At 32.7% G+C, this 67,513-nt stretch overlaps 4 protein-coding genes and 1 pseudogene across 4 annotated transcripts; all 5 read left to right on the top strand.

Moving 5' to 3' along the window:
- The first annotated feature begins 14,057 nt into the window (after positions 1-14,057).
- Positions 14,058-19,162, top strand: LOC110709721 (protein CutA, chloroplastic-like). Its single transcript, XM_021887948.1, has 6 exons — positions 14,058-14,315; positions 14,453-14,556; positions 15,408-15,470; positions 18,114-18,145; positions 18,361-18,455; positions 18,785-19,162. The coding sequence occupies exons 1-6, from the start codon at positions 14,125-14,127 to the stop codon at positions 18,864-18,866; spliced, it is 567 nt and encodes a 188-aa protein (XP_021743640.1). The 5' UTR covers positions 14,058-14,124; the 3' UTR covers positions 18,867-19,162.
- Positions 19,163-22,613: 3,451 nt separating this feature from the next.
- LOC110709720 (phosphopantothenate--cysteine ligase 2-like) lies at positions 22,614-30,665 on the top strand. The gene is made up of 11 exons (XM_021887947.1): positions 22,614-22,812; positions 23,011-23,051; positions 24,791-24,964; positions 25,047-25,173; positions 25,263-25,307; positions 25,383-25,465; positions 26,206-26,258; positions 26,403-26,462; positions 27,246-27,347; positions 27,993-28,112; positions 30,247-30,665. The coding sequence occupies exons 3-11, from the start codon at positions 24,817-24,819 to the stop codon at positions 30,478-30,480; spliced, it is 972 nt and encodes a 323-aa protein (XP_021743639.1). The 5' UTR covers positions 22,614-22,812; positions 23,011-23,051; positions 24,791-24,816; the 3' UTR covers positions 30,481-30,665.
- Positions 30,666-31,058: 393 nt separating this feature from the next.
- LOC110709719 (probable receptor-like protein kinase At2g23200) lies at positions 31,059-33,852 on the top strand. The gene is given in 2 exon segments (XM_021887946.1): positions 31,059-33,259; positions 33,262-33,852. Coding segments are annotated over 2 exon segments (2,457 nt in total). The 5' UTR covers positions 31,059-31,191; the 3' UTR covers positions 33,651-33,852.
- A 702-nt stretch (positions 33,853-34,554) lies between these two features.
- Positions 34,555-37,346, top strand: LOC110709718 (annotated as a pseudogene).
- Positions 37,347-60,347: 23,001 nt separating this feature from the next.
- Positions 60,348-63,512, top strand: LOC110709716 (transcription factor bHLH143-like). Its single transcript, XM_021887944.1, has 4 exons — positions 60,348-60,504; positions 60,616-61,110; positions 61,705-61,862; positions 61,952-63,512. The coding sequence occupies exon 4, from the start codon at positions 61,968-61,970 to the stop codon at positions 63,084-63,086; it is 1,119 nt and encodes a 372-aa protein (XP_021743636.1). The 5' UTR covers positions 60,348-60,504; positions 60,616-61,110; positions 61,705-61,862; positions 61,952-61,967; the 3' UTR covers positions 63,087-63,512.
- The last annotated feature ends 4,001 nt before the right edge of the window (positions 63,513-67,513 follow it).

Below are 67,513 nucleotides of genomic sequence, written 5' to 3'. Positions count from 1 at the left end.
CTATTGAAATACTAAAAATCCTAAAATATCTCATTTTATAATAATGTATATAATGTTTTTATATTTGTTAGTAGGAAAAATACCTTGGAAATCAATAAAGGTTGAAAGTTAGAATTAAACATGTTAAACGTGTCAATTAAGTCTGAGTTGACCAGTCAATGTAATTACTCCAACTTAAAGCGTTTTAACTTTTCACGAGCTTAGTATTGGTCAAGGCAAGTCTTTGGTTTTGCTAGGTCAAATTTGTTCAACTTATCAATTTAGTAAGTCTGCAATAATTCTGTAACAATTATTTGATAATACAACGAGATACCACATATCCTATAGTATCTCATTTGATAATACAATGTATATTTTTATATTTGTTTGTTTGTAGGAAAAATTCCGTTAAATATAAAGGTTGGCTTTTAAAAAAAAAAAATCAAATATTGCAACTAATAAAAAAAATGTGTGACATTTAGGAGATAATTTGGCAAATTTTGTAAGAGAAATAGAGAATATCTCAAAATCTCATTTGCAATATTTCATTTTCAAGGGTGTGCAAATACACTATCTTCTCGTGTATATTGTATGACTTTTCTTTATTTGTAATGTATTTATGGGGTGTATTAAGAATAAAACTATCATAAAATTGGTAAGTTTATACCTTCGAAACTAATAAATAGGATGTGATTATAGATCAAGATTATCATTGTATTGAGACTCAGTGCACACGTTTAATCTAATAGCCGAATCGGTGCATATATCATTTCACAAGGATTTCAATTATACAAATACAATATCATCAAAATAAATATCTCAAGAGTCAAGATAAGTATACATGGCATCGTTTCGATTGTTGATCTCATCAATCTTGTTCCTATCTTATTTTGACATCCTACACATACTTGTTTTGCAAACTAACAAAAGAAATTTGTTTGTAATTTGTAATTAGCTTGACTAAATTATTCAAAAGAAAATATGTAAATCCCTTAATATTACAAAAACTACAAATCTGAACGTTAAACACATAGCTTTGTACAGGCGCATAACACTAATCAACAACTTAACTTTGCAAGAGATATATCTCAATCGTCTCTATTATTGAACTATATGAACTATTAATTTCTCTTGGTGTGAAGGGGTCACAAAAGATAATAATGTTGAAAGAATACAACTATATAATGAGTCTTGATTGCTACTACTCTCCATTGCTTTAACCATTCAACTACGTTCTTCTCAACTTACACGTTTATGCTATCACATGGCTACTTCAAATAACTAAAGTGTTTGTACACATACACTATACATTATACACTATCCACTTTAGTTTCACAATTTTATCTGATTTTGCATATAGTTTTGTAAAACTATCTTTAAACCATATTACAATTTTAACATCCGAAAATATGTATCAAAATTGAATTTCAAAATCAAGTTTGGTACCTGATTTTGCTCACCCCTAAAGTCCTAATTTACTACATTATTATCACATAATTTGAAAGTAACTATTAGATGCAAATTATTTTGTTTCATGACATCATTTAAAACAGTTAAAAATAAGTGATTGATTGATTATTTAATAATAAAAACAATATGAAAGTGGAGTATAGATCATTGGAACGTGTCACTTGTTAACATTTTGAAGTTGATAATTTAAGAAGGCCAACTCTTTCAAGTTCCCACTCCATTGTCTTATTACTTTACAAGAAAGGGGTCACATATTTACATACTATGCTATACAAGTATTAATATATTATTTTTATAGTATACATGTAATTCGATTTACTAGGGAGTATGTATCTAATTATTTAATTAGAGTTGATTAATCAAGTAATCTTAAAATCACTGCGGTAAAATCTAATTAATAGAACTTAGGAAGAGTCAAAAAGTTGCATTGGGCACCTTATACTAGACAAAACAGGGTCATCATTATACTAAGCAAGCTTACAACATGGAATTTAGCGGTCCAAGATGCTTATGTTAAAATGTAATACTACTAATTTTCAGTCAAATTAGAACCCTGTTACCTTGCTAAATGCTGCATTATTAAATAATTAATACGTTGTTAATTTATTTTTCTTTTGGAGTTACGCTAACATCAAGTTGTAATAACTAGTGTACGTCTAAGCATGCTTAGTTGATGTTGTGAACAAGAATTACTTTGTCTACATTTACATAAAGGAACCAATCATATGGTATTAGTGATGACTAATTAGGGGATTTAGGGCTAATGATCATTAATTAATTGCATGACTAACAAGTTTATTTATTTAATTACATGGTTGGATTTTCAATAGTGGGGATAACATAGAAAGAATTTAATTAATTTGAGGTAAATTAAAGAGTGGGAAAAAGAAGTAAAAAAAAGTGATTGTTTATTGGTCAAGAGTATAGTGTAAGAAAAAATAAGATAACTTCGTTTTTTTTTCGTCAAAGTAGGTAATATCATACTTCTTCATTGCATTTGTTATAATGATGTTTTTTATATCTAGAATTTAATGGGAAAATGTATTAGAACAATGATTTAAACTATGCTCATTCTCAATATGATTATTGCTAGCATTGACTTAGATAGTACCAATTATAGGAGTATCCTAAGAAATTACTCCAAAAGAAATTGTGATAAAAAAAAAAATTTAGTCCGTTAAAAAATAATAATTTGTAAGCTAATTATTGTATTGTAATCGAATTATAATTGACAGAGAGATCAATGTTGATACATTAGTTTCAAACTATATTGAAATTCTGAGAATTATGTCAATGTGATCAAATTGTTGGGAGTTTTACATTTCATGAATGGTGGATACTAAGAGTGGAGATGCAATAATTATTATAGATGTGTGTTTTCTCATGAGTCATTACCAATCAACTACGGAGTAAATTGGAGAATGAAGTGGAGGTTGTGATTATGCACAAAATCCATTAAATATCATTCATTCTTAAATAATCAATTCTTAAATTACCCAATAGTTTTGATAAACCTCAATGAATCCTATGAAATGTAATGTAATGACGATAATAGAAGGTCATGGAGAATTGCCGTTTCTCTGAATTACATTTGTTTAACTGGACAATTATAGCATAAATTAAACTTAGTACTATAATATGAGATCCTAAGTTTACTAAGAGCTTTGTTACCAAACAGTAAACAACAAGTAGTTAGGTTACAAATATTTTAGAGGCTTACACATTTTACTTGACAGAATTTTTACTCAAATAGAATTATTAATAATTGAAACTAAATATTACTGTTAGGAGCTTTGTTTTACTTATTGAAACCATTCTGTAATTTAATATAATATATTAATCTGTTACTTAATTTTATTCTTCTCAAGTTCTCAACCCTCTCCCAGTGGGTACTGGGTAGAGGAATAACAAACCATACAATTACTAAAACCAGCTGTTATATTATTACAAAAACCATCCAAATTAAGTTGATAATTGAGATAATTCCTTTCCTCTAGACAATTACATATCCACTTTAAATCTAACTATCTCAATACCCTCGTCCTATATTGTGCATCATTGTTTTGTCTAATTTTCCCGTTTCCTTTTATGGTGTTCCAAAATAAGTTTCTGGACGTTGAATCCACAATGGGCAAAACATGAAGGGGCAATCAAGCAAGTACTAGATTCACGACCCTCTTTACTAGAAATCACATTTCATCCATTCATTTCCACTCAAATACATAATGATCACTAGATACATAATGAGTATTAATGTAGTTATCCTCTCAAACAAGATGTTTGCTGCATATACATCAATATATGCCTAGTAGGAATTACCTTGAACTAAAGGAATAACATTATTGTTACCTTGTTCAACCTCAAGGGTTTCCTCAACTCTCAACTCCCCCACTATACAACTATACATATTAAGTTATTACTCCGTAACATATATATGATGGTCCAAAAAAGAATATATGTTCGACCTTCATTAGTATAAAATGCAAGTTTACTACTTGCCATCACCTTGCATGAACAAACGAACGACCTTTTACATTGAAACTAAGAACATATATTACGTGTTGTAAAGCTGTAAAAGCTTACTCAACATCAATATTCATACATTATTGTATGCTTTCAAGCAACCTTACACAGTTGGCCTAGTAAAGATCTATATTCATCGTACGCATACTTTAGTATGTACGTGAAACATCGTACGTCGTATAGTATCAAAACATATACCTCGTATTTATTGTAATATTCCTTGTTAATTTAATTAGTGTGAATAAATATGTCTAACTAATAGAATATCCTATAAGATGCCTTTCACCAACCATAGAATGGACGGAGTATTATTATTATTGTTATTATTATTATTATTATTATTATTTCAGTATTTGTGAATCAGATTCTTGAACACTCGTGAGCAGGAAAGAGGTACGAGTAAGATAATTTCTATTTTCAATTAGGTTATGATGTAAGCGAGTCAAGTCTTATTTGATACATATAGAGTACAGTAAACATTAAGGTAATTACTCGTATACTCGTTATGTTATAATAGTAATAATATACGACTCTGAATTTGGATAGTATTAGAGCAAAATGCATGCCAGTAAGGTTTACAAATCAAATTTGTGTGTGGTCTAAGTCAAGACTTGATATCAAATGATGAGATAAGAAAAATCTGAAAATACAGCAACTAAAATCGTTTTTTTGCATGAAAAAGAGAGGATTCTGTACCTCCTTAATTGACAAAGAGAATCACAAAGGAGAGGAGTGCACTTTTAACTTTTCAAGCTTTTGGGGGTGCCTCTTTTCAGTCTTTTTGTTTAATTCATTTTTATATTTCTATATCCAAAGTACAAAATTTTCTTCTCTAATGTTCAGTAAGACTTGATTCGATGACGATAGTTAGTCAGTAAGATGATTATGAAGCTTATATGTATGAATATGAGCACCATACTTGTGTTTATGTGTTATACATGTACATCAATTATCCCTCTAATCATATTTTAATGGAGCATTATTATCATCATAAGTACACAAGAAGGCTGTAGGCTTGTAGATTGATTGATACATAATACAACGGATAAACCTACAAGTATATATATACAAACTACGTTTAACTAACATTTGATTATTTGAAGCTAGAGTAGTCTATTTATTCTGTATTCAATAACATAATCTAGGTCTTGTTCTATTCAAATTTTTTTTACACAAATTTAGTTGAACAAATACCATAGTTCGATCTATACCCATGCATTTCAATTCTTTTAGTAGTTCATTGTACAATATGAAAAACCGTTATCCCTTTTCAATTCCTTAATCTAATTTGGAGATAGAGTGAACAAAAACAATAGGTCTCACCCCTCATACATTCGATCGATTACTCTCACTGTCCATGATCAATGTATGACTTTTTGAAAATCTTCATTCTAGTTAATTATATGGAGAACCTTTTTTTTGAGGAAATTATATAGAGTACCTAAAAGGCTAAAATTTGTAATTAATTAAACTTAATTCTCCGTAATAAAAAGGTTATTAGATTATTTTTTTGGGTCAAACGTTACTTGCATGTTCATAACTCAACCTATAATAGTCCAACTTGAGGGATTAATATTGCAAAAGAAACAAGTAAAATTGTCAACTACAGTAGAACATAATCATATTGTATACAACTTTTTGTAGTCTTGATTATGAATGGACCAACAAGTTCATCAGCATAAATAGTAATTGTATGAACTTTTTTCTAATCTTCGATCATTTTCTTTGGAATCTGCGATCTAATGTAGCAAACAGCTATACTCATGCATATTACTTCGTAGTGAATATATATATATATTACTTAGTAGTATACATACTTATTTACATCGTAAAAAACAAAAAATAATCGAAATTTTTTCTAATTATGGAATATGCTGGTATATTTCTGACCATTCAGTCTTTTTTTCTTTTTTTTGGTTACAACTTACTGTATGTATCACATTTTATATTCTAGGTTAGTCTATTACTTTATTGGAATAACATTACTTAGCTCCGGCTTATTAATTTAATTAAGGTAATCACGCATAAGATATATCTATATACCTAGTTAGCTTGCACGTCCTCACATTTTCAATTATATTGTAAATCTTATTTATTTCTACCTTAAATTTAGTATTTTGACATAAAATTGTAGATTTCAAAGTCTCATCTTCTTGTAGTACCAATTATCAATCATTTTTTAAACCTCAAAATTTGTGTTTTAGCTTATTAATTTTGTCTTAAGAAGCAAGCATAAGTGTGCTTAAGGAATCTGAGAGGGATGTCAAGAAATTAATAGTCAATTTCTAGTGTTTATCAACGACAATTACATCGTAAAACATGACTAATAAGGCAAGAATCATTCTACCAATCTTAATTACATAGACTTCGTTAATGAAAGATCCAAATTAAATTAATTTTGTACGTATATAGAATTATAGATGATACTTCTACTATATACTAGTACGTCCTATGTTACAAAGTATAATTTTAATATTTTTATACTACTAGTTATAGTATCTATGCTTTGTATGGCAGCTATGCTAAAGGTCTTTTTCATACATTCATCGTACATTAATTATCGGTATTTGTTATCGTTTGTATTTTATAATAATAAAAGCTAAGAATTGTAAATTACCAATTAATTATATATGGTAAAGACATAGATCTATCCAACATTTAGACAATGAATTAAAGTGGCGTGTATGTCCCATTTGAATGTTATTATAGTAATCTAATCTAATTTTATGCATGTATTTACATAGTTAGATCACTAATAAATCAACACTCAACAATCTAATATTTCTTTAAACAATCGAATTTGAGCTTATTGCGTAAAAAAATTGTCATCATACATATTTTAATTTCCTAATTTTGAATTTCATCATCACATCATAACTAAATCAAATTGAATCATGGCATATTCAATAGTATTGTTAATCGAGTGATGCCTTAGGAAAAAGGGATTTATCTCATTAGTGTCATGATGATAAACATAGCACTAATTAAATAATTTCAACTATTATTAGCTAGAGGTAATTAAAGCTAATTAAGTCATTTGACCATATCTTACTTACAATGCAATCATGCCCTTGAACACAAGCAAAGTACTACAATGTATGTAGTTTTACCGTTTTAAAGTAGCAAATAAATCTTTTGCTTCTTAAGCAAATTGAGTTCTTGGAACGCATTATTAGCATTTATTTTACCATCTCAAGACCTAATTTTACTTAACATTAATCCAAGTGAAAATGGACCACAATGCAAGTAATTTAACTTATATTATGATTTATTTATTTATTTTGCTTATTTTTATTATTATTAATACTAATTATTTTTGACAAGTATGAACTTAGAGACATTGGATACTTTACCAAGCATTCAACTTCATCAACGTGCTAAAAATTTTGTGGATTTGTGACTTAAAAAAAGAAAAAAGCATTTTTTAAAGGGATATACTTACATTTGGCACAAAATTCAAACCCTTTTTATAGCTAATATTCCTTGAAATCCACCTTTTATCTTCACCCCATCCGCTTCTTTACTTTATTTTTGCAGTTGGTATATATTTTTGCACAAAAAATTATCTTAGAAATGCATGCATATTATATAGTTTTATATATGAAATTAAAATTATTATTAAATCCTCAAAGTTTCAACTTCACTCTTTTTTAAGAGCAGAAGCACGAGTGAGATGGGTTGGTTGGCCCCTCGCTCTGGTCTTATTAAGACGTACTTTAGCTTTTTGGTCTAAAAGATGATCATCATAACTAGGAATAGTAATTAGTTACTCACTCGCTCGTAATATATATACAGTACGTAGTATTTTTTTTCTTTAAACTTTGAAGGATTAGTAGATCATTCAATATGATCATGTCATTAAACTCTAACGAACATTAGTAAATTACCTTCTTCTTTGAAATTGTAGATGCTTGATTAGTGATTACCAAGTACAGTACTTCATACCAACTTGATTTAATTTGCTGATTAAGTTTAAGGCCGTATGAGTCGTATGACAATTGATCGATAACTAAGCTAAAGCCTATCAAAATATCAAATAAGATCAGTTCATTGCACCTTTAAATCCCTCTCTAATCGATGCCATATTGTTATTGGAAATTCACCCTCACACATAGATGATTAGCCATAGATATACTCTAAAACAGTTGACGCATATCCAATAATAGTAAGGTTTGTGATTAATTTTACGGTTATACCCCTATAAGAAATGAGTGGTGATAGATAAGTATGGAGTATGATCGAGCTTAGAAGCTCATCCATTACAAGGGTTTTTGAGTAAAATTATATCATACACTAAACACGTATAATTCTGAGAAGTTTAATCCGGATAAGATGACTTTAATTCTTGACGAAGAGATTGAGTGCACCTAAATATACTTCCATAGTATTCTATGATTGACCAAAAACCATAATAAGACATATAATTGACCAAATAAGAAATACTAAGGACCTGTTCTCTTCAGCTTAATTTCACTTTAGTTCAGTTCCTAATTTCCTTCTCGCATAAACAATTCAGTTCAGTTCACTTTACTTCACTTTAGTTTAGTTCAATAAATCAGAACAGACCCTAATTATGAGCTACTTCAATTCTCCAAATAATCTTCACCATACAAATCCACTCCACAAGACAAACACTTTATACTTTTCTAAGTATAGGTTTCATACTTATAAGTTTGAGATCCGAGCTCACTACATTACAGAGTGTCAAGCAATAAAATTAATCTTTATTTTTTTCCCTTTTTAGTAACCCAATTATTCAAATAATTTCAATATATCCTTTTACTTAAAATTAATTCTAAAATTAGAGTAACACAATGCAACATGTACAGTACTATATAGTCGTTTATTTACAAGTCCAATGTTAGACCACCCCACCAAGTCATGTGTTTTGCATGTGATCCACTTCTTTAGCTTAATTAGCTTTCTCTATCATAATATCGTTTTCACTCAGGATTGCCAGAAGAATCCTATTCCAATCCTCACACAACCAAACTACCTCCTTCCCCTTCGTGTGTCCGTGAATTTATTTATTGTTGGGATGTTACCATATCATTATTATTCATTCTGCAATAGAATTAATTATGTTACTCATCATATATATATATATATATGTAATAACCTACTAGACTTTTTATCATATATGAGTAGTTGTGTTTGTGTATTGTACGAAGTATATAATTAATATATACTCCGTACAACATACAAGTATATTGTTTATCAGAATCCAAATCGTACAATAGATTATGTTGTAACGTTGGATTGATAAGATATTAATTGTGCGTACTCCAATTTAGATTGTAAATTTTCTTATTTTCTTTCTTTAAAAGGTAAATTAAAGTTTAGTATTGAGACAAGGCTGTCCTAATTTTTGTGTTATTTTCTTTAGCGAAAATTGGCTTTAGTTACTTATTATTCTCAAGTGTTGTTACTAATTGTGTATATAATTTTCATTATTGTAGCGGAAGTTTCATGCATGCAGGTTGACCTGTTGTTTGCTTGCTCAATTCTTGTGTTTGGACTTTAGAATACTTTTAATTTATGGTTCACAAGTGATACAAATGCATTTATTGCTTTACGTTGCATGGAAATTATGATTGATGAGGACTCTCCGGCTTGTTCTATATTTTAGCTAGCTCCAACAAGCAAATTTCGATACATACCAAAAACAAAACATACCTTATTGTAGATGTAGTTACAAAATATAATGATTTAAACGAGATCTAATATAAAACACACCTAATATTATAGGAGAAAAAAATATATAAAATGTATTTTTCCTAACTATATTGGCTAATCTATCTTTTTATAGGATTCTTTTCCGATGTTGAATTGTGGTTTGATTATAGTCAATTGTCATATTCTTTGTTGACATTGCTATTTCCATATTACAAATTATTAACCACCATATTGGATGTTTCCAGGAAGATTAAAAGATAATTTACTACTACTGTGTCAGATTTTATTTAACTTGGATAAGTGTTTTGGATACCCCTATATGCTACGTTTCATTCATCAACACATATATATGTATGTGTTTCACTTTCATGGTATATATGTTGTAAATGGATTTTGTGTAAAGAAAATGGTGCAATTAAATTACTAGTCCAAGATGAGGAAGGGAGAAACTAGTATATTAATCCTATCAAGCTAAGGTTATAATGACTTAGATTAATTATATTTTAATAACATTAAACTAAAAGTCAAAGTAAGAATATCAATATGGATTGAAGGGAATACACCGTACTATTAATGTTATCATAAATTTTATCTATGTAGTATATTACTCTATTTTTACTTGAATTTACACGAGCTTAAGCTAAGATACATGTACCACACAGTAGTATTGAAATGATATTTTTTTTTATTTTCCTCTAAGATAAATGTTTTATTTTTAATCTTTTATATGATTAGTAAGAGTTACAACAAGAATTTAAAAATTGGTAAAGAAATTTTCAAGAATTAACTTAAACAATAGAGATATATAAAAGATCATTACACGGTACAGTGTTTTATAAAGTACCGAGACTCCGAGAGTGTGTGGCGCATATTTTTATCGACCTCAAAATACCTAAAGAAAATCCCCAAATTGAAAAATCATTGATTGAAAAAGAATTTTCAACGTACATGAATTTATGATGTGTCGTTTGACTTGATCGAAATAATTTGAGAATTGAGAGTTGAATTTATGCGATTGACTATTAGGCCATAATTGTCTTCATTGAGTCCATCACATAAATTTCACATGTACTACGTACTATTTCACTATATTGCAAACAGAAAATCCAAATTCCATCTCACACATTTGTCTCCATTTCTATTTCTACCACATTAACCTTTTTAGATCTCGTACCAACTACTAACATAATACAAAAATATCTTCTTCGTTTTCTTTACTTATTATGTCATATACTCATATATTCATATTACCTTCGTTTTAATTACGATCTTTTTACGGAGTATATTTGCTTTTACATAGCCTCTAATACATAAATTTAACCATCATGTCTTTATTTACGTATATGTTAAAATTATAATTATATTAATATTTTGAATGACAACTTTAAGACGAACGAATTTTATGTAATACATTTCATATACAATCAATCGTTTCTTACAATTCTTACTTTAATTGACCGTATGAAATAGATGTAAATACCATGCTTACTAAATAAAGTGCATGTTTAACTATTTACAATTTTAATTATTTATAAATAAAATCTATAATAACTTATATTTTAAAAATATGAAATCAATTCAATAAAAAACCAAAATAATTATATATTTTCTATAATATGATTAACAAAATATGGTCAAAATAAAGTACGTAGTTAGTGCAAATATTTGTACTTTGTGATCATCCACCCTAATTTATCAATTGAATGATGGTCCACTCTTATTATCCTAGTGTAACATAAATACGCAATACTAAATGACAATTATAACAACAAAATTTTCCACTAAAAAGAAATAATTATATAAGGTGTTTTGAGTCCTAGTATTGGGCTAAGTAAGCAAGCTCGACCATGGTAACCACCCGTGGTCCGCCACCAAAAGAAGTCAGATTCCAGAACATCCGCCGTACTATCTTCATTGTCTTTCTAATTAATTAATTAAATAATTAATTAATTAACACCACTTAAATATTTAATTAGAACACATGTCTGACGTGGATGTTAATTAGGCCCACTAATAATACTATCTAAAGGGACATTGTTGCATAATCGTGGTTTGCTAATAGATTAGTATATAATTAAGCAAATAAATTAATAGGCAAAAGCAGCTTGTTTTATGGTTAAGCTAACCCCAAAAAATACAAGAGAGAGAGAAAAAAAAATAGAGGTTTTGTGTTTGTGCTTTAGGGTGTTCAATTTAGGGCCTACCACCATGAGACAAAGGTTTTACAATTCAGAAAATAGAAGTTATTATCTAATTTATTTGACAATAATTATAGGGCAAGGTCAAATTTCAATACCTAATTTCTTAAATGCATTGTCCATATAAGTGATATAACTATATTGTATAATATAAAAGTTTAAGTAATTGTAACACTTTTGAGTTTTGAGAATGCATGATTTGGTTAAAAGTTATAGAAGAATTGTTGTTTAGTGAGGGAGTGATACTGCTGCTGATACAGTTGGCTAGATCTAAGTTAGTGGTTAATGACTTGAAATTACTCACCTCAAAGAAAAGTATTGGCTTAAATATGTCCACCTTGCATGTGAAATTGATATCCATGATTTATGGTGCCATAAATCTATCTAGACCTTGCAATATAATCGAGTCTTTGGGTCCGATCATCTTGGATAGATAATTTCAAGTCTGATCTGTGTTCTAATCGAGTTTTGAGTGGGTTGCATAAGATTTTTGAGTTTGATTAAGTTTTATGAATTAGAAAGTCAAGTCGAGGATTGGGTGGAGACTTCAAATCTACAATGAATCTAGTTGTATTTGATTTAATCATTTTAGCTCGAGTAAATCTTTGTACATTTACAGTATGTTTGGGTAGAAAAAGGGGAAGGGAAAGAAGGGGAGGGAAGGGAGGGGAGGGAAGAATGATAAGTTTTCCTTTCGAATCTCTCCATTGTTGTAGAGATCAATTTCTTACAATTTAATCCCTCTATTTCGCTCCCCTCCATTTCAATCTTATCGAGTGATTGACTGAGCAATCAATCAACATCTTTCCTCTTACGAGCATCTTCGAACCTCTCTTTTACCCTTCCTTCCACATGTGTTATACAAATGAAATATAATCCATCCCTCCATCGTCCTAATTCCCTTTCTTTTTCTTCATTTCTTTCAATCCAAACAAAGTATTCGATTGAGTAAGGGGGAAGTCTTCAAGCTAAGTGCATAGGATACCAGAGTATCTAAGGACATCTTCCATTTGTTAGTGACATGATTGATAACAAGGATTCCCCCTCAATGTAATATGGGTATGACAAGTTGACAACTATTGTTATTAACACATTAGATAATTCTTTTTGTACTTTTTAAAACAACAATTATTAGTGGTAACTACTACAATTGGTAGACATAATTCTAGAAACCTAGTTTTGAGAATGATGTAGTCATTAGAATTTATTTACTAAGTCAAATATAGTAAAAAGATTTTATAAGTTAATTAATATTTAGGTTGGGAAAATAACTGCATTGTTAACAGTATAAAAGAAACGACAATTTCACATCTCTATATCTCTTTGAGCTCTCTAAAAAGCTCTTCACCAAATGGTAGAAAAGAGCGTGATTGTAATTCGTACTAGCTACTACTAGTATGATTTAATCTTGGATTCATTACTAATAAAGATTTTTAATTGATAATATGATAACTATTGGAATTATCATAAGCAAAAACAATAATATGGTGTATATTCTAGTAAGGTTGTATACTATCTAATCATATATATATATATATATATATATATAAAGGGGAGTTCTTTCCTGAGTTTTTAGAGCGCCACATAGGATTTTAATTTTTAAAAAATTATTAGAGCGCTACGCAGGATTAATATTTTTAAAATGCTACAATCGGATTATGCCGCGTAAACACAGTCAAAGGAGAGTGAGTGAATAATGCTAAAGTCAAAACTTGTCAACTAAAAAAAGAATAAATCTTGTGTAAAATGGGTGTACATTAATCTTATTGTAAGATGGTCAGTTTGAGGGTAACTTTAATTATTTTTATGGTAATTTTAACTCCTTAAAGGGTAACTTTTAATTTGTCGTTGGTTTGAATTTTAATGTGTAATTTCTTATAGATTCTTGATTACATAATATAAAAGTTAATATGATTAATCTAATACATATAAGTTTTTTGTAAGATAAAATTTATTATTAGAAATATAATACTCCGTAACTTTTATAGTAAAAAGGGTAACTTTAAATACTTTTAACATAACTTTAACTCATCTTACAATAAATTAATGTACACCCGCCTTTTTTTTTTTTTTTTTTTTTTTTTTTTGAGATTTGTGCTAAAAAATAATAGAGGAGTTTTAAATTAGAAAAGATATAAAATGTTTATTTTTAACCCTAACAACTATATAATATCATTACCCTTAAATCAAGTTAATTCAAACATAATGGATTGTAGACTTGTAGTACAATAAAAGTAAAGCAATTAAGCTAATGAAACAAAAACCTTAAAACAGAGAAATGGTATCACCTCTCTGTTCTTCCACTTCTAGATCCTCCTTATCCTCCTTCTCCTCGGTGGTACGATCCTCTACAGCAAGGTGCAGGTTTCCAATCGTAGGCGCTATCTGTGTTCTCACTTTCGGCTTCTCCAATTTCTACACTCCTTCCAAAACTTGTTTAGCTCACTCTCTCTCCTCCTCTCTCATTCGGTACTCACTTTCTCTCTCCTCTCAATTTTTTCCCCAATTTTTGAAATTTATTTTGAATTTGATTGCTGAAAATTCGGGAAATTATGTTGTATGATTTATTTTTAGGGTTTGATTAATGTTGGTGTTGTTATATTCAGATCAAAGGAGCAATCAAGAAGCTTTAATTCTATAAAAATGGCGGCAACGAGCAATACTGTGCCTAGCATAGTTGTTTATGTCACTGTTCCTAACAAAGAAGCAGGTTTATTTTCTTGTTCATTAAGCCCTTTTTTTTTCGAGTGTCGTTTTCGTCGAATATTGAGATACTTTATTGATTTGCCTGTGAAATTGTTATCGTAGACAGCGCATTTTTAGTTAATCGTGTGATGGAATTGTGTTTTATGTTGTCAATTACACGTATTTGGAGTTGAAATTATGAATTGACGACATTTTATAAGTATAATAATGCTACATTGTTGATTAAATCAAATTCTATTTTAGTCGCGGATAGTTGGATGTGTAACTATAATTAAGGTTTGAAGAGTGAGATATTTTTAATTGATTTCGATATCCTCTCCGTTGTCAAAAAATTGTGTTTATTGCCTTTTGAGATTGTACTCGACTGTCAAATACTTCGTTTCTTTCAAAGGAAACTGATAAAGCTATTAAGGAATTTACGAGAAAATTATACTTGAAAGCAGTTTGATATGAGTAACGATAATTTTCTTTGGTGACCATATAGAGAATTCAACATTTAAATTTGATCTTTAAAGCCTTAGGTAACAGTAATTTAAGAATGAGGGTAATATGTAATATACTTTTATGTAGTATGTTTTTACGGAGTCTTTGTTCATCTGTATTGATCCCCTTGATGAGCAAACTGTCTTAGTAACGTACGTGTAAATTGCAGAAGTGTATGCTTGCTAAGATGATCTAGACTTTCACCATTTAGAATAAATGGATTTTAAAGAAGTTGTATCTTAAAGAAAGCTGTTTTTGGTGCTTCTAAGTAGAAGGTTGCTATGTGTTTCACTGTTTTGGGTGATGCTTTGCCTTAGAACATAGCAGGGATGCATTAAAGATTCATTAACAGGAGCCTAAATTTACATGCAGGAAAGAAGCTGGCAGCAAGCATTGTTAAGGAGAGACTTGCAGCATGTGTAAATCGTGTACCAGGTATATTACATGCATTCTTAGCTCAATTCATCCTAAGCTAAAAGCTACTGACATTCAAATCAACTGTATCAATCATCTCAATCCGTAATCATGTTAAGGACGTGTACTTGATGATTATTTTCTTTTCCCTCCGATATGCTGTATACAATTATTAGTATTATACAACTTGTTGACGTGTAAGGGTAAGTTTGCTGTAATTTATTTGCAATTATATGATCTGAAAGCGACCATGTTTTAATCAGCTGCCACCTTTAATAATTATTTTAGCTAGTATGGTGCATGTTTGGAAACTACTGGCTGATAATCGTTGATCACTGCTGATTTCAATTTAATGATTTGCAACTATAAACAAGCCCTTAAAAGGCGGGGGCTAAGCTACATTTGAGTATACTAATGTCTTGGTTCATACTATAGTGAACTTTGCATTATCTTGTGAGCTTCCAATTGATGTTGGCAAATTCAGATTCCTATTAAAAGATAGGTGGACTATGCAGGTCTTTTCAGCCAATTTCATAGTCACCCTCAAAGCAAAAATTGTCAAGAAAGTCTGAATTAGTGAATTTGTCTAAAGGATTATTTTTCCTCCGCTAGGCCATAGTTCATTGTTTGAAAAAATCATATATGATCAGCTCTGTTATATAATTTGACAAAAAAAATTCGTGAATATCTAAAATGGATAAGAGGAGCTTCAATAAATATTTGATAAGAAAAGAATGAAAAATGATACTACTTCCATTACCGGTATACGTCTTTGGATTTTCTTTTCTGTATACGCGTCACTAGCTAGCCCAATTGATGATGCATGGAAAATGATACTTCCTCTGTTTTCTTTTATATGCAACACGCCTTTTTGACACGCTTTTTTAGGAGTTGATTAGAGTAGGCAAACGAGCGAATTTAACAAAATAATTTTAACACTATAATTAGAAAAGGGTTAGTTACTACGTGTATAAATTATATTGATTATTTTTTCGTTTACATGCTTAATCTCTTCCTCAAAGTGCGTGTCGAAGAGGTGTGTTGTATTTAAAAGAAAACAGAGGAAGTACTATCTTGCGTAATATGCTGTAAGCCCTTAAGTTTATGTTTTGGGAAGTACTGCATGTTCTGTAGCTCCATCCATAGCTATTCTTATGTACTACTTATATTATAAATAATGATGTCCAAATACTTTAGTTACAAGTTATTTCCTCTTCAAGTGTCATTAAGTTTCTTTCATATGCTTTATCTATCGTTTCTCAAGCAAGATCAAGCCCTTAAAGAAGCCGTGCTTTCTAATGTATAAGCTTTCTGGGAAGTGAAACTCTAGGCATCATGTTTCCTTCGTCAACATATTTCATTTGTCATCATGTTTCCGTCTTTTGCTTCAGTAGTGCTTATATTACAAGGATCTATGTCTAAATTGGTTAAAAAGTTGAAGCCATGGACTATGATGATCATCACAAAAGACAATTAATTATTACTGTTAAAGTATAGTTATAATTGCTGTTGTGTAGTTATATGTAATTATACTCCTTTGATCCCATATGAAGGGGTCAATATTCACTCTGTGGAAAAAATATAGGAAATGTAATTTTGACGAAAGATGTGACGAGAAGTGAGGTGTGTGCTATGGACTAGGAATTTCAGAGATTAATATTCAAGAAACTAGGATGTAAGTAGATGAAAGTTTAGATATTTGATTAATGGCTATTTGAAACTAACGGTTAGAAGGAATATAGCTTAAGGCTATAACTCTTTTAAGGAAGATTAAAGCTACTTCTACACTACAAACTAATCTCACAAATCACATGAAAACTACTGTTTCATTGCTACTACTATTTATACCAAGCATTCATCCATACACAAGTACCCTAATAATAAAGAGATTTGTCTTGTTCTGCCACGGTGGCCTTCAGAAAACAGAACATCAGCTACCACTCCCCATAGTGCTTCATCAATAACTTTTGGCCTCATTCTCTATGTTGATTCACGTTGCTTCCCTATTGCAGACCTTGTCCCCCAACATTGCCTTGCTGTCTCTTCCTTCTTTCATAGACCCGGATGGCCTGAGGTTGTGGTTTGACCCGGTTCATTGCAGTGTGGAATGGCTTTGTGAAGATGGGACTCATTTTAGCGAACAAAATTGTCAACATAGGATACTTACATTTACATTGGGACAAGGAGATTAATTTTCAATGGTGATAGATAATACAATTTTAAGTAAGGAAGTTTACAATGGACAAATAAACTGCACTTACCTAGAGGAGCTAAGTAAATTTTCTTCCTTTATGTTGTGGAAAGTTGTACTACTGGAGAATTCTATATCCTACATTTAGCCTGATTTATAGATCTTGGAAGTCATCAACTGATCAGTATGCCAACTCATTTGTAGCTGTTGTTCTTCATCGTTCTGTGCATCACATATTACTCTCACACAGTCCTATGTAATTTAATTGGAACTGGCTGTTTGTGGTAGGAATTTGTTATGATCTTTGTAAGGGACTAATGATTACCTATCGTATAAGCTTATAAATTATAATACAAGCATGCCAAGGGGTTTGGAGTTGGAAGTCCTTTTATACTGGGGTTCATGTCATGTGGGGGGTGGTTTCCACGTGAGTAAATGGACTGCTACTGACTTAAAAATTTGTGTGTTTGTAGGTATTGAGTCTGTTTATGAATGGAACGGAGAGGTAAAGGTCATATCCTATGAATAGAAGTAGAAATTGAAATTTGCACTTCAAGCATGTTCAGCAGGAATATGCTGTTCCTGCCTCTCGTTTTGAAAACTAGTCTTCTCTTTGCATTCACCTTTTGTGTCATTCTTATTTAGCACGAATTAATAATACATTGATACATCATCAATTTATCAATTCATCATGAGCTTACATGATTATTTTGTTTGCAGATACAAACTGATTCAGAGGAGCTACTTATAATCAAAACCCGAGAATCCCTGCTAGATGCTCTGACAGAGCATGTTAAAGTGAACCATGAGTATGAGTAAGTTACCTAGCTCATCATTTTTCCTTCGTTGCATTGCCTATTGCTATCACAATCCATGATGAAAGTATGTCAAAATACTGAATAATAAGGGTTGCTTTCAATAATCATGATCCAATGTTCCCTGGATACGTGTTGTTTTATCATCCATCAGGATATTTAGGAAAGATGAGAATTAGAAATTCTTTTTGTTTTGTACTTTTGTGTGATACCTGATATGCGAGATTTCGCACCTGACTATGGTTGTTGCCTACTTACCTGTGATTATTAATTGAATTCTTAATTTTAGGCTCTGAAGGACATTATTTTTTCATTTATTATTTGAGCAGGGTACCTGAAGTGATAGCTATGCCTATTACTGGTGGAAATGCCCCATATCTTGAATGGCTCAAAAACAGTACAAGGGACTGAATCTCAGTATTAGTGCCAAAACTGTAACTCAATGATGGATCTTTCAGTCTTGTAAATCAAAACAGTTCCCCGTTGACTGGTTATTGTGGCTTTTTAAACCTTATTATGTGGATAAATAAATGTAAACTTTGAAAATATGGAATTGATTATCAAGCCATCTGAATGTATGAACTTCCCTTGCTTGTAATTTCCTTTTGATTAGTTGGTATATTGATATGTTGTTAAGATTGCAGACCTTGCAGTCATGGCACTGCTGTGCCTGAGTCTATAAGGTAATTCTGAGTTTGGTGGGATTATGTGGATGCTGTGCAAACTTGGCCAATTTTTTTAGCACTGAGCTGTGTGCCTGTGCCGCTGTGCACATGGCTTATATCAAGGTCGTGTCAACTGACTTTTCCATTTATTAAGATTAAAATGTCGAGCAATAACTTTCAGGAATGATTTTATATGGTTTATAGTGATCCATTAACAAGGAAGCTACTCCGTATAGTTTTATTTGGAATTGAAGGCTTTAATCAAGTATTGTGGAGTAGAAATTTTTTTACCGAAAGTTTTGCTATTACATTTGTTTGAGCAAAACTTGGGGAACGAAAACCCTCTTATGCTGGGAGGCTGCAGCTCATTAAGACATTTGGTTTTAGCTGTTTATTATGCCTAAGAATTTTTCAAGATGGCAGAGTAGGGCTGCCGAGAGTACTTATGGAATTATGGACAATGATATCAATTTGTCTAAGAAAGCTCCTGTGTCTTAGGAGAATGTATGCCTTCTAAAGTCTGCAGTTGGCATAAATGTAAAGATTTTCATTACTTGGAAAAAGCAGCTGTCACAAATTTATTTGGGCTTTAGCTCGGACAAGCTGTGGGTGAGATGGGTTCAATGGTTTGTCGGATGTCAATCTCTCAGCAACTATGAAGTGGATGCTATATTAGGGTCTTGGATAGAAGCATGCTGCTGATCAGTTGGAGGGGGATGGGATAATTTAGTTAAGGGGCCTTAGTATTCTGTCCTTTAACATGTTCCCAATTTCAGTGGTATTGTTAGCTCTTCTGAACAGGTTGACAGCAGAAAAGGCGGACTTAGTGGAATGTTCTTCTCCCTTATCTTCTGCAGGCCTTTTGATGCTGCTACAAAAAAGTTTAGCATTTTTTTTTATAGTGTTCTTATGCAGCTGTTATTGTGCGGAGCTGTCCGAGTATTCTAAATGTAAGCAAGCAGGTTTACGGCTTATTGAGAGCAAGCTCTTAATTTCTATTCAAGTTAGTAGATACAAAGATCTGATGTCTAAAGTGTATCATACTTGTTTCCAGAGAAACAAAAATTATCTTCAGTGGTCAATGTGTTACACTTACTACTCACTAGCGCAGCAGTGCGCAGGTCATTTTTCGGATGGCTAGCAAATGTATTGAACCTATGGTGCAGCTGTTATGTTTTTAGTGTGTTGCTCAATAGCAGTTGGTTTAGGAGTCCTTTAAGCTTGACTTAGAGGCGTTCTTTTAGGGCCATGAAAATGAAGAATCCTCTTAACCCTTCCTAGAAGGTGTAAGGAGGTAAACTCTTGCGCCATCTAATCTGTATTCTGTACGATCTCAATTTTGTTATATTAATATAATATTTGACTTGCCAAAAAAATAAAATAATTGTTGATTAATTAAATTCTCAATTGTTGTTATAAAATAATGTAATTAGAAGAGTACAAAAAATGTTACATTCCACCAAAATTGAAGGGCTAGTTTAAAAGTATACTGAAAAAAGAAAGCAACTCCATCCATGAGTTATGCTAAATTATTGTGTCTATACGAGTCGAAATTTGAATCAGATCTTTTTCGGATCAAATTGACTCGGCGAATTAGTTTTGGACACCTCATTATAACCGGTAGAACTTCACATTATTTGTCATCTTACTCACATAAAACATTGAAGTATCAAAACTACAGCTTGTTACATTTTACTTCGTAGTACTCATAATATTGGCAAGTTGAAAAATTCGGTGAAACTATGCCAACATAATATCTTCATAATTTAGCTTGTATGCATGACCATAAAAAGACACATAATTTTTTTTTTTTTTTAGAGAAAATCACTTACATAAAATAAGTTTAGATAGTTTTGAGCGTTGACTCGTTGAGGATGACAAAATATTGGTTTAGCCGGGTTACCTTTTACCCATTATGAAGTATTAATTGTACTTAAAGAAACAGTTTTGAATAAATAAAACAAATTTCAAGTGATTAAAAGTTAAATTTAACAACAGGAGTACAAAACCGGCCATACTTAGAATTTTACAAATAAGAATTAAATAAAATACTTCTAGTTTAATTTTTCTTCTCCCAAAAAATGATAAAATGCAACTGCTAAACAAGTTAAAATGCATCATTATACACCTTACTTGTATATAATTAATGCCCCATCCATTAAATTAAATTACCTAGATGGTTGAGCACTTATGATGTCAATTGGACGAGAATGCAGGATTGCCAAACTAAAGTTGTCATATTTTCTTTACAATTAACGTAGGTTACATGAGTTAGGTTTGTATTAATGCTGGCATTCAACCCATTGATATAAATGAGTCTCTATTTGTTGAAGGATCAATAGTCCACTAACATGGTATCAAGAGACAGCGTGACACAAAGGTATCAAAAGCCAGCGTGACACAAAGGTCACAGATTTGAATCTCATCCACCTCTCTTTTCAAAGTGGAATATTAAACGCTGGGTATGGTGGGGTTCATGCTACATCACACTTCAAGCCCAATAAGCTCTCATGTGAGGGAGCGTAATAGAGTATATAAACCAATCATGGGCTTTAACCACCAGTTTAATCTTTTAATTGAAGTCCAGGATCGGTTTATATACTCTATCACTATTCTCTTTAATTTAGAGGTGATTATGATGAGTCTGACTTGATTTTTGCAGGCTTTGGGTAGAAAAATCTGATCATAAGTCGAGTTTGATATGGCTAGATTTTTTTTTTTTTTTCCTTTTTACAGCCTTGGACAAGGGGGTACTAATGTACTGTGTTAGTTGTTGCGGTAAAGCGTGTGAATTGATTGGGCTGCTCATATAACAGAGGTTGTTGCTATGCGTTATGGTTTGCAACTCATGCTTTGTCTCAGACTCTCAGATATCAAAGGTTTGGTTGGAAATCGATGCTCTAAGCATTGTGTAGGCTGTTGTTACTTGTTAGTCATTCCACATAAGGTCTTGCACTCTTGCTCCTACTCCGTCCGTTTCGTAATTATAACTGTTTGGTTTTTGCACTATTCATATGTTATTTTGACTATATTTTTTTTTACCAATAAGTAAAATATTTTTAGATAAGTCTATATTTTCTTACCAATATGCAACATGTATTGCCATGTAAAATATTTTTAGATAAGTCTATATTTTTTTACCAATATGTAACATATATTGCCATGTAAAATATTTTTAGATAAGTCTATATTTTTTAATATGTAACATATATTGCCATGTAAAATATTTTTAAATTAGTCTTTGACAATTAAAGTGTTACTATTATTATAAAACGAAGAGAGTACTTTTTCTAATTTATGTGATAATGATGATGATTAGGATAAGAGCCGAAAACACCATTATCTATCCAAATAAAATTTGCATGAATTTGTTCTCCCAAAGTGATGGATCGTTTCCTATACAGATTACTCCCTCTGTCCCTTTATTAAAAGCCTATTTCTAATATTTATTACTCACATAATAAACAAAAATAAACTTCTAATTTAGGGACGGAAGGAGTAACAGTCAAATAAATCAAAATGCGTTTTCCAATTTATAACAAGTTCCAAAATTCTGTTTTTTTTTTTTAATTTTTTTTATTTACAAGTTCCAAAATTTGTTGAAATCCCCTGAACAATTTATAAGCTACTCCGTATTTAGTGTTCATCATATTGTTGGTTGATTCTCTCTCCTCCTACTCACTCTCCCCAAAGTAAAGCTTCAATCTTTACTTTTTTATTATGTTTTTTTATTATTATTTCCACCATTTTCTTCATCATTTTACTTGTGTTGTTAATTTAATTATAACATTCCTATACTATGATCATTATATTTTACCAAATTAAATTTGAATAACATTAATCTAACAAAATTTGGGTGTATAATATTTACTTCATATTGACACTTTCAGATACTATCACTGCTTCGCCGCCACTCACCACCCCTTTTCAGGTAACCTAATTTTATATGAATAATTTTCAATTAATAAATTGTTCATTGTTTTTTGCTGCCTTTTTGATATGCACGATTAGTATTATATTTCATATAATTGAGAAAATTTCTTCATCATCACTAAATTTATTGGAAGAACTAAAGCTAAATATAATTGGGTGTATGATATTTATAACATATTCTTATATTAGAATGATAGAATTTGGATGAAGACATATAGGAGAGAAAAATTCAATTGGGTAAAAAAAATTTTGAATTTCTAATTTGCTTTACATTGTTAATTTTGAAGAACATAAATCTAATAGAATTTGGGTGTATGATTTTTAGCTAATATAATTCTATCTTTCTATGTTAAAATGATAGAATATGGGTGAAGATAAGTAGGAGAGAGAATTCAATTGGGTAAAAACAGTTTTGAAATCATAATTTGCTTCACTTTGTTTAGCAATTCCATCTCTTTTATAGTTTATTATACCATTTATTATGCAAGTTTAGTGTTGATGCCATTGAAGATTTATAAGAGAATTTTATGAATTGAACTCACATTGCTTTCTCTCTTGAATTTTACAATGATCATTAACTTAGAAGGCGTTGCTTGACGTAGATTGGTTGTGATGATTCGAGAAAATTAATATTGTGCTGTTTTCATTTAATTTTTTTGGGATTCCAGAGTTAAGGCTAATTCCTCTGAATTTTGATAGAAAGCTACTGTTTTATTTTTGAATAATATATACTACGTATTTTTAAGACTTTTTTGTATGATAAATTAATAATTTTGTGAAATTTTCTTTATTGTGAAAGAATTAGTTGAAAATTTTCAACTGTGGAATTGCTAGATTTGAATTTCTACAATTTCCTAAACATTGTATTTGGAATTGAAAGTTAGAATTGAAATAAAGAATTCAAAATTAAATAGATTTTGTCAATATCCATATGCAACAAGGGTGATTTAAGCTAGTTCTTCAGTCAAGTCCTCATTTAGGAACTCATTATTTTGCTGGTAAAGATTACAAACTTGTCGCTCTTTCCAATTTACATGCCCTTATTTAAGGATTGTGTGTGATTGTATTCATTGCTCTTCATTTTTGTTTATTTTTCCAAGTATTAGGAGAATTTCTCGTGTTTGTAGCAATGCAACAATATATGCATGTTGTTGTCTCTCTCTTTTTTAATTTTTGAATGTCAATGATTTGATCTGTTAGATATGTTTGCCTCAAGTCACAAAGTGTCAGTTTTCAAATTATGGAATTTGTCTTCTGATTACTAAAATAATATTCATCCACTTTTATGTGATCCTTTGGTTAGTGGACATGATCTAATGCTAATATCTTAAGTATATACCACATTGGAGCAAACTAAACTGCTTCGATTTTGGAAGCCTTCTGCCAGCTGCGACTTTCAAAATTACCAACTTGTCTAGCAGCCAGTGTACTGGTTCATCATAGCAACTGCTGTGATATGGGGCCAGGAAGAAGTGATTTCTAAGGGAACTTTAGTTGTTGTAGGTCAATAGGTGCCTATAAACACATCGCTGGGAAAGGGATTGATATATGTTCCTGCTCAGGGTCCTACTGACTAGTGAGCAATTGATCAGTGGGAAGTAGCACTATGGTTTTCTTATTGCCCATGGACATGTTTATGCCTATCTTGGTTTGATTTATGTAGATTGCAATGAAAATTTATGCAATTTTTACGTTTATAAACTCAAGTGTCCTAAAATTTCATTTTCTTGTCTACAGAGTGGCTGAAAAAAACCCAGAAGTCCATGTCTTCAAATGGCAGGTCAAATGGCCTAGAAGAATCATTCATGGCGGAAGTTGATAAGTTTTTTGACACTGCGCCTCCTCTCAAAGATCGTTTGGTCATAAGCCAAAAGTTAAAGGAATTTATTGTGCACAACTCTCTTGCATCCGGTGAGTTACTGTTTGTTAATTGACACAAATGTGCTTACCATGGCTACAACTTTAGTTATTAAGGATCACAATTTCCTTATAGGAAATGAAGCCTCTAAGAGAAAGATTGTATGTATAACCTCTGGTGGCACGACTGTTCCCCTTGAGCAAAGATGTGTTCGTTATATTGATAACTTCAGTTCAGGCTATCGAGGAGCTGCATCTACAGAGTAATGACTTGTGCCATACTGTAATTAGTGCTTTTGAGAGGTTTTTTATTTGTTAGTGGTGAGTTGTGACAATATGTTTTAGCTCACAGGTACTTTCTCAAGGCTGGATATGCTGTTATCTTTCTCAACCGGAGGTAACTATTCAAAAATTTCATGCAATCTATCTAAAGTTATACTATATTGAAGCCATTGTGTGATGATTGGTCCAGAGGAACCTGCCAACCATACTGTAGATCTCTTCCTGATGACCCGTTGCTTGAATGTTTTGAATCAACTAATGAATCAGTCCAAGGTTAGCCTCTCCCCACCTATAATTTTTATAGCTGTTGTCTGACTCTATAGTGGTTCCTTTTTTTTTTTTGGGCCAAAAAATCAAGAAAGAAATTTATTAGTGGGCAATTAGTTTATGCTTGTCTGACAATTTAAAACCTGATTTGGGCCATACGATCAACAAGAAAAATTACAGCCCTCTAGATATGCTTTTTCCCTGTGGACCTTCCGATATGTGTTCATAACACTGGCAAACTAGCTTCCTGGGAAGACTGAAGATTCCTGGAGAAAACATAATACCTGAATTAATATTATCAAAACTTGTTAGAAATTGGAATCATCATCCTAATGACCTTATCTAGCTGCCCTTTACCACAGAAGACCCTTGCACCGGGAAAGAAATCCTAAAGCCAAAGAAATGGGATCTCACTGTTTCTGTGGTGGTCTAAGAAGTAAAGCTGGTATTTTTTTGTTGACAGTATGATTCTTGAAATCTTTGGGAATTCCCAAGCTGAATTCTGTTGTTATTGGATAAGTTTCGCCTATTTTTGCTAGGTGCCATGGGGGGTTTGGGGAGAAAAGGGGGGTCGGGGGGGGGGGGTGGGTGGGTGGGGGGGTGGGGGGGGGGGGACGGGGATCAACTTATAGCGCAAATGGCCAAATGCATTATTATTTGATCGATCCTTGTCCAACTTTGCCAGTAGAATAGATGGTTTCTTTTACACGCTTATAACACCTGTTACTTCTCTGATATCCATTCAGTGCAGCGATCACATGCTGAGGCATTAAGGAAGGCAATCTCCAATCACCATGCAGTATGGACCGCTATATCTTTGTTATATATCTGTGTTTCGCATATATTCTGTTAAATCTTCATTTTTTTTCCTTCCGTTTGTAATTTTTTTTTAAAAAAGAAAAGGCTGAGATTGATGGTTATTATTTTGGGTTATGAATGGCAGGCGGTAGAAGCTGGGGTCTTGTTAAAGCTTCAGTTCACTACCATTTTTGAGTATCTCCAGGTTAGCTTCCCTAATTATAATCCTTTGCCTTCTATAATTTTCAGGTTATGTACGTCTCAAATGAGCGTTCAAGGATGTACAGAGCTAGTGTTTGATGTTTGGTTTATTTTATAAATAAATTTATAATTTTTTATTTTTTTATTTTTATTTTATTTTTATTTTTTATTTTATTTTATTTTTTATGATATGTACCTGAAATATCTTAGATTTGCGTTTTTTTATTTAGAACTTGGAGGGAGGGAAAGGATGAGTTATGTTCATGTGCTCAGCACTTTGTCCCAGGTGTGCTACTTGGTGTCCGTGGATCTTCATTTTCTTTTTGTAATAATTGAATTTGCTGCCCACTGAACTGTGTGCCATGTTACACAGTCCCTTAGGTTGCAAACCAACATCCAGGCTTACTTTACGTCTTCTGGTTTGAAGATGATAGCTTAATTTGATAACTTTTATTAGTTGTGCAATACATTGGCGTGATAATGTACACGAACGTTGGTAGATTTGACTCATAACTTTTATTAATTTGGTACGGGGATTGAGTGTTTGGTCTATGATTCTACTTTGGATATTTCATTTCACGTCTGTTTGTGTCATTTGATAGACATTTTGAAGATTTGATTCTTAGCTCACAGGTTGGCCATAGAGCTTTATGAAGTGGCAATTTTTCCAAGTAGCAAGTTCTATTATTATTTTCTGCCATAAAATTAAGTAGCATCCAGTAATTGCCTACCTATTGTTGGCTCAGACATTCCTGCATAACTGAATTTGCTCATGTTTTTAAAACAGCTGCTGCAGATGATTGCGGGTGCACTCAGGGATCTTGGGCCACGTGTTATGTTCTATCTTGCTGCTGCTGTCTCAGATTTCTATGTCCCTTGGGAGAGCATGGTACCTACCAGTGTTATGAGCTATTAAAGTTTCTTTGTTGGTTATTGATCTTTGTAGTTAGCAATCTTCTTTGAAAAGTACATTACTGATGATAAAACTCATTGAATAGCCAATCTGAATTCCCACTTTTTTTTTTTTTTTAAATAAGTGTTTGCTATCTTTATTAAAACTTGACATATCTCCCCCACCCTATCATAAAAGGAGAAGAACATGCAAAAATATTTATACTACCCTTTTCATGGGCTGAAGGCTATTTGATCTCATATAATTGCTTAAATACTATTATCATTGATTAGACTTGGCACTTGGAGTAAGATTCCATGCATAGATAGTAGGAAAGAAACTAAAATTCCATTCTTTACTGTCCTGTTATTATAATTGTTCACATGTAGGAACTAGGAACTATAACCAAATATGAGATACTTAAGTAGATAACTGAAACAAATCAAATCACTTATATCCCCTTGGTACTAGTTCCATTATACAACATAACTTTAAAGCACATCCCGTTTGTCTGAGTCAAAGCATTTGTTGCTTTGTCTGTTGTGTGCATAAAGTCTTGAATGCAAAAGAAGTTTTGTAACAAATTTTTTATCACGGAGTATTTCCTTGTTTCATCCTTTGCTCAGCAAATTCAATTTGCAGGTAGAACATAAGATTCAGTCTGCGGCAGGACCCCTGGATTTGCGTCTTGCTCAAGTACCAAAGATGCTCTCTGTACTTAGAAAGGACTGGGCTCCTCTGGCATTTTTCATATCCTTTAAGGTTAGTCTTGTTTGCATATATTATACATTCAGCAAATATTATGTACTTCAGTAGTTTTTGCGAACTTGTCTGTCCAGTTTTGTGATAAGGGATAACATATTAGTGGCGGAAAGAAAATGATGTTAGACAAGTGGATTGTGGGGATACGTTGATTTTGGGTATGGGCAATTAGGTAGAAGAATTTGGATGTGCATAGGGCCGTCAATTGTCCTTCGCCTGTTTTAGTCTGAAAGTAGGAAGTTGGTAAGGCCATGTTAGTACTCTATGCTTGTTTTGGTGTGGATGTAGGAACTTCTATAGGACCATGTGACAAGTTATTTCTTCTATCTGACTGAAGTGTTTTCTAATAAGGTGATCAAGAGAACTTTACTTGTTGAGTATGTGACTCGAATTGTAGGCATTCCTCACTGCCCGATCGGGCAGCCCGTGCCCGGTCGGACCGGGCAGTGAGGATTGGAAGTCCGAAGGAAGCAGCCACCAAAGAACCCCCACGCGCCTGATCGGGCAGACCGTGCCCGGTCTGACCGGGCGGTGAGGGGTAGGTGTTGATGGATGGCAGCTCAAGGTTTTCCCCCACGCGCCCGATCGGGCAGGCCGTGCCCGGTCTGACCGGGCGGTGGGGGGTAGACTTCGCAGTGGTCTTGGTTAGTGTTATGCTTCTCGCGCCCGATTGGGCAGCCGGTGCCCAGTCTGACCGGGCGGAGAAGGTAAAGTACGGAGATGCGTTTTTCGCGGTTTGAAGTTATCTTTTATTTATTATCTTTTTGCCCAAGTATCTTTTAATTAGGGATTAATATAAAAATTCCCCAATATCAGTATTAGGGTTAAGAGAGACAGAGTGAGAGCCATTCAAGAGAGAGACTTGATTCATCTTTGTAATCTTTGCAGTTTATAGTGAAATCTTTGATCTTGGTGCTTGTGGACGTAGCTATCACATTGATAGTGAACCACGTTAATTCTTGGTGTGTTGTTCTTATTGTTTGCATTGAATTCCTTTATTGTTTTTCTTTATTGTTTTCGATCTTTGCTTCCGCTGTCGCACAAAACTTTACTTGACCCATATATTTTGGGACAATTGACATAGAACTAAGTACATAGAAATTCAAAACTAAAAAAAATAAAATTTAGGTGTGTACGACTTATGAGATACTCCGTAGAATAGTGTGTCAAGTTATTTCTTCTATCTGACTGAAGTGTTTTCTAAGGTGATCAAGAGAACTTTACTTGACCCATATATTTTGGGACAATTGACGTAGAACTAAGTACATAGAAATTCAAAACTAAAAAAAATAAAATTTAGGTATGTACGACTTATGAGATACTCCGTAGAATTAGTGTGTCAAGTTATTTCTTCTATCTGACTGAAGTGTTTTCTAAGGTGATCAAGAGAACTTTACTTGACCCATATATTTTGGGACAATTGACGTAGAACTAAGTACATAGAAATTCAAAACTAAAAAAAAAAAAAAATTTAGGTGTGTATGACTTATGAGATACTCCGTAGAATTAGTGTGTCAAGTTGAGACTTACCCAGAATTCGGAAATTGTTTAGATACATCAAACTTTTTTGCGAAGTGCTTGAGTTGTGCCACCAAGTTACATTGGTTGTGTGGGTCCTTTGGAAGGAAATCTTGCGAGATTACAAAGAGGGTTATGAATTATGACAAATTTTTGTTCCTAAAGTTGAATTGTGATAGATTGTGTGCTTGTTGATCATCATGGATATGACTATATGAAGACCGAGGTCAATTGGATGATTGGACCATGTTAGGGTGCTGTATTCTTTTTTTTTTTTTTTCTTTTTTTTTGCATTGATGTTTCTTCTTTAATGTTTGGAGAAAGTTTTCCTCCCCAAAAGCATTTTTATCTCATCAAAAAACTATGAGGCTTGCCACTACAGTATTTTAAGATCGATGATATGTGGTTTGTTTGTGCTAGGAATATCTAACAATTTTATAAATTGTCTTGTATGATATTCTGCTTTGTATAAGAAGCTTCTTGCATCTTACTGTTAGTAAGATGTTCAATATTTGGATTCTTAGGGAAAAATAAAAAGTTTGAATACTGAGCATTCTGATTCAATTCTTCTGTTTTAAGGCCTATTTTTTTGTTTTTCTTTCTGATACTCGAGCAGTTAGAAACAGATTCTCTGATTCTTTTGGACAAAGCCTCTTCAGCACTTAGTAAGTACAAGATGCATGCTGTGGTAGCAAATGAACTTGCTAATCGCAAAGAAGAGGTCACTGTTGTCACTCCTCACGGGAAAACTTGTATTCGGCGTGAGGCCTGGACTGACATAGAGATTCCACTAATTGAACTTCTTGCAGAGATGCATTCTGCCCATATTGAGGGTACCTTGCAAAGTTAAGCAGCATCATATCAATGATCATTGATATATATGCTAAATGCCGTCAATTTTCAGCTTTCAAATAATGTAACAATTTTTCCATCTGGTCATAAGCCATGACCTTTGAATATTGTTGTTGTACCGGAATAATTCTGATAGTCTTGTAATGAAAGTGTTTATCTATGAACACGATCCGTACTTTGTAAGGGCTAGTGCTAATATGTTGTTTGTGGTAGCATTTAGAAGAATAAAGCAAAGACGAAAGTACCATTATTCGTTAAAGAACGTACAATTCTATGTTTAATTGATAGAGAGAAGGCAAATTATAGGACTATCCTTTTACTTAAAATCCAAAGAATTATGCTAACGGAGACGTAAATTTAGTAGGATGAATGACAGTTATGGAATTAAACTCGATTTTCATGAAAAAAAAATAATAAATAAAGAAAGAAAAGTTGTACTGTATGAAGGTCTTGCAATCTTGCGTAATGGAATTTATGACTGCTTAAAATGAGAAAAATCTACTATGACTGTTCATCACAGAATTATCACAACTTGGTTACAGTAAGTAGTTACTAGTTGTATCTATGTACTACTTTTCAAGTCAACAAAAGTCAGCAAGTCACCACAAACAAAAAGTACACTTCAAAATAATTGCATTATCACGCATATAATTATTATCGACAACCACATAAATGAGGTAATCAAAGTCCCTCAATTCTTCATCCCACCATGGAGTTGTTTCAGTTTTCAATCTTCCTAATTTTACTTTCCATTTCCCTCTTTCAAACTGCAGAACCGCAGTTTTTCATTAACTGCGGTTCCTCTAACAACGCCACCACCACTGCCCGCCAGATATTTGTCGGGGACGAAAAAACAAACACTGTCCACCTCTCTGGCCATGGCAGCAAAACTGTCACAGACAGCAACCAGCCAGAAGCCTTATACCAAACTGCCAGAGTTTTTAAAAAACCAGCAAGCTATGACTTTGACATCCCACAAATTGGGACTTATTTTGTGCGCTTGCATTTCTGTGCTTTTGATTCTTCACTTGCTGCTGCAAAATTCAATGTTTCAGCATCAGGGCATTTGCTTTTCAGTCCTGCAGGAAAAACTGCTACAAATTGTTCAAGAAATTCCACGGAGTTTATCCTTAATATAAGTGATGTTAAAGAGAAGTTCAGAATTTACTTTGTGCCTAGTCCATCGTCTATAGCTTTTGTTAATGCTATAGAAATCTTCTTCACGTCTTCAAACATCACAGAGGATACAGGCCCTCATGTAACACCTGCAGGAAGCTTGAGAGATTACGAGGGTAATAAATCGAAAGTTCTCGAAACAATTTATAGGATTAATGTTGGGGGTGAAGAGGTTGAAGCATCAAGTTCCAGCCTTTGGAGAAGTTGGATGCCAGATGATCAGTACCTCATCAACAAGGGTGAAGCGCAAAATGCGGTTCCTAAGACCGATAGTGTTGGCTATGTTGCTGGTCAAGCCACCCATGATGATGCTCCACCAGAAGTGTATGGGACGGCGAAAAAACCTAAAAATTCTCTCAGTCCTAGCAACCTTACTTGGCGGTTCAGTGTGAACAAAGGCAAATACTTTGTTCGGGTGCATTTCTGTGATATCATAAATTCTTCGCCTGGTTCATATAAATTTAGCTTGTACATATATAGTAATTTCAATCAGGTGATAGATCAAACAGATATCATTGGATCAGTGCATCCTTTTTACAAGGATTATCTTGTTGAGCCAGATGATCTTGGATATCTGAACATTAGTGTAGGACCAAACAATGCGTCCGCAGATAGAAGTTATCTATTCCTGAATGGACTGGAAATTATGCAGGTGAAGAATGAAACTGTCGTAGAGCCCCGAATTGATGGTAGTCCGTCTCATCTAGTTCTTGTAGCCAGCTTGGTTGCATCCGCAGTAGCCATTCTAATTGTTCTAGCAGCTATTGCTTTCTGGCTTCAACAGAAAAAGAAGAGGAAAAAGTCTATTGAAGCATCCGAGTGGGTTCCCATGTATGGCGCATTCAGTTCTCACAACAGGAACTCAGACGGAACATCTTCCCATGCCTCCACTTTTCAGAACCTGCAGTTGGGTTTGAAGATACCCTTTGTTGAAATTCGGCAAATAACAAACAATTTTGAAGAGAATTTGATCATTGGTGAAGGCGGTTTTGGGAAGGTATACAAAGGAACACTGAGAAGTGGGCTCAAAGTTGCAGTGAAGCGAGGCAGTCCTGATCATGGCCAGGGAATGTCAGAATTCCAGACAGAGATTATGATTCTGTCAACAATTCGCCACCGGCATCTTGTTTCCTTAATTGGTTATTGTTATGAAAATGGTGAGATGATACTGGTTTATGAGTACATGGAAAAAGGGACTCTAAGATATCACCTCTATGAATCGGAGAACATTTCTGCTTCCTCTGCCAAAGGGACGCTGTCTTGGAAACAAAGGTTAGAAATCTGCATAGGGGCTGCCAAGGGTCTTCAGTACCTCCACACTGGTACAAACAAGGGAATCATTCATCGAGATGTCAAGTCGACTAATATACTGCTTGATGAAAATTATGTGGCTAAAGTTGCAGACTTTGGGCTATCAAGATCAGGATATCTGGAACAAACTCATGTCAGTATATCAGATGTGAAGGGAACTCTTGGCTACCTAGATCCGGAGTACATTATATGCCTGCAGCTGACAGAAAAATCTGATGTATATGCTTTCGGGGTGGTTCTTTGTGAAGTTCTTTGTGCAAGACCTGTTATAGATCAGTCACTTCCAAAAGAAAAATCAGTTTATCTGATTGGGCAACTGCTTGCTTTGAGGAGGGACATATTGAGAAGATAATCGATCCTTTAATTGCAAATGAAATCGAACCTAATTCCTTGAAGCAATTCTGTGAGACAGCTGAGAGGTGTTTGAAAAAAGATGCATCAGAAAGACCTCCAATGTCAGATGTATGTTGGAGTTTGGAATACACACTGCAACTTCAGAAAGCGGCTGCTGAAGGAGTGCTGTTAGATGATACCACCACAGATGTTTCCCTGAACATGCCATTACCTGCTGTTCAGCGTTTTCCTTCTCAGAACATAAGTGATTATGACCTTGAGCTATCCTACACTGGTACCGGAGAAGTATTCTCTCAGTTGACATCTGATGATGGGACTGGGAGATGATATGAAATTGATTTAGGTAGGATAAGTATTCTCTCAGTAAGTAGTAATTGTTACTGCTAAGTAAAAACAGCACTCTCAAGTTTTTTTTTTTTTTTTTAGTTCTTTTCGTGCTTGCTTCTGGTATTTTTGTGCAGACACATTGCTGTAATCTCATTTCAAGTTATCTTTCTAGAAATATAATGCTCACAACGTGTTCATAAAATTTGCTTTGCCACTAATTTATACAGTAGGGCTAGGACTTTAGATCAATGGGTTAGGTTCGTGATTGGTTTGATATGATCAAAATCTAATAAAAGTTACTACATTATGTGAAGTACGCTATAACTACTAGATATGATGAATGAATCATATTCAGGTTATTCGAGTCTGAGCCATGTTTCCGGTATCCTCTCATTAACATCAAGTCAGGTTCAATTTTGATCAGAGATTGCCAACTAGGATTGCCAGACATAAGAATTTCATTCCAAGTTTGAAGCTCACTGTCACAAGGATGGAAAGAGGCAAATAGTGAAAATTATGAACACATAATTACTTGCACTATCTGCTTTGCAGCATTAATAGTCAAATCTAGGCTGATAATAAATATGTTACACAAAAACTTGTACTGCATACATAGATTTGACACTTTCCCTTGCACATCCTATTCTAAGGCTGAAAGAAAAGAAGGGTCTGTAGCAGACACTTTTTGGGTCAAGGCATGGGGCCTGACCGTCGAGGAGGGAGTTAATGGCCTACCATGCTTTGTTGTTTTTATGAAAATGACAACCATCAAAGACTGGCGGCTAAAAGACCATCACACAATTCTTTAAAACATAGCAAGAAGAGAGTACTATACAACTATTCAAGTCAACTGAAGTCACCCAAGAAGCCAGTTTTTGGACACTTCTGCTACACTTGCATTTATTCTCAAATAATTACCACTCATAATGAAACTTCACCTCTCAGAGTAAGACGAATAGACGATCAAACTCTATCATCACATCATGATTTTGCTTGACTTCCGCAGTGCTGCTTCATTTCTCTCCATTTCCAATTGTTACTTTCCCTCCTCTTCTCCTCAATTTGCACTGCAGAGGACTACTTCATCAACTGTGGCTCCTCTGACAACGCCATCACCACTACCGGCCAAACATTTATCGGAGATAAACTATACAAATCAGCCCTCTCCCATCATAAAAGCTATACTGTTTCTTCAGAAGATCCGCCTGAACCCTTGTACCAGACAGCTAGAGTTTTCAAAAAATCATCAACCTGACTTTGTCATCCCACAAAATGGCACTTATTCTGTGCGCCTGCATTTCTGTCCCTTCTCTTCTTCACTTGCTGATGCAAATTTCCATGCCTCGGCATCAGGGCATTTGCTGCTAACTGATTCCAGTCTTGCAGGGAAAAATGCTAAAAATTGTTCTAGCAATACAAAGGAGTTCATCCTCAATATAAATGATGTTAAAGATAAGTTCAAAATTTACTTTGTGCCCACTTCATCGTCGTCTATAGCTTTTGTTAATGCTATAGAAATCGTCTTCTCTATTAATTCAAACATCACAGAAAATACAGGCCCTCATGTAACACCTGCAGGAAGCTTGGGAAATTACAATAGTCAGCAATCGAAAGTTCTCGAAACACTCTACAGGATTAATGTTGGGGGTACAAAGATTAATGGATCAAGTTCCACCCTTTGGAGAAGTTGGACGCCAGATGATCAGTATCTCATCAACAAGGGTGATGCAGAGAATAAAACTAAAGGGACTATTGACAACGGTCCGGGTCCAACAACCATGGATTTTGCTCCATTGGATGTTTATGAGACAGCAAAAAAATTGAAAAATTCTTTTAGTTCTGGAATAATTCCCAACCTTACTTGGCAGTTCAGAACAAACGAAGGCAATCGGTACTTTATTCGGGTTCATTTCTGTGACATTTTAAGCCCTTCTACAGGCAATTATATATTTAACCTTTACATATATAGTAATTTAAGTTGGGTGATAGATACGTCGAAAACCAGACCGCCTCCTTTTTACAGGGATTATGTTGTTGAGTCTGATAATCTAGGATTTATAAACATCAGTGTAGGACCAAACGATACATCTGCTGCTAAGACTTTCTTTTTTCTGAATGGGTTGGAAATTATGCAGATAATGAATGGAACAGTTTCAGAACCACCAATAAATAATGATTTCCACCTGGTATTCATTCTCAGTGCTTCTGCAGTTTTCCTGACAATAGTTTTGGCAGCTGCTATTGTTTTCCTTCATCAGAAAAAGAAGAGAAAGAAGCAAACTGAAGCATTCGATTGGGGAAATTTGCTGCTGTATGGTGCAACAAGTTCTCATAACAGGGCTTCAGATGGCTCAACTTCCCATACATCAACCAATCAGAACCTACAGTTGGGTTTAATGATACCTTTGATTGAGATTCAACGAGTAACAAACAATTTTGATGCAAATTTGATCATTGGTGAAGGTGGGTTTGGGAAGGTATACAAAGGCACGCTAAAAAACGGGATGAAAGTGGCAGTGAAGCGAGGGAGTTCTGATCATGGTCAAGGAATAGCAGAATTTCAGACAGAGATTATGATTCTATCAAAGATTCGCCACCGGCATCTTGTTTCCTTGATTGGTTACTGCTGTGAAAATGGTGAGATGATACTGGTGTATGAGTTCATGGAAAAAGGGACCCTGAGATATCACCTGTATGACTCGAAAAGTAGTCCTGCTTCGTCTACTCGTGGGGTGCTGTCTTGGAATCAGAGGCTTAAGATCTGCATAGAGGCTGCCAAGGGTCTTCAGTACCTCCACATTGGTACAAACAAGGGAATCATTCATCGAGATGTCAAGTCTACCAATATATTGCTCGATGAAAATTACGTTGCTAAGGTTGCTGATTTTGGGCTGTCGAGATCAGGATAACTGGAACAAATTCATGTCAGTATGTCAGATGTGAAGGGAACTCTTGGCTATCTAGATCCCGATTATATCACATGCCTGCAGCTGACTGAAAAATCTGATGTGTACGCTTCCGGGGTGGTTCTGTTTGAAGTTCTTTGTGCAAGACCTGTTATAGATCAGTCACTTCCAAAAGAGCAAATCAGTTTACCTGACTGGGCAACTGCTTGCTTTGAGGAGGGACAGCTTGAGAAGATAATCGATCCGTGTATTGCAGGTGAAATCGAAGCTAATTCCTTGATGAAATTCTGTGAGGTAGCACAAAAGTGTTTGAAAAAAGATGCAGCATTGAGACCTCCTATGTCAGATGTATGCTGAGGTCTGGAGTATGCCCTGCAGCTTCAGAAAGCGGCTACTGAAAAAGTTCTGCTGGATGACAGCACCACAGATGCTTCCTTGAACATGCCTTTTCTGTTCGGCGTTTCCCTTCTCAGAGTATTGCTGATAATGGCTATGAAATTGAATTATCAAACACTGGTACTGGAGAAGTATTTTCACAGTTGACAATCAACGAAGGCACCGGGAGATAATATCAAATTGTTCAAGGTGATTGTGTTTACTTGCAGAATTCAAATAAGTTCATAACGAATGACTTATGTTGTTATATTCATTTCCTTCTGATCGAATGAGTTATGTTGTACTAGTTTAATTTTCTTTTGTCAAATTTTTGAATTTCGGTTGTTGCAGACAAAAGATTGTGCTTTTGTCTTATAATTTTCATATATAAACTGCAAACACAAACATTGCTTGAGATTCGATATTTCTCATCAGTTGGCCCAATTAAGAACACATAAACTGCACAAAGAAAAGAAAATATCCTTTATCTTAGAGTTTAAGCATAGACCAGTCTCCTAATATAGCAAACTATACCAATTTCTGTAAATATATACAAGAATGTTCGACAACTTAGCTTAGGCTCTCTCAGGCTGAGATATTATTTGGCTCATTGATACGATATATGTGACCTTAAGGAGGACATGTTACACAATTATACCTTCCAATCAATCGTGCTTCAGTTAGTCAGAAGTAAAAGGGAAACAGGGAGACTCATAATTAATCCATATTCAATAGATTAGTAGTATGAAACATCTAGTACCATTGTGTAATCCATGGTGTCATCTTCCAGTTTGATGTTGTAAAACATCGATTTCCAATTGCAGCTCCGCCTTTGAATAGTCCACCTGCCTCTCAAACAGTCTGCAAATCATTTGCTTAAATTCCTACTCTTCCTTGTAGAAAGCAACCCACAAGACTAAGGTATAGTACCCCTTGAGTGTTTATATCAACGTCACTCCCTCCATCCTACTGTTTTTTTTTTTTTTTTTACATGAGTCCATCCTACTGTAATATGCTACATTTCTCTTCATATCTCTTACGAAGTAATTAAGGGTGTGTTCTATTTACCTGATTTTCACTTATGAACTTATCTACTTGAAATAAGTGAAAATAAGATGAATAGAACAGGCCCTAAATTGAATTATGATTTATTTTTTTCCTTCCTCAAATTACGATACCTTTTTTTTGAATTAGACGAGCGTGGTATCATAATCCAATGTGTGTTCTCAACAAGTTTATGTTATGATCTTCCAGGTAGAATAATTTCTAAGAATTCTAGCTAAATGTGGTCTTTTAAAGTGGGATGAGAAAGTATTATTCATTTATAACAAATAACAATCACAGTTTTTAGTTTAGATTGTTTCTATCTACATTGTGACTAATCCAACAACATATTATTTTACGGAAGAAGTAAAAGTTAATATATAAATAGTGTCAAAATCCAGTATGCATTTAAGAAAACGGAAGAAGTAAAACAATATTAATGATGTTCTTATTTCTCAAGGCCAATTTTCTCTAAAAAAAGTTAAAGTATGTAATTGCATTATTTCAATATGATGTCATTTATTATAAAATTGGGATGAATAAACAATATAGGAAACTAATATTTTGTATACTAAACTCTCAAATAGAAAAAATGAATTTTGATTGATGATGAATTCAAGATCCTACTTCTTCTATCCCATAATACGAAGTAATTCTTATTGTATTTTTTTTTTTTCCATAAAAATTAAGGAAAATAATATATCCTCCCGTCATAAAAAAGGAAAGTAAATTCCTAATTCGAAGGAGTAAATAACTTCCTTTTACTTAACCTCGTCGTCCTAATAAAAGTGGATAAATCTTGTGGTAAAATTAAGATTATATACTTGAAATATAATTTCTTGCATCGTACTTTAATGATTGCATAGGGCGGTTATTAGTTTCAAATAAAGTTTCCTAAATTGTACTGGTTGTTACTTGGAGTACAAGTACAGTTGAGCTATTTCAATTGTTATTATAAATACGAGTTCATGTTGTTATGTTCGAAGTAAAGGCAAAAACTGATCTTATTCTTCAACATCCACAAAACTCAAGGGTTCGTTGAAAGTCTTGAACGGTCGAAGTTTAATTTGATCATTATGGAAGAAAACCAAAAAATAGTAGTAGATAGGTTTGAAGAGCTTCATAAACTTGGTATCGTAATTCCTTGTAGCCATGACTCGAGTTCTTCCTCTAGGAAACTCGGAGTTAGATTAATCTTCGATGACTATGAAATCTTAGTTTATTATCATACTAATGGTCGACGAAAGTTGAGTAAACGAAAACTACCTAAGAAGAAAGGTCTCTCTATTAACCCGTTTTGTCCTTCGTGTAGGTTAGTTATCGCTAAGAATTTCTTAAATGAATACATGAGTGTTGGTAGTGATGACTATTGGTTCGAGAAATGGTTGGCTGCTTTAGGCGACAAGGTATGGAAACTAGTTGAATCTCTTAAGCAACAAGGACAAGTTATGGAACGTGAGAGTAGTTATGCAAAGCTGGTTCAAGTTCGTGATCGTAGGCTTTTTCGTATTGCTTCTAATCACCGAGTTTGCTATGAAGAGGAGTTTGAGGCGTGTGTTGCAGCCGGCAATGGTGTTTTTGAGGAGGAAATACCGGTTATCGAGGGGTTAGAAAGGCTTAGTATTGATGATGATAATGAGTTTTTGAAAAGAGAGGATACGTGTGGTATATGTCTACAAAATTTGAAAATCATGGACATCAAGGAGGGCAAAGATCTTAAGGGTGCTACTAATGATGTTAGCTTAAGAAAGTGGTCAAAATCTCTTGTGAAGTTACCTTGCGATCATGTGTTTCATGAGCCTTGTGTGCTTAGATGGCTTCATGAAAATTATGTTTGTCCTTTTTGCCGAAATCCAGTTGATGAATGATGTATGTTTTAATTAGATTTACAATGTAGTAGGATTTAAAGCCTTTTATTATTTAGGTAATTCCATATTTGAGTTTATTTGTAAGCATTGTTATTCAGTACTAATTTTTTAATTATTATAACGATGAAGTAGTGAAGTACTAAATTCCATATTTGAGTAGGAGGTGGGGAGGGAGAGGGAGGAGAGAGAGAGGAGTTCGCGCCATGAACGGCGGTGGGAGATTAGGGTTTGGGTGTGGTGGGTGGCGCGGGTGATGAAGGTCTCGATGGTGGTGGGGATTGTGCCGTAGTTTGGGGTGGTGGAGGTGGGTAAGGGTTTGGTTGACATTTTGGAGGAGAGAGAAAGGTGGAGAAGTTGAGAGAAAGAAGAAAACAAGGGTGGAAAATGGAAAGAGGGAATATTGTTGTTGTTGGATGGGCTGATTGTGTGGGATGGACTTGCTATTTTTGTGGCTTTGTTGGGTGATATGGATGAATTGGTGTTTTGGTGATGTGCAAAGTAGTTTATAATTTAAGATTTATTCATAAGAATTTAGTTAAAATTTTAGGGTCATCGATCCAATATTGCAAGGCAACTGGGCTTTAGTACAATATGACATTACCAGAAATTAACGAGTTGCAATGCAGTAAGCCCGCTAGACTTTCTACAGTGGATTCTGAAGATTATGGCCCGATGCAAATAACAACTTATAGCCCATAACATCCCTTGCTCCTCTAAATCCAAGTCTTGACGAGATATTCACAAGGGCCCGTTGTGTATTGCGACTTTGTAAGGATGTCAACTAAATTATTTGGTAATATATTAAATCAGGTATTATTAAAATAATAAAAAATGTATACGAAGTATATATGCACATGATTGTATTTTTCTTGCAAATTAATGACAAAAAATTGAAAAGTAATCCAAGTAGGGTATGTGAATAGCTATTATTGTACAAAACATAAAGAAAAAGAAGAAATTTATAACATAAAATTAGGGACAATTGAAGGTAATATAGAACCGGTAATAACTCATGCAGTAAATCAATAAGGTTTTGAAGAAACGCGGTAGGATTTTTCATGGGTGGACAATCGGAAATTACCATATGCGAAGTACTCTATATTAAAATTATCATACCAAACATTTTCTTGTGTACGGTAGAGCCAAGTAAATACGATTTTGGTAGGGACTCAGTTATAAATTTACAAGCACCTACAAGAAGAATAAATTCCACCAACAATAATAGAGATTTTTTGGTTAGATCAAGCAACATGCATGTAAGAAAAAAAGTGGCTGATGAAAGTTTCTAATTAAAATTGCATGCAAATGACATTTGCTCATGTTGGAATCATGCACTTAAAAGAATAAATGATGTAAGAAACGTGAGTTAAATTGCTATTTTTTCAGTGGAGGAAGAGAAAAGTAGCGATTCCTTAAGGCAAATATAATGATGAGGATTCTTTATTTCCAACAAATAATTTAATGAAATTCTGTTTGCTTTAGGTTGTACGTAGAGAATATATTCCTTATCATTGTTGTGAATTTGTGCTCGACTCTTCTAGGTTTCAATTTTGTTTTTTTTTTCATAGTTGAATAACTTGAAATCTCAATTAGTACAAAGTAGTTTATAACAATTTGATTGAGTACAGAGTAGTAGTATATTGATCATCAATTTATATAAGCTAGAACCTTTATTTATCGTTCAATCATAAAGAAGAGATTGCTTATTAACTATGAAGGATAAATTTATTACCAATGACATTTTTATATATATATGATTGATTTAGCTCCCGACCTTGCGAATCATCTAGGGGTCATTATTCCCACAAATTCTAGCAACTTTTAAAAGAAGTGATTGATCAATATAACACATGTTAGAGATTGATGTACTTTTTTTTGTTCCCCTAACATTACAACAGAAAGGTATTGTACAGATTTTAAGATGACTAGCATTGTAGAGAGACATAAAAATTAAGACCCGTGTTATGAGAAAAATGATACATAGAGAATAGTCGTTTATAAAAAAGAAAATATTGCAATATTTGCAAAACTTCCTAAAATGATAACGAATTATATATACTTAGAGACATCCGAAGATATCAATCCCATTAATCTAGCTATATCCCATTAATCTATAGAGGTTATTCAGTTATTAATGGTTTAAATTAAATTTTATCTTTTATAAATGGTTAATAATGATCTATATTCACAATATTATATTATCTTTCTCAGCTCACCATCCTTCCAAATTCATCATCCAAACATGAATTGCTATCTTCCCATAGCAAAATACCGACAAGATTAAAGTTTAGTTATTCATGCACTTGTATATAATTCTCCTGCGTGAATGTGAACAAAAGGAAACATGCATGCTCCAAAGTCTTAAAATGTATCCCAAAAAAAAAAAGAGATAATTACCTAACAACTGCTAATTCAGTAATAATTTTTCTTAATTATGTAAAGACAATTTGAGTTGCGACAAATTGCCACTCCAAAAATAAAGTCTACCAAGAGACACCTATAAGTTAAGTTTTTTTTTTTTTTTTTTTTTTTTTCCCTTTTTTAAATAAGCTACTTTTTTTTTTTTTCATGTCTGACAAAATAAGCTACTTTTTTTTTTTTTTTTCAAACAATGGTACCTGTGATGTACGAGTACAAATTAGACGTCGTCCCACATTGGTATCTCAATCCACTTTACAATTATGATCTAGAGTACAATTTTGTAATGCACAATATAATTTTGCATCTATTTTGCACTTTGATGTAACTAAAACTAATGTTTTAAAATATCATTTTAAAAACTATACAAGATTCATAAACAAATATCTAAAGAGTGCGTATGTCGTACTCATGTACTTGTGTAAAGTTTGATAATCAATGCATTATATACATAATACACTCAAATGTATAATAGACATGCTTATAAGCTCGATCATTATCAATAAGTTAGATCGAAGCTTATATGCAATGCAAACTTTAGCTTTCAATATAACAGCAGTCAGTCAGTGGATGGTGTAGTAAGTAGATCGATGTACAGTAGCAGCAGATGAGTACTTGGTTCAGCATTATAACAGAGGTTGACCCCATGCGCATTTCGCGTGAAAAAGGTCAGACCAACCTTATACTTATATGCTTATGGATTGACAGCTATGTCTTTGTCCATAACTGAGCTTCATACACTATAGTACTATACTTTATAGAATTTCTTTTTTAAATTTATTAATTTAGAGGTAAAACAAACGGAATTTTACAAGAAGATATGATATTATCCTTATCCTTTTTATTGTGGTCCGTAAAACTTGGTACAATTATTGTTCACTCCTTATAATAAAACCTTTGTGGTAAAGTCAGTCCTATCAAATATAGGAAGTACTAAATTATATGGTTGACTTTTATGTAATTAGCTAGTTTCCTTGTGTTATTTTTTTTTTTTTTTTTTTATTAAGGTAAGGAAAAGGCCGGCCCATTCTAGAAGGGGGATGTAAGGGAAATCCCTTCTAAATGGTGCTTGGTGAGATTCGACTACAGGCCTCACGCTTAAAAGTTGGAAAACTAGCCAACTACTCTAGCCTCCTATCTCTTTCCTTGTGTTATTTTATTTGTTAGTATATTAGTATAGCGTGTGTAGGGAGTATATCCTAGATAGAAGTAAGTGTGATTTTATGAATCGGATTTAGAATAAAAGTTGGATCAAGAAGGTCGCAAGGCCTTTCTTTACTACGAGTACTTGATAAATATACTCGCCAATGAAAACATTTATATGGCTACCAGTCTACCAGACTACCAGTATTATCAAGTTAATTGTACAATTTTTTTATAAAGTCAACCATTTAGTTGACAATAAAGTCAAATGACAAGTGGACTGAAGAAAAAACACTATAGTGATTGGGCTAAATTCCAATCAAACATTAAGAACTAAGAAGCCCATGATGCTAGCCAGGACCACTTCGTTTATGCTAGCCACTAGCGGCAGCATGGGCGGAACAACAACGGCGGTCGACGGCAGCGCACAAGGCCTCGTTCCGTAGAAGCCGCTAAGTGGTGGTCCCAATCCCATCTCCAAGGAAGTAAAATATGTCAATTAATACAAGAAAACCAATTAATAAAATTGGCGTGGTTAGTTTAAAAAAAAATAAAAATGGCACACGTACAATTAAACAATAGTTTGACCCAAGACATAGTAGATACTCATAGTACAGTGTATATTCGAGTAGAGTAGAATAAGAACAAATAAGAAAAAGACAAAATAAAACAAAACAAAACAAAAACAAAAGTTTCACTATTTAACTAATTATCAATCAAATCACATGTGGACTAGTTGAGTGTGGAGTTTATTTTTATTTATCTATTTACTCCGTATTTATTATTGTAGTATTTGAAGATATAAAAGAAAGAAAATGGAGCCGAAATTAAGCGTGCGGAAAAGGCATGCGTAGCACAAGTCCTGCTCCTCAGATTAAGACTGACTGAGCAGAGAAAGATCCCAACGCAGATACTATCTAATCTCATCTAATACTTGAATAATCTTCTCGTTATTTCATGAACTATACCTACTCATGCTCATCATTTATGTTGCCTTGACACGGCTTTCCAAATATTTTTCTGTTTCTTCCACCCTCTGGTGTGAGAGGTTATAAACGGGTTGTGAGGTTATGAACAGGTTGTTCGGATTAAGTTAATTTGAGTCTTATTTAAATGATGAGTTGTTTCTATTTAATTTATTCGGGTGGAACTATGTCTGCGATGTTATTGTTTTAGTTGTTAGAGTATGAAATACTCGTGTATATATATAAAAATTATTAAACATTAACCATGTTACTTGTACATCTTTTTAGCTGAGTTGGGTCGAGTTTTATTTAGTCTAGTTTTAAAATCTATTCGTATGATTTGGGATTACAAGTTTACAAACTATGTTTGTACACCGTAATAGGTGAAATGAATTGCGTAATTGAAGTGTATGGATCACGTACTTTTGCTTTGGCTATGTTCTCTACGGTTTACACTGCACATTTTATCATAAACTTACTTTTTTTAAATTGCAATGTTTTGACTTTTTACTTCTAAAATGTTGATAAAATCAAACTAAATCGTTTTAGGCCATAAAAATTTCGGCTTAAAACACCTTAATTCCTGATATATTTGATTTTTATTTTTAGAAATTAAGATACACGTAAAATGCATGTCATCTTCCCCCAAGATTGAAACCTAACTTACCTTAACGCCTAATTTAAATAAATAGATAAAACATAGCCTACTCGTATTTGTTATTGATCTTATAGTTACTCTCGCACCGTCTTACTTTGGCGTGCCCCAAGTATTAGTAGTTTGCACCTCGTCACGTCCTTCGACGCGTGCTTTCCTTATTACATACTGCTTCTTACTTGTAGCCTTTTTACGTCCCTCATACCCTGGAATTACAAAAAAAACACTCTATTTTCAACGCTACAAGCTAATTATTTTTGCAAGTTTTGGCACTTGTTTTCCCAATGCATTGACTCTTGTAGTATTTCCAATTTATCTTGCCAAATCCGATGGCCTAGATATATGCATGTGGATATGTGATTCACTCCACCTGATTTTTGACGTTATGTCCCTCACACATGATTTCATGAATGCGTAAACTATAATCTTGATTATTCTTTCTAACACTAACAAGTGTATAAATAATTTCAATTTAATTAATTAACTTTATTTTATACAAGTACATATTTAGTGATTAGTTTATTAGTTAACTTGATCTCTTTGTGTAAGATTGACCTAACACATGAACATCATGATTCCGAATTATATCCCGTCAAAATAAATATAGGACACATTAACAAAGTGATATACAAAGATATTACGTGAAAACTCAAGATCTAGAATAAATTCATAAATTTACACTAAGTTAGAGTATATGATTTGACACAGTGACTTATGAGGTATTCTCAAGATCACCTTTGAATCTTTGATCACATAAGAATCTATCTCAAATATAAACTTAATCGCCCAATCCTCCATAAACAATCATCATTAAATGATGTTAGTTTTTATAGTCTTCTTAGCTTAGCATTGTTATTTAACACCCTTATTGCTTCAGCCATTACAAGACTCTCCTTATTATTAGTCCTAACCAATCGCCCTAGCCATAGTCGTGACTAGCTCTTCATCTATGACAATCTTTGATTACCTACCCTTAATTAATTAAACGATGTAGAAATTTAAGTAGATGAACATTAAGTACTAAACAAATTTAATGCCATGTCTTTTTTTTTTTTTAGCAGAAATTTAATGCCATGTCTTTAATTAATTAGTACTTTCTCATCTTCATGTTCGAGTGTTTGACAACATACAAACACAACAAGATTTCCTCTTATAATATCTACGATGTTAATATATGCTAGTTATTCTCCCTCATTTTTATATTGATGTGGGACAATTAGTCCCTACTCACGTGTCGTTTATTCTTCGCATAAAATGAAGGGTGAAAAACAAAGATGAAAAGTTGATTATAAGCATGAGCAGTATTACTAATCCACTTAACCAAAAAAACATGGGCAAAATAATGGAAGATGTGGGTTTAGTGAATGCTCTCACTCCAGTCACTTTCTTTTTGGCACTAATGTACTCCCGTCATTTTCAAATGTCGACATTATGTTAATGGAACATATATTACTAAGAATGTCGTTTTAACATTAATATAATTATATTTTTACGATCAGATTATGTAATGAAAGTAAAAAGTATAACAACTACAACGTAATACACGCTTTATTCGATACTTAAAAGCGAAGATAATAACAGGTGTCGGCATGTTAGAGTGATGCAAAGCGTGTTATGGTAATCTTATCTTAAAATTTTCATGCATAATTGAACGTCCAAATTGAGATTGATACGTATATACTTCGTATATCACCTAATATCAAATTTGCTTAGGCATTCAAAGTGGAAATATATTAATTTATAAATATGTCACACGTTATCATATTTATATGATAATATGAATAAATATGATATGCAAGTGTGACTTGTTCAAAGAGGGAACTGAACAATTGTTAATAATCAACACTTAGGCCAGTATCTAAAGTTGGTCATATATATCTAACTTTTATAATTAAATTTTGCAAAAAAATTATATAACTTTTCAAATAATTATATTCTTTGATCCTTTATGATAATCAACAATAATAACAATAATAATACAGATTAATACTAATAATTCAGTAAGTTTATAAACTGAATCGGGTCAATTACTTAAATTATGAAACAATTTGAAAGACAAAAAATTTTCATTGATCTGATTAATAAGAACAAGTTATTATTTAAGCTTTAAAGTTCGTGACTAGCTATCAACTAATTAATTAGAATACGACTATAACTCAAGCATTTAGTCACCGTTCTGTTGAGCATTATTGCAATAATACCTTAACCAAGTCAATATTTCAATTGATGCATTTTGATCAACAACTTTATCAAACTCAAGAAACGATGTTTTATCGTTGTACAACTCGAACTGTTATCTCTCTAACTTAAGCATCAATCATCTCCATCTCGAGCACACAATAATGTTTGCAAAGACTACAACTCGATCGAGCATAGTCGTCCTACAATCTTTAAATAGGAATTAGGTTTGCTTGCTTTTAACGTTCTTTATTGTCATGTTGACATGACTAACTTGTCCTCTAAGAAAACTTTTTTTTTTTTTTTTAATGTAAAAACAAAATACTCACATCAAATTTCAATACAACAAATTTTCTACTCTATGCTTTCAAGTATGTGTCACAATTTCTGATAATAAGTTTATATAAATCAACCAAGATAGATCTAAGCAGGTCTAATAAGTTTCAATCTGGTCTAACAAGTTTACTATCTCAAGTTTATTTGTTGTCTTGCAATCATGTCTAATTATTAAGGTTTAATTATGTATAATAAGCTCCAATCGGGTCTAATAAGTTTAGACAATTTCAATGCAGATAAGTTCAGAGATTTTAGATGAAAAATTGATAATATAACATCGTTTTATTATCATACTATCTTTTGGTGCTCAATATTAATTAGTGTGTTTTGCTCAGCTGATTTCATTCATCATCTTAATTAATCATTGAAACTTAATTATTATAGTTATAAATAGAAATTATTGAAATTTATTGTAAGAAGTACTCAAACAGGGGTGAGCATGGGACGGGTACCCGTACCGCTAGTACTAACGGTTCGGGTAACCGATAATCAATATCACGAAAAGTGATATCCATAAACCGAACCGATAAGTTCGGGTACCCAAATTTTTAGATCGGTTATCGGGTACCCGGCCAATAAGATATCCACTAATGATGATTAAACTTAATTATGTAGTTATTATGATATCATTTAACACTAATTAACAACAATACCACATGATCTTGACCAAATTATTAATAATATTACTAATTATTGATATTATAAAGTGATTATGAAGAAAAGTAATAATTTAGGTTTTGAAAAAGTAGATTTAAGTAGGAAAAAAAATAAAAAAATTTGCTTATTGGATCGGATCGGGTAACTGTTAATTTTAAAATGATATCCAATAACCATACCCGATAACAAATTATCGAAACGGGTACCCGAACCGTTATGGTTATCGGATCGGTTACCCTAATTTTCGGAATGGTTACAAAACGGGTTTTCGGGTAATTTTGTTTAGTCCTACTCAAACCTATAATAATATAATTTTGGAAAAGTCAATCATAAATCCTCATTATATTTAAAATTGAATGTGTATTTTTAGACATCCTAAAATTATACGTTACATAGTACTATGTATAAAAATTATTTTCAAAGATATATGAGTATAAATATATAACATGCATGTACTTCCTCCATGCATACCTAATCTTATAAATATGACCACATTATTTTAATAATATTTCAAATTCAATGTCACTACAATAATAATAAATGTTGGATTAATCTCAATCTATACTTTCAAAACATCAATTTTTATTATAAAAGTTTCAAATAGATAATCAATAATCGTTGTTAACAATCATATGCTGCATGTATTGAGAACCAACGGACTTGCACATATAAATGTATAAGTGATGTGGGCACTATAGCCTAAACAATGTCAATATGGCTGGTTGTAGTGGAAGGAGTAATTTGACTTGAGAGTGCATCACAAGTCAAAGGAATGTTATTAGTGGTAACGGGTGTGGGCATTATTCATAAAGACGCACTCCACCAAATGTGGGATAGTGCTACATACAACTACAAGTCTACTCAACCATTCTTTTTTCTCGATTACCTTTGTTTTCTATTTGTTGCTTCGTAATATATACTTTCAATGCTTGAATGATTGGCTAATTAAATAATCCAATTGACAAGTTTGAAGGATATTTTAGTTGTTACCCTAATAACGGATATTTTTCTTATTTGGGATTCTTGTAACATAGTATATCACTAGCTTGTACTCCGTATAATCATAACAATGATTTTTGTATGGTATTCCTATGAAGGGATAGTCTATAAGAACTACAAATATGTGAAACTTAAATGATTTCTACTTTACATTATTTTGTTATATTTGTAGATTATTATCAGACTTACTCGTATAATGTCTATTTTGAACACGGACATCACTTGTAGTACACACTGGTTTATTGTATAATTTGATGAAACATCTTGAATCAATTAATAATTATCACGCATCACTATCTTCTTGGTAGGTTACTTGTGGATGATGTGTTTTGGAAATTAATTATAAGGATCAAGTAACTAATATCAATAATTGAGCAATAGACGCTAAAAAATTAATGACAAAAACGTTAAAGGTACAAGTCACAACAACAGAAACAAACCACTAATCATCATTCTAGCTTGAAATGAATTTCCTAGTCAAAAGATGAACCCGGAGAAGAAAAATAAAAAATATAAAAAAATCGGCAATTAATGCTTAGCTCATCTAATTAGCTGATTTGTGAGAAAATAAATCATATCATTCCTTTATTAATCATTCCACTCCACCAAATTGTTGAATAAATAGTCATGTTATGATACCTCATCTTCACTTGTTTTCATTGCTTTCTTCTTTTTGTTTAGGTCATAAAAGGCGAAACATGAGAACAAGGATGTTATTGCTTGCAACTTTGCAAGGTCAAATCAAACCTTAAATGCAACTTGTACAAATTATCTTCCTTAATGCAATTTGCAGTTTTATGTGTATGAAGTGAAACAATTTGCATCCAAATCAAATTTTCAAGGGGCCTGTGTTATTTTAAGATAAAGTTATTTGATTGATAGTATCATGTACGTTATTAAACAACAAAATATATCATGGAAGTTCTATTTTTTCCAATGAGGGTAATTTCATCTAGAGTTTCGCCTTGCCATTCTAAATTAATCAGTTTTCAGCACAAATTTCAATTCTCTTGATGTATAGGTTGATTCAAATCCAACGATTATTCTTTAAAATACTCTTTAAGTAGTGTCAATCTTAATTACCACCCTCAAAAATTGTTCAATAATCATTAAGAAAAATGTCTCATGCACATGCAAATAAATTAAAGTAATTTGGTTGATAAAATCATGTACTAGTACATAAATAAACAAAATTGTTCATATAACTGCATGTACGTGTATCCAGTTACTTATATTATATCCACCACGACATGTGTAGCTTTAGCATCTTGATCCAATGGATTTGACTCCTTGTCATTTTCATACACTAGAACAAGGTGCATTGGTGCAAGCCTTGAACAAATGTACTTGTGATAACAATTATAACATTGAGTATTGAATTATAACAACTTATTTATTGATCCGATGTTATCTTACAATTCATTTCTCATAATAAATATTATTCGCAGTAGTTGACAATAATAGTATATATAAGGACCAACTTTTATCAATAATATAATTTTGAACAATATTTTTCATAAATTCATATAGTGATTTTCGTAAGATCTTCCACCTAACAACGCATTGCACGCAATGCAATAATTGTTGGGTTAGAAATAAAAGTAGTTCTTTGTCAATATGTATATGTTAAAACACTCTATTACATATGATGGTCCATGTAATGTGTATATCTTATGGTGGAATTACTCCATGTAAATATGAGGATTGCATTCACAAAACAAAAGAATAATACCAGGTAATAATAAGTGATAAGTTTGACTTATGTGTAACCACATTTGGAAACCTCAGTCTCCTGTAAATCTTAATTCTTAAACATCATTAATGAGTAGAAAAAAAAAAATTAAACTTAGTCAAAATTAATTATGGGAGTTTAATTTCTTTTTCCCATTCTATTGGTTGATTAAAAATATAAACCCAACATTAAAAGCTATGAAACATATGACTATGTTTTTACACGACTTTGACAATTGTGAAATTATAAGTAGGGGAAAAAGGAGGGCATTGCATGCACGCTCGACTACCATAGTTCAACGGAGTAAACATGAAACACGCAAAAGGCACATACAACATGTGTAATATTATTATATTTATATGTTAATTGGGTGTCATTAGTTGATTTCAATGTGGAAATGCATTGACTTTGAGTAATTAATTTAATTAGGAGTTTTCGAGAGAGTTATTAGTCACTTGCAATGAAATTGCGGTATAGTATAACCTTAGTAAGTTAGTACTTGCATAACCAGTTGGCAGTTGTATATTGTTTTGAATGTTTATTTCAATTCTTTAATCTAAATGAGTAACAAGGACAATATAAGGTCCTTTAAAAAAAAAACAGGTACTCCGAACAAATGGGTGGGGTCGTGGGGTAATAATATGTGCAAAGTTTAATCAGTTGTATTTTAGACATCTTACTTATTAGTATTAGTTTTCACCTACCTTGAAATAACAAAGCCTGACTATTTAATTTAATACATCTGAATACATGAAAATATGGCCAGTCACCAGTCATTTATATGCATTAGTATATTCGTAACAAGCCCAATCATTTTCAAAGTTCAAATCCTATATCCCGTGAATCAAAATAGTAATATGAAAGTGCATGTAAGAAGGGACTAGATATATAACTTTTTAAAATATTTTCCGTTTTACATACAATGATAATAAATCAATAATCATCTCAACCAGCATGACCTTTATTATGTGCATAGTATACAATGCAAAGTACTTATACATATTATGACCGGCCAATAGCTTATCACTAATAAAATAATGTAAGAAGCCTCAATCATATTTTGGTTCAACACGAGGCATGCAAGAACAAAGCTTTACCTTCAAAATTAAACATAGAACTATGATTGAAACAAGTTCTATTATGTCTTGTTATACAAGGAAATCTTGTATTTAAATGATGTTCTACATCTCATATGCGTGACGAAAAATTACTAAAATTACCCTTCACGTCAAAACTTTGCAAATTCATCATCAAACAACCAAATTATTTCTTCCATGCATACTACTCATAATAAGCCAACCATTCAAAACCAAAAAAAATTATAAAATAAATATATAAATTTTTTAAAAAAACAATTATGGATCTTTAGCATGGCATCATACATGTAACTATCACACGTGTTTGATGATGAAAATTATTCTAGGGGCCTAATTATTTACCAACTCCACCAAATAAAATAGTTAATACAATTTAATTATTCATAAATCCTCGAGCCACTAAACTAATCCCAAAACAATTAGCCTTAATAAAAGGACACAAATTTGACAATTTTCTTATGGATCTTTCTCTTTTTGGTTTGATAAAAAAATTAAAATAATTATTATAGGCTAATAAGGTGGGATAAAAGTCTACGAAAGTAGGTATAATGTCAATTATACAAACTAAGCTAGGACGAAAGGAAAGGGATACTAATCGTAATCTTTCTTTAGAACGCTCCATAGTGATGTCTCCTCTCTATATCTTGTTTTTAGGGAGGAATAATAATATAATTTGATAAGAGTTTCATGAAAACTTTAAGTATAAAATTACACAATTACTATTTAGAAATTTAATTGATGGGAATGGTGATGCAAGAATTGCTATTTTCTTTAGGACTCCAATCTTTTTAAAAATTTCTCTTATAGAATGTGTAGTAAGATCTAGAAGTGTCACATTCTACTTATGGAGCATTATTAGTTATGAAGCATATATTTATCAAATTTGTCGGTTCACATCTACATCCAGTCATTTAACAATAGTTTATCAAATGAAACTATATCTCAAGGTGAGATTAGTAGATTAACCATGAATGTTGCAAATGTTCACATAAGAGAGATATCGTGCCTAGAACCTTAAGAATGTAAAATAATACATAAAATGTTACTTTGCATTTTTTTTCACTAAAACAGTTAGTTTCCATCATAAATCCACAAGTCCTAGACACATGTCCCGTTTCCTATATTGCACCCCTAAAAATACATCAAATAAATTACATGCACAATTACTAAAAAATAACATTTAACCACTTTGATAGATCATGCATGTCCTCATAGTCAACTTCCAACAAATTATACACTCATAGGCTAACCTACACATTTCTATTTTAATTGATCACCACCCTCCCCCTTCTTTCCACCTTAAAAAATATATAAGTGTTTCTTAGACTCTTTTCCAACCTCCTTATAAAATTATTTCAAATACGTAAACACAACAAACCATCATCGATTTTTTTTTTCTCACTTTTTTTTTTTTTTTTTTTTTTTGGTTGTTGTGGAGGGAGATCAAGAATCTAATATAGAATAATTTAGGGGTCATCACGATCATGTACCTTTTCAATTATAAACCACAAGCTTCTAAAACCTCAATCGTCCTTACAATTCATTTAATTTCTTGTAAATAAATTAAAACTAATTTTCATACATTGTATGATTGTATCTATCCACATATACATCAAACTACTGATGTAATACGTATCAGAATAGAATATAAATTTCTCTTATATTCTGTATAATATGTTAGCAGTTTTAGCACGGATACACTTTGGTAATTAAGGAAATAAAAGAAGCTTAATTAGTAAAGAGGTGAAATTTAGATTAGTAGTAGTGCGGACTGTGAAGAAGGCACTGGGTGGTGGTGTTGTATAAATTGGTTATGGGTTAGTGTTGTTTTTTGCTTTCTAAGCGTGGATCTTTTTGTTGGAGAATTCACAACCAATTTGGTTCAACTTCATTCTTCTTCTTTTTTGAAAAAAATAATTAAAAAAAAATTTATGTCCCCACCATATTTTATTTCATTAATAATTCTTATTAAATGTGGCCACTCCAAAAACTATGGCCCCTGTTCCTTTACTTTTTGTGTTTCCCTCTCTTGTTAATTTATGTATGAGCACGCAATGTGTCACATCTTCATTCAACTAGTCAGCTTAATCAAGGCGTTATATATGCTGGTTATGTTTGTAATTAATTATAATAAATTTCTTTTTTAATTATTGTGAACGTTACACATCAAGGACAATTATTTTGTTTCTTTAAGATGTTGATCAATTTGTTTTTTTGAAAATTTGTGATTTCATGAAATCGAATCTACATATCATCTAAATATAACCTAATTCGTTTTGGCAACTGTCAAAATGTCAATTCATTTAGGGGCCGTTTGGTTGGGGGTATTCATCAAAGGAAATGGGAATCAACTGCCCTCATTCCCTTTGTTGTCGTTTGTTAGGTCTTTTTTCCCATTCCCCCTTTACCCTCTTCAACACCCAAATCCTTTCCAAGTTGATTCCCCACCCCCCCTAGGTATTTCCATTCCCATTCCTTAGCCACCACCATACCACCACCCTACCTACCCACACCACCGGAAAACCAGCCACCGCACCACCGTCCCTCTCCCACCTTTCATTCGCCACCCCTCCCCCAACCCTCGATGTCCCTCCCCTTCCCCAAAATGCTCGCCGCCCCTGCAAAAACCTAAAACACCCTCTTCCTTCCCCGTGAAACGCCCAGCCGAACACCCTAGGCGCAAGATTCCCCACCATCGAACCACCTAACCACCCTACCGCAACCCCTCTCCTTCCCCACTGAAAAACCCTAAAAATTCCTCTCCTTCGCAATCTGCAACGGCTAAGATCTCTCTCCCCTTGTCAGAAAAGCTTTCGCCGCCAGACTTCCTCCTCCACGCGCATTTTTAGTCAATTGATGATATTAATTAATTGTAGGTGGTATGTTGGCGTTGTCCTTGTCAATTGTGAAGCCATTGTTGAGCTCCCTCGAGGGCTAGGGTTTCGTGGGTAGGGAGAGGGGTGGCGATGGGTTGTAGTAGGGTAACTAGGTTGTTGGGATATTCACAGTGGCCGGAGAAAAAGGGAAAGGAAAAGGGAATTGGTAGTTTTGTGGTGGTTGTATGGTGGTTGTGATTTCTTTGTTGTATAAAAACAAACAACATTGCAAAACAAAGGGAATTACATTCTATTCTTTTCCTTTCCCTTTGTTTAAGTCATTCCCTTTCCCTTTGATGAACCAAACAACCCCTTAGTAAAATGATAAACATAGTCCTTAGGGCTATGTATAAGAAGCTAACAAAGGAAATATTGAGGATAAATTAATATTAATTACACCGATCTACGCGTTATTTTGTCATGAATTTCCAACTTAATTCCATTTTAAGAAGTGTATTTAATGCTTATATTGCCCTAAGGACTAAATATATCTTTTTTTTTGGGGGGTGAAAACTTGACCTTGTACTCTGAGCCAAAATAATTTACCTCATTTTTTTGTTGAGCATAACTTATCTTACTAAGGCCCTGTTCACTTCATCTTAAAAAAATAATATTAAGTAAAAATAATTTCAGTTCAGTAAAAATAAGTTCAGTTCAGTAAAAATAATTTCAGTTCAGTAAAACTAATTTTTGTTCAGCAAAAAAAATTTCAGTTCAGTAAAAATAATTTAAGTTCAGCAAAAATAACTTCAGCTCAGTAAAAATAATTTCAGTTCAGCAAAAATAAGATGAAGTGACCGGAGCCTAAAACTTATCTAAATTGTTGAATTACAGTAAATGTATTTTTGTTGAAACTAATTCAAATAAGATGAGGAGAAAATTTAACATTTTTGTTTGATCCAATAGACGTGAATACGTGATCCTCAATATAACAAATACAGTAATTTTTATTTACCAAATTAACACTATTTCGACAATTTAGCCCACTAATTGAAACCTTTGTGATAATCGTCTGTGTAGAGATCGACTTATTATAAATAAACAAATACCATAATGGTCAAATAAGCTTTATATTGATCTAAGAAGGTATGCCTTTTCTCACAAAACAAAACAAAAAAATTCACATAATTGATGACAGAATGTGCATATTCATATGAAAATCAGAATATTCTTTACCCATTGGTTAATAACTACTTATTAAGCTACTCAATAATGTTGAGCTTGCACCAAAACAAACTTCCAACTTTAATCAAGTAGTGAACAATCCACAACCATTCATAAGTGTGATGATATTGTGCAAATAACCTCAATTAAACAATCTATATAAACACCACGGGATGGATTGTCGCACTAATTAAAGTGATCAAACTTTATTTGTTGTTCCTTACATTATCATATTCAATGTATTAACAATTTTCCAAAGTACAAAATAAATAAAAAAAAAAAATCTAATTAATGAAATTCAAGTGTATATAATACTCGTAAATACATAAGCATGATTATGAAAACAATTAAAAATTAAGCGTGTACTTAAGAGGAGATCCCATCCTTTGCTTTACATCTCACCCATATAAATGAAGTAAGTTAGTGCTACCAAAAAGGAAGACCCAATTGCAATATATAGCAAAGATGATAGATAAATCTTTGATTAGGGCTGTTAATTGTTCCCTTCACTGCAAACAATAAGGCATGATACCATAGTGTATACAATTAATCAAAGTTTTTATATTATAATTAAACTTAGGGTTACATTAATTATTGGGGGTCATAGATCTTATTACCTGTGTATAAGATATGGTTCAGGTGATAGAATCATGGTCTACCCCTATTATTAATTATTTTTATTTTTGTACGGTGATTGGGTTCAACATGCTTGGTGTGCCCTTAACTTCTTTTTTGTGCTTTTACAAAGTTGGTTTAAATAATTAATATAATTATTATTATTACTGATGAATTAATATATAGAATAGTGTATGATTGATTATCCACTGTTATAAATTAATGTAAAGTTTTGTGACATCATAAGTGGTAGTAAAATTATATATTTTTGGTTACTTTTGGATTAATTTAATTCCAAGAAAGGTTAGATTAGATTGGGATTTTATCCATTATGAAAGTTTTGGCTTGGGTCTGCACTCTGAAGGCATTTGATTGCCAACATGTGAGTGTACAGTTGTGTTCACCAATTTTTTTTTTGGTTAGTTCCATTTAATAGGAAGTAATTAATGAGGTTGGGGTGGTGCATGGAGCACTAGGTTAGTGAGTACTGTTTATATGGTCTCTCGAGCATCATGTTTTGGAGGGCAAAGCGAGGAAAATCGGAATATTAAGAGATCCTTCTAACGAGAGGAAAAGTTTATAAGTAATACTCGTATATTAGAAACAATTGTAGAATATAGTCAAATAGGTATACTAATATGGAGTAATATACATAGTCGGTTTTATGTATTTTCTATAGGCATAGGTCGTCAGAAAATCAAAAGTGATGTAATTTTTCTAAAATTCACTACTTTCCTTACAAAATTTTGGTTAGCAAATAATTGTTTATTTCGACAGTCTCTATTTATTGTAAATGTAAGGAATATAACATAATTGATTCTTGTAAAAAATATACATATACTTATAACTCAAATCCGAAACAAAACATGGTACTCCGTATATCAAATGCGTGTCAATACACCATATGTTTCACCTAAATGGCTAAATCCCTAAGTCGACCACCATAGGAGAACCCCTTGTACACTTCTAGGTGGCTTGGAGATTATATAATACAAAAACAAAAATCACATCAATGTAAAGTGTAATTGTGCAATTTATATATGTTGGGACCAAAAAGCTGGTGACTAATAAGGCCTTTTTATCCATCCTTAAAAAGTTTTTAGTTTACCAAAATATCATAAACACAAAAAATTCATGAAATAAGATGGAAGAAGAACAAATACACGAGTCTAGTGATATTGTGAGGTTAGAGATATGATGTGTCTTTGCCTTGTGTTAGTGTTTTTAGCCTTTAGTGGATCCCCCAATCGTGTTTATATGATTTTTGGTTTGAACAGTCAAGCCTAAATCATGAGTCTTTCTACTAAAAACACATCGGATTCTTCCTCATTATAAAGAATTTCTTATACATATTCTTATTCTAATTCTTTGTTGGTCTACAAAAAAATTTATATGCTTAGACCAATTTTTATGGATGATATTGAGTTGGTTTCGGTTGCTTTATTCCCATACCACTATATTTAGTATAATTAGCAAAAGAGTCAAAAAAAGAAAAGAAGTCATCATTTTTCATATATGTTGTTAGCTTTTGATTAAAATTATGGGTTTATATATAAAAAAGAAATCATTTTCATAATTGCTTGTGTAGTTGTGTTATTATAGAACATGTATTAGGAGATGGAAATAGAAATAGAAATAGACCAGAGTAGGTAGTACTCTCTCCGTTTCCGAAAATTCGACTCACTTTGTATTTGCGCGATCTCCAATGAACATGTTTGACCGTGAATATCTTTGACTATGTATGAATAAAAATTACAAAATGTTGATATTTGAAAATTTTATAATAAGGTGAATCTAATAAGATCCCACATGTTAATTTATTTCTATTATATAAGTCATAAAATGTGGTCAAACTTATTTTATTTTGACTACATGAATAGTAAGTGAGTCGACCTTTCAGAAACGGAGGTTGTACATCTAATTGTCTTGTTTTGATGAAAAAAACTTATTCTAATTTAATACCGAGTATACCAATCATATTTGTTGGTTATCTAGTTGGTCGGTTGAAGCCTTAAATGACGGTACTCAATATATGAATATTTGAACCACGTCTAACCACGCAAAAGCAAATGTTATACGAAATACTAGCTTAGATAGTTAAAGGCTTTAGGAGTTTGTAAAACCACAATTGGTGATTAAATTTCATTTATATAACATGCTTTTCATAACTCTCTACGTAAATAGATTTTGTTCTCATCGCTACATCTTCGCCTATTTTCGGTTTATATATTTTGATCTCTTTTATTCTATTGTTCACCTTATCTTCACTTATTTTGATTTAAAATAAATCATATAAGAGTTAGTAAGTTCAAATAAGATAAGATAAGATCAAGTAAAATAAGTTCACATTAATTTTAACGAGGCTAATAAGGTCCGATTAAGTTCAAATAAGTCAATTAAGTTTAGACAAGTTCAATTGACTTTAAATTGGTTTTGATAATATAAATGAAAAACCAAGTTTATATAATGCATCGTAAGTCTACATTAGTTAAGTTAATATATAACTATTAATAGGGTAATAAGTTTTACAAATATGAGTTTAAGAATAATACATTTAGATAATATATGTGAAATTCAGGTAAAGAGAACACTATCGTAAGAGTGGATTTGTATTTTCTACAATGAAACATTGCGTTGATGTATATTGTTAAATCTATATAGCAACAAATTAAGGCTTTCATATGCAAAAACAAGCTCCCTTTTATACTTTTCACCTAAAAACACCATGAGAAAGTCATGTAATGAACATAAAAGATTTTTGATTCAAAATTAATTTGTAAAAGTTGTATTTTGCATACAAGAAGAGTCATTTTTTTTGTTGCAATTAAATAAAAGTATTAATTTTTGAAGCACATAAAAGTTCAATGGTGAAATAATTGAAAAAGTCTGCAAAATTAAATTATACAAGTAGTATTATTTTAAGGAAAACAAATATAGAAAGTGCACACTTATAAATGGTTAAATAATTTATTTTCTTTATTTCAGCAACAATAGAAAATAACAAGAGTTTTTTTTCGCACCTCCCTCTAGTTCTTTCTAGAGTCTAGCAATTTCCTTTGAGTTTACTCATTTTTCTATTAGCTTTGAATTAATTATATGCCAACCTGTTTTCTTCAAAAGTTTTTTTTTTTGGTTGGTAAGGAGAAGGACCCTATCGGGCCGGAATCTCTCATAGGTCCCCTTGACCCGGGTTAACGGGCTAGACACATTGGAAGGGGTGGAGGGGAAGGGTAAGGGAATCCCACCCCCAAGGTGTCACTAGTGGAGTTTGATCCCACAACCTCTTAGTTGTGAGATACAAACTTTGCCACTAAATCAAAGCTTAGCTTGGTAAAAATAACAGGAAATTAATGGCTTCTACATTACTCCATATATTTGTAGCAAACATAAGTATGAGCTTACAAATACATCTCTACTCACACCAATATCTCGTATTCTCTCTATTTCGAAAAGCTCGTACAATTTACACGATAATCAGAAATTATACTAATTACAAGCATCACACAAATAAAAGTCAAAATAAGAACAACATTTAGAGTCGTTTGAATACAATACAGCTCATCCAACATCCCTCCACACAAAACAGAGCATCCGCATAGCGACAAAAGCAGAGTACAGCCCACACGTTTGAACAAGGACAAATACGTAAAAATCTCCCTCTATAAAACCATACCCTTTTCTCCCTCAACCCCCTCTCTCACTCTCTCTTCATCCGTGCATTCTCTCTATCACTCCTCTCTTTCTCTCTCTTAAATTTCCCCTAATCTCTTCTTTTCTCACTCTTCTTGGATAAGCTTCTCCCATTTCCTTCCCCAGATCTTCCCTGGTAATTCCTTTTCAAAAAAATTCATGATTTTTTCAAATTATCTTCATCATTAATTGAACAACTTTGATCGTAATTTTGCCTAATTTTTGTAATTTTTTTTTTTTTTTGCAGGAAATTGATTGAGTATAAAAAAAGTGGCTGATCAGTGTAATACAGCATGCGGTGGTTTTGTTTATCAGTAGATGTGTTTCGGAAAGTCGTTTCATTGAATTTATACTGTCGTGTCATTCTGTAAATCAATTACCCTCAATTCAATTTTCCCCAATTTTTATTTTTCCAGAAAATCCTAATTTTTTTCACCTTAATTACCAATTTTAACTTCATGGGTTCAACCTTCTTCATCGTCATCCCCTGCTACGTTCGCAGGATCAGCTAAATTTTTCTCCTTTTCGAATTTTTTCTGGTAATTTCTAGAATTGTTTGGGGTTCCTTTCCTTAAAAGAAAGGTTTAAAGGGTGGGTTAAGGGGGTTGGAGTAGTAGTTATGGTGTGCCAAGCAGCTAGTCAGACAAGATTTCGGGCTTTGAAACACGAAAATGGAGTTGCTGGTTTTGCTACCATCATAGTTAGAGTCATTGCTTGCTTCCAACCTCTGCGTAATTGTCAGGTTTGTTCTTCTTTTCTTGTTTACTTGCTTTGATTGTATTCTGTATATGTTTTTAGTCGTCGCATTACTAGTTCAAATTACACTATAATGCGACTATTAGTTTTGGACTTACTCCTGTCATTGTTGTTGATGTTTGAATTTGATTATACATTAATGGAACATTTGAGTGTGCATATTTTGATATATGGGTGAAAAATAGGAATTGATATGATTATTTGAACCCTTTCAATTTCAAAATCCATGGTTAAGATTATGTTATGGAGTGAAGTGGAATGATCTTTGATTATATTCTATAGTGTTTGTTCGTTGTGACATTGGAATTAACCAAGTTGAGCAGTTGTATGAATTATGTTCAGGCTTTACTCATTTGCTCTTGTATAAAACCATAGGCAGGAGCAGAGAGTTACTGTATTAGTTAATAATATGGTTTGGTTTATCGAAAATGCGGTCTGCAATCAATTAATAAGAAAGTTTGGTTTATTGAATGATAAAAATTTGGAGCTTGCTTTGAAATTACTGTGTTTCTTGAAAACTTGAAGCTTTTGATCATGAATGTATTGTCTAATATATTGCTGTTGATTTGGGAATTTTCAGGCCGAATACTTTCGTCATTTGCTCAAGCCAGTAACGTAGATAAGATATTAGTTCTGTATTTTGGGGGTTTAGTTCAGCTGGGTTTCTTAGTTTTTACTACATCTTGGATAATTCTACAAGCAATCACAAAGCGAGGCTTTCATTTCGCTTTTGTTGTGGTATGTTCTTGATCACTAGCTTGTCTCATCTTTGTTGGACTCATTATGATTCTTTTAAACTAATCAATTATTGTTGCTTCAATCTGCAGATAGTTGTTTGGCTTGATGGAAAAGGACTTCGAGTCCTGGTTGCATCAACGGCAACCGAATATGCAGTTTCCTAATGCTAAATCCTTGAAACTACCATTTGACATTGGGATGCAAAATACGGGCATCCCTTGTGCAATGCCTTGCACTAATGCAGCTCCTGTGAGTGGTGCTTTACCTTCTTTTGGATATACTGGACCTCACGATTTCAAGGTCGGGCAATCTAAGGAACCTTACGGATGGTTCTACTGCTTGCCCCGATTTAGGCAGGGTCTTGTTCCAGATACAATGCTTCACGATAAGTTCATGCCAGAAATTGGTTTTACTGGTAAGGCCCCTGCAGCTGCTATTGAAAATCATGTGGAGACTAATGTGTCCCCCACTGATGCACAACGTGCTCAAAAGCAATTTCTTGTTTTTGATCGAACGGGTAACAAAACAACCTTGATATTAAGTTCTATGGTTGGTGCTTCAAGCCAGCCGCTCAACTCTTGGAACCAAAAATCTTCTTGTTACTATAATAATGTCAAAGAGTGTGAGCTTGGGGATGGAAGCAATGGACCGTTCTATTCAGGACCTAATTTGACTGATGATTTGAACGATGGTAATGAGATTAGCGTGATGCATGAAGACTCAGAAGATATCGATGCCTTGCTCTCCTCAGACGATGAAGGTTGTTACAGTGACGGTGAAGAAACAAGCACAGGGCGTTCCCCTAGCACGATGACTGCTTACGAGAAGCAGGATTGGTACGAAGATAACGAAGACATGGACGAAGTGGCAAGCTCTGGTGGCCCCTCTAAAAGGCAGAAACTGTCGGACAACAGTTACGAAGTTCCCTCAGTTACATACGCCGCAAGCTCCCTTGTGCCAAAGGTATCATCATCCGAGTACGAGGACGACGCAGAATCTATCTGCGCAGGTGGCCAACCCACGAGGCCATACAACAATACGACATACTCATTCTCCGGTAATAAGAGACACCGAAAGGAGAAAATACGCGAGACAGTGAGCATCCTACAGACCATAATCCCGGGCGGAGACGGGAAAGACGCAGTAGTGGTATTAGATGAAGCCATCAATTATCTCAAGACTCTAAGATACAAAGCCAAATCTTTAGGGATATCTGGCCTATAGAAGCTCCAAAAATGTAGTGAGTAGCTTTTTGGGAATCCATCCTCTGTTCTTAGCCTCCTGAAGAAGTTAATCCTTTTTCTCACTTGTGGACTGAAGACTTCAATGATTCAAAGATGGACCCTTAAAATCTCCATATCAGAAAACGCACGCCCCATATTGGCTTTGGCCTGGGACCCACCAGTAAACTTTTGCTGTCTTTTTTTTTTTTTTTAATTTTTTTGAAAAATAAAGGAGTAACATATTTTAAAAAATTTTAATGCAAAAATGTTATTTGAGGGTGGGGTCATTAGACTGATCACTTTAATGGGTAGGAATGGCACGAGGAGAGGCTAGTTGGCCTTTTGATGTGTTTCATCATTAAAATCCATATTAAATCAATCTATGTTTGTTAGTATTATTATTATGATTATTATTATTATTATGATTTTTTTTTTTTCTTCTTTTGCTTTTATAAAATTAGTGTGGGGTATTTGCACTTGAATGTTTAGAATGGGAAGTAAGACCCTGGAAATATGTAATACTGCCTTTTGATTTCTTTTATGTTTTGTGATTATGGTTTTTATGGTGTGTTTTAAAGCACCTTTTTCTTAATTAAAGAAGGGTGGTGTATGTTGAATTAATGGTGTGCATTTTTTTTTTACTGTTTGAGTCATGTGAACTTCATAGTGGCAACTCAACTTATGCATGGTTTGTGGTAATTAGAAAACAAAGGTCTTTTAGGACGGTGGTGGTGGTATTAGGTGCATCTCTAGAAGTCCAAGACTTTTAGGTAATTAATAGTAAGTGTAATTTTTTAACTCGGGACCTTATATTTAGTTGGTAAGTTTTGCCAACACCTCACGATATAAAGATACAATTCAATCTTAGCTACGGTATGTTCCTTGTAAGACTTAATTCACTTTAACTTAAATTAAAATATTATTTAGTAAAAAATAAGATTAGTTTAATAAAATTAATTTTAGTTTAGAAAACAATTTCAGTTCATTAAAAATCATTAACTTTAAAGAAGAAAAATAATAGATAATCAATAAATACAATTTTTGTTCAACAAAAATAATTTCAATTCAGCAAATATAAAATGAAGTGAACAGGGTTTAGGAGTTGCAAGACTTGTAACTACTCCATGGGTCTTCATATGACAGAGTATAAGGATTAAATTAACTTAAAAATTTATCAATATCTGAAATGAATTTTTCAATTAGTGGTTCTTTGGATGAACACTAGAACATAGGAAGTAAAATTACTTGGAACAAGGAAGCGAGAGATGTTATGTTCAACATGGAAGGTTGTTACCTAAGGTAAGTAATTTATCTCTGTTTGTGGGAAGTGTGGCTTCTCTAATTTTTGTTAACCAAACAATACCAGGATATTTCACTTCACAGAGAATTTTGTGCTTTTACTTTTCAATAAGGTTGAGCCATTCATGGGCAAATTTGGCTGGTCAAAATGAGAGTAGCATAAAGATGATTGTTATGCTTTATAATTGAATCTCAAAGGCATTCTTTTATTTGGCAGAACAAAGTCTAGAGACTTCAAAAATTGAATCCAAATAATCTGACCTAAATCATAGTCAATTCAAAATTAGATCTGTATGAGCACTATGTTTTAGCAATGTCTTAGATTTGAAATGACCTCACTCAATTAGATCCGACGTAAACTTAATCGATGACTAAAATAAATTGAATTGACAATTTGATCAAAGTCAATGGCCTATTTTTGGGTTTGTTTTAGAAGCTTTTCATTTCCCAAAAAATCACTAAAATCTTATTTCAATAAACCCAATATATTGCCACAATGGATTCGATCCAAACTACAACCACTTCCCAATTGTAACCGAACAAAAATCAATCCAAATAATCTGTATTCCATTGCAATGTTGCTTTCTCTATAATAAAGTCAACTTATATCACAGTTACATTTCAAAAAGAAAATCAAGAACCAAAAAAAGAGGTGAAATTTAGAAAATGGTATGATTACTAATTTAGGTGTAGGGGGGTAATGGTAAATAATTGGTTGGAGGTAGTAATTAAGGTTTGGTGTAAGTTAGTGTTGTCTTTATGCCAATGTACTGACGTCGCATGCACATATTTATGATAGACAGCTATTTGGGCCTTGTCAAACCCACTCTCTTCTGATGCGCATTTTTTCTTTCTTTCAAATTTATTGCAATGCATAAATTATAGGTGGGGTCCATAGCATGCCTTATTTTTGTTTAAAGGCGCATGCAAAGATGATTTATTTACATAAAACCAAAATAGAATTACCTTATGCTTAAGCTAGCTTAGTCCTTTATGTATATGGTTTTGCATCTTTTTGGTGTCTACTTTGTACTTGATTAATTAATGTGAATGTGAATTCTTATAATTTTGAAGTCAAGGGTTTGATGCAGTAATTATGGATTTTTTTTTCTTCTAATTATTACCATACCTAATTTGCTACAATGTCTTATATCTTTGGTTGATATTGTAGTGGATTTTATGACCATTGATTTATTTAGTTGAAAGAAGATTATTATTTGTTTTCCATAGTGTATTAGCATGTTCTTATAATGTGTCAGCTTGACTCAAAGGAAACATCTGCTAAAATTAATAATGGTTATGCCGCATAAGTACGTAATGACAATGTAACAACATCTGCTAAAATTAATAATGGTTATGCCGCATAAGTACGTAATGACAATGTAACCCTTTCACAACCGTTGAGAATTAGTTGAAATAAAAAGAGTAAATTTAAATTTTATATCCGTGCTAGATATATAATCTTTCATTAGCTGTCACATTCAATTCTCCATAATAAGTTGCACACTTATTGATTTTTTCAAAATACAACCTTAAGTCCAACTCTATTTGAAGCCATACCCTACCAATTGAAATGATTTGATCAATCTTGATATTTATATAGAAGAAAAAGATTAGTTTATTGAATCTATTTTCAGTGTCACATTCTAATAATTTAGGAATCCAACATACATAATGTAGAGAAAATAGAAGAGACAAGCATCACCCAACAACAACCAACATGCATCCATATCGGCCATATGAACAATGTGGCCAGTTTCTTTTCTTTTGGTGTGAAAGCAACATAAGCAATAACACAGCTATATGGCAAACTGGATTTTAACTTTTATTTAAATAAATTGTTCTCTATCCATCAACTTTTAGGCTTCAAAAAATGAACAATAATTTGAAATTGACCTTCTGGCTCCATCTCTTCTTCTAGTTGCTTTTTTCAATAAAAATATGTTAAGTTTAACTTATTCGAACCTAAAAATAAAAAAAAAAAACTTTATTACAAAAAAAATACTAAATAATAGACTAAATAGGTTTAGAGGAAAAAAAAAAAAAAAAAAAAAAAAAAAAAAAAAAGGGCCAAATAGCTTATTAGAAAAAATTTAATCAAACTGTACAAAAGACTGTGTTAAAAAATTGTATCACATTCATCAATTTTGATTTTAATTTATTCAGTAAAGATATTGCCATAAGGGTGCATCTCTATAATTTTATGGGCCAGGATGCGTAACCCATTATATTATTTCAAACCTCTGGGCTCGTAACTCTAAGCTGTAGACTTTTAGTGTAGGACGAGCCATGAAAATTGGATCTATTTTGGAGTTCTAATCTTTAGTCATGAAAATTTGTTTATTTATGATAGTATTGGTAAATAAAAAAGTTGATTCAAATTTGGCAAAAGAAAGACACATAGGATGTCATAATTAACAATGTGTACGGTGTATACAAGTTTAATGTAATATCATAAATTTTAAGATAGGACTCGTATGAGTTTAAATTTTATGTTAAGATGAGAAATTCTTATGTTTCAACTACTTAGAATTGAAGTAAAGACCGTATTCATATTGTTTCGGATGAAAACAATAGGACTTTCGGATAGGTCCTTTCTTGTGGGCGGAACACTGATCTCGGTCCAAGTAATAACTGGGGCGAGGGTTTCCTGTACAGTAAACACACGTAAATTGGCCTCGGGGGTTGTGCCGAGGAAGGCCCCTCCGATGCCGAAGTCAATACAGTGTTTAGAGAGAGAAAGTTATGCAAGAGTATTAATTGCTTGAGGCTTGAATTGAATGAATGTAGAGAGAGAAGATTGAAGGATTTTATACTTTTGCTCAATAGATAAATGAACCTTAAATCAAGTGGGCTTGCCACGTTAACTGGGCCTTGACTGACTTGGCAATTAATTGGAGGGTTGAACCTTGCTTTGGGCTTTGTAATTAAAACATTTTTGGACCAGCCCAATTGGAGTAAATTGGACCCAAACACATATGCTTGGTCGACTTGGAATTAAAGTTTAAGCCACAAAACAATAAATGTTTGAAAGTTGATTTTTATGTTTCTAAACAAGCACTCCATAACTTATGTTATTTGTAGAATTTTCTAATGTGTGCTCATGAACCTATGATAAGACATAAAAGA

The sequence above is a fragment of the Chenopodium quinoa genome, unplaced genomic scaffold (assembly GCF_001683475.1).
Source record: "Chenopodium quinoa cultivar QQ74 unplaced genomic scaffold, ASM168347v1, whole genome shotgun sequence".
Lineage (NCBI taxonomy): Eukaryota > Viridiplantae > Streptophyta > Magnoliopsida > Caryophyllales > Amaranthaceae > Chenopodium > Chenopodium quinoa.
This window is presented reverse-complemented; position numbering and strand designations above follow the sequence as displayed.

Coding starts and splice junctions, on each gene's coding strand:
- LOC110709721 (XM_021887948.1), top strand. CDS start 14,125: ATGGTATCACCTCTCTGTTCTTCCACTTCTAGATCCTCCTTATCCTCC. Junction 18,146..18,360: donor TTTATGAATGGAACGGAGAG/GTAAAGGTCATA, acceptor TTTTGTTTGCAG/ATACAAACTGATTCAGAGGA. Junction 18,456..18,784: donor AAAGTGAACCATGAGTATGA/GTAAGTTACCTA, acceptor TTATTTGAGCAG/GGTACCTGAAGTGATAGCTA.
- LOC110709720 (XM_021887947.1), top strand. CDS start 24,817: ATGTCTTCAAATGGCAGGTCAAATGGCCTAGAAGAATCATTCATGGCG. Junction 24,965..25,046: donor GCACAACTCTCTTGCATCCG/GTGAGTTACTGT, acceptor ATTTCCTTATAG/GAAATGAAGCCTCTAAGAGA. Junction 27,348..27,992: donor ATGTCCCTTGGGAGAGCATG/GTACCTACCAGT, acceptor TTCAATTTGCAG/GTAGAACATAAGATTCAGTC.
- LOC110709716 (XM_021887944.1), top strand. CDS start 61,968: ATGGAAAAGGACTTCGAGTCCTGGTTGCATCAACGGCAACCGAATATG.